Source organism: Pithys albifrons, chromosome 6 (genome assembly GCF_047495875.1).
Source record: "Pithys albifrons albifrons isolate INPA30051 chromosome 6, PitAlb_v1, whole genome shotgun sequence".
NCBI classification, from domain to species: domain Eukaryota; kingdom Metazoa; phylum Chordata; class Aves; order Passeriformes; family Thamnophilidae; genus Pithys; species Pithys albifrons.
This window is the reverse complement of record NC_092463.1, coordinates 45957879-46018826: the sequence shown is the minus strand read 5'-3', so window position 1 is coordinate 46018826 and position 60948 is coordinate 45957879. Positions and strand designations below refer to the sequence as shown.

The following is a 60948-nucleotide window of genomic DNA, read 5'->3' as shown; positions in this document are numbered from 1 at the left end:
CATGTAAGTGTCAATAAGCATACTTGGGAGCATGGGGGCAGCATAGCTGGCGAGGTAGGGCATTAAATTTAGGGAGCCACCACCCTGTGTGGCACCCTGCCTTTGAAAATAGCACAGTAATAAATAATGCATGCTGGTGTGCCGACCAAGTTAGCTTCGCCTTGTCCAGACCTGTTGCTACAATGTGCTTTTTTGTCTGTCTGGAAGGATCCTGTGCCTTAGCAAGCAGAGCTGTCTCTGCCCTCAGGACCTGAAACAGAAAAGGCTAACAGTCACACAAAGTGACATACCAGTCTCAGCACAATACCTGAACCATTTTTCTTCTGCTTTTGCTGATGTCCTTTCTAGCAGCAGAAAAATTCTCATGTTCCTGTCTGTGCTGAGATTCAGTGGTCACATCCTCTTGTGGTTCTCCTGCGGTTCTCCTGCAGCATATGGATGAGATGTATTTCAGAGTGACTTTAATCCCCCATGTTTTGCTCAATCGGACAATGTAACACATGGGTTTTTGTTAAAGATATCCTTCCTGGCAAGGGAAGTGCTCTTCGTTGCTTTCTAGTTCTTTGCCTACTTTCTAGCTTTTTCCTATTCTCCTGCTCTGGATCATACCTGCTGATATGATGCTAAGGCATTTATTTGATAATGAAAGCTATAGTATAAATACTCACCAAGACACGAACTGGTATGCAAGTGCTTAGACTCAGGGACATAAATGGTAGAGAAATCTTATAGGTGCTAGGTCTACTTATCAAAACTCGAAACAGGTGCCTACCTGTTTGCAGTGACAACTTTAACCCTTTGGTGTTGTAACTATAAGACAATACTGCTCTCCAAGATGTACATTTACAGCCTTCCTTTTTCCTCAAGGACAACTTTCTTTGATAGGTGAGAATCAATGCAAGAAGTCTTGGAACTTGATTCTAGCGTGAGTTAAAAATGACTGAATCTTTCCAAGCAACATTTGTTCACAGGTGCATCTTATCTAGGTGAACAAAAGCAACTCAGTTTTTAATTGGTGTTAGTGTGTATGATAGGAACAAAGGTGACATTCCTTGAGTCTGAGATCCATTATTTATCTTGAAATCAGGTTCAGTATAAATAATATTTGTGAAATGTTTCCCCTATGTTGACAATGAGCCTTGATTAATAATTAATAGTATCTCTTGATGTTGAAGGACAATTCATTCCCTGTGCTTGATAAATCTAACACTGAGAACACTTGTCAGCATGTGTCAGGAGGAAGCTTTGTTATAAAACTTGGGACCAAAAATGAGCAAACTAGAAAATTCACTTATACAGACCACTGAATGGTCACTGTATAAAAATATTTATCACTTCTTGTGTTTTATTAATGAAGCATCTGAACCTTCTTACATTACTGCATTTTTAACTGTTTCTTTGTTAGGTGCCTTTTCTGACTAGTGAGATAATGACAAACAGATGAGGCTTCACATTTTCCCTCATTTTCTGCTAATGTTCATGGTTGCAGGCTGGAAGGGTAACTCACACATGGTCAAGGAAACTTTGGACTGAGCACACATCTGCTGATTCTCTGCCCTACCAACCTGCATAGCTAAGCTTTCATTCTCAGTCCCATATACACACACTGATGATTTTTTTTATTTTGTTTTTTTACTTTCTCTCAAACACCCAGAGAAGCTGAAAGACAAATGAAGTCCTCCTTCTGCAGAGACAAGCATTTTACAGGATTCTCAAGGTATAGAAGAAAGAATTGAGCCCATCATATGTGATCACCCAGTCCACCTCCCTGCCAGCACAGGGTTGCTCCACACCATGCGTCTCCTAATGTTATTTCCAGACTAATTTTAATTTAGGACATACCTACTTTTCATTTCTCCCCATTCTAATTATGATCTCCCTATCTACCTGAAATAACCTCCACTCCAAAAAAAAAAAAAATAAAAGGGATGGTCTTAAAAAAACAACTACAAAGAAATCAATCCCTCATCCATTACCAGGTTTTTCTTTTGTTCTGGAGCCACGCGTGTAACCCGGTTAGACCTGTTCTCTCTGAGTGCTGAGGACTGAGCTGGCCTTATGCAAACGCTCTCAACCTCAGCTTGGTTGTTGTCGTTGCAGCTCCAATCAAACGAACAGGAAGTGACCTAAGGAATTCCCCTATTGGTTGCTTGAGTGTTCAGCAAAATGTTTTAAAATTAGTATCACATCCATTTATCTTCACTCCTGGGAGTCTTTAGTTGACATAACCTAGTACCTGTGCTTATCCAGCCTACTGTTCTGTAGACAGTTTTCCCATTGCCTCAGTTAAGGATTTCCACTCCAGAATCTGCAGCTAAATGAGGTAAGGTGTTTGGAGTACTTTTTTTTTTTTTAAATATAATTACTTTAAAATAACACCAGTGAAAATAAAGGAAAAAAAAAAGAATTGTCTGCTGAAGTCATGGCCACTGTACTGAGGCTCTCCCTTCCCACTTGGAAGGAGCAGCTAAGCTCATTTGATCAATAGGCTTTTTAATACTACAGTAATGATTTCCAGTTTCCTAGTTTGAACTTGTAACTTCTGTTTGAGTATTTCTTTTATGCTTATGTTTGTGTGGGGCCAGATCCCGAGGATCTTTTCTATTATAATGTCTCTAACAATATTCCAGGTCCTAAATATGCTGGTTTTGTAAAAAATTTGTTGAATAAGACAAGGAGCAAAAAAGTGGACTTTCTCAATACTATGGAGAGTGCTTGTGTTGCAGAACTGGGACACGCTTAATACACTTTACAATGGTGATGTTTTTGTTGCTTTTAGGGATGGGGATGTTGACAGCGAGTGTGTTCATAACAAAAAATCCTAAAGTACATTTATAATTTGGCTTGGTTTCAGCCTCAAGGCAATCTCTTGGCAGTTCTGTGTTGAGGGGGGTTCTGCTGATCTTAATCCCATCTAAGCTAAAACACCACACAGAACCCAGCTCAGGCATTGGGTAGGTAAATACACTGTGAGGCCCGCAGTGTCTTTGCTTGTTTAATTTGTTTCTGTTCCAATGGTAATTTTACTTGAATAGAACCAGAACTGGCCCCTTAAGGTATAGACATAGTTGTTTAAGTAATTGTAGAAGTGAATTAAAAGAAAAAGCTGCTACAAATATATGTTGATTTTGTAAAATATGTATAATGGACATAGTGATAAATGTTTGCAGGACACATGAGATATTTTGAGCACATAACTCTTGTGTATATTGTTATAAAGTTATTGAATTATGTCAGTAATATGCTTTTGGATTACTTAAGCTAAAAATATATGTCATGTTTGCTTCTAAAGTACATCAAACTATCCTTTCTTTCCCCTCTTTGCTATTCTTTAGATAATTAAACAAATTCATACTGACAGAAATGAGCCTTGAAGTTTCATTAAGTGATTTTATTTGTACTTATCTCATATGACATTGTGTGTTAAACATATCTACCTTGCACCAGTATTTCCTGTAATTTGTGGAAACTTCAGTGAATTAAAAAATGCACACTTTTAAGTTTTGTTTTGATAACAAATTTGCAGTTAGCAGTTTAAGATAGTTTTCTGACATCTATTTTACACTGTAGAAAATACTAGAACTGGAAAATATACCAGATTTATATTTAGTGCAAATGCAGAAACTAAAGAAAACAGTTGCAATTAAAACTAGAAAAACAACAGGATTAAGTTGTTTCACTTATAAATATCACAATGACAATTTAATTCCTGGCCCTTGCGATTTTCACAAGCAAGTGAGTGTTGCAATAACAACATTGAACTTTCCAGATTTTTTCAGAGATAGTTATGTGACTTAAGATAGAGCTTATCTTATAGAAAACTTGAAATCTTGAAAAAATCCATGCAGAAGTCCAACGATGGTAAATTCATCAGAACTTTTTAAAGTGTCCTGATATTTAAATGTCATTCCTCTAAAAATATTCTACCTCATTATCAGTGTGATGTGGTCTAGCTTTAGCAGTCAGCCATCTGATTTTGTTGTCTTTTCATAGTCAACGTGAAGTTCTCCTGGGTGGCAAATTTTTCTTCCTTGTGTAGGTAGCTGGGGACAAATCCTTTCTTAGCCTAGTCTTCGATGACTGTGACAGCCTGAGCTCCAAATGCTATTTCCTCTCATGGAGTTACTTACAGTGAAAACCACTAGGACCTGTTTCACTGTAAGCTTTTCCATCCTTTAATCACTTCAACATTCTCCTGTAATTTTTCAACATCTGCTGTAAAATTTGGATGTCAGGACAGAATAGAGTCTGTAGGAACAGCAGTGCTAAACAGGAGTATTATGAGTCAATATACTGGGAATTCCAGTTCAGGGGTTTATTCTGTATGCCCAAGGCTTTCTTGGAGCCGCCATCCTCCAGACATTCTTCTCCCCTTTGAGTGTTGGTCCCACATACACAGGTGAGCTTATCATTAGCATAGACAATGTTTCCTTGCATTTAGTTTTTCTATTTTTTTTCTACTCCAAAGGTTGTTTATAAAGGTTAAAGAGATGGTAAAAAAGTATATTTTCCCCAAGTCATAGTACTAAGGGCTCTCGTATCTGATCAGAATAATGCTTTGTTTGCCCCGGCAAACAAATTCTGTTGCCCTTCACAACAATGTATAGAGTGACACCATATGTTACCCCAGTTGTGGTAAGATCAGGTAATAGAATGTGGTCTGTTTAACATGGGTTATTATTACCCTTTTGTCACCTGAGAGAATATGCTGTGGTATTGCCATAGTAATTTCATATTATTCAGAGTGTTGTGGGTTTTCAGCAGTGGTGGAAACAGAAAATAGGAAAGTTGGACAAAGAAGTTTGTTTGGTTCCCACTGAACTTCCTTAGGTTTTTTTCATTCCTGGTGAATTTTATTGTTAACATCCGTACTTGTTCTGTCTGGGAGGTGCAAGGTAGCAAATTACAATGGAGACAGATCAAACCAAAAAGAAAAAATCATCCCGAGACATAGATGAAGAGAGATTAGAGAGGAAAAAAGTATTTCTGTAGATGCATCTGTATTCAGACAGGACTGACATGCCAGCCTGTTGCCTGTCCCACAGCAATTCGCACCCAAAACCCCTTTAAGGATGGAATTCTACACCTGCTGAAGAAGTGTGTATTTATGTACAATTCTCACAGAAGAGGATTAAAGATTTTATTGACTCAGTGAACTCAGAGAACTGCCCATGAGCCATGACACCTTTCCAGAATCAGCACTTACTTTTCCTTCCTTGTTCACCCCTTACACGCACTTTATAAATATCTCTAGCTTAGTCTCAGGACCAAACGAAGAAAACTTATCACTAAATGCAATATAGCCTGGATCTTTTCTGTGGAGTGTACAGTCACAGCTATTTATTGCTATTTACTTGTTCAGATTCAATCGCCACACAAGTGTGTGAGCTCTTACTGCAATACTATGAATACCATCTCTGTGAATCGGAGCTATAACCTACTGTACGGAGAGACAGGTTGGAAAGTGGGTGCTACAGGATGGACCTGTCTGACTTAAAAATTGGTCAGTGTGCTGAGACCAAATACAGATAGAAACGAATGACCCCTTCTTATTTTGAGGGCAATGTGCTCATTCTTTATAGGATTTTTCTGTGGTCTTTTAGTGCTCTCGTTCTCATCAGTTTCTTCCCGAGTTGAGAAGTAGGCATTCTTGTTGAGGTCTAGGCATTCCTGCAGCCAGCAGCACGTAAATAGAAAAGGGTCACAAATTTAGTTGTCATTTGTCATTCCTAATGACACAAAATGTTAGGATGTGGTAGAATGAAATATAAAGGCTTTGCTGTACATGAGGAAATGAAGAAACACTACTTTTGTAGCTTACGTAGTTTGTAGTGTTTAGTGAAGTAAAACCTCTGTCCAGCCTACAGCTTCATTACTACTGAATTTCTACCATAAACTCATGGAATTTTCTTCCTAATAAGTGCTCTTGTGAACATTGATGAGGTTCAACACCACCTTCAGCACAGCCCTCTGGCTTCGGCTGGTCAGGCAGCTCAGTGTTCAAGGGCACTTCAAGATCATGAACCACAAACATCTCCTTCTCTTTCTCACTGTCCCTACCTTCAGCACACTCTGCAGCTTACATGTATTTTGATCCCTGATGAACCAAGGGAGTATTTCAGTAAGTTTTGAAGAAAGGGTACATTGCAAACTCAGTAATGGTGAAATTCATGAGTAATACTCCTGATCGAAAGGCTAAGCAAAAAAAAGATTTGTTCTCGCAGCTGATATATGAAAAAGTAAGAATTACTCCAGGTTTCTGCAGAAGTCACCAGGAGTCTCAGTATGACAGTTCCTTTGAGTCCTACTGAGGATGCAGTTTGCACCAAATCCCTCACTGAATGCCTAAAATTCTTGGGACGTTTGTTGGTCTTTGGTCTACAGACAGATTAGAATGAGTAAATATGGAGTCATGTAGCCAGTGGAGCAGTCAACTACCACTTGGGATTTTGCATGTCTCCCTCTGACAAAGAGCCCTCAAAGGCTCCCTTTCCAAAAGCTGACATTGCACATGGTTATCATTACCTATTTTGCTGCTGATCTTGTGAAATATGCTTCATAGGAAAGAGCATGAGAACTAGTAAAATAAGACAAAACAGCTATCTGGAGCTGGGTGATCACTGGTTATAGACCAATAAGATGGGGGTAATAAAAGAGAATTTTTGTGGCGGTGAAAAGAAAGTAATTCTACTTAAAGGATCTGCAAACACATAGAATAAAAGTTCCTGCCTATTAAGAAAGAAGAACACAGGACACAAACATAGATACTTGAGATATTTTCTCAACTCACAATCAGATGTAGCCAGAATAGTCTCCTGACTCCTATGAGTCTGTAAGGATTAAGAAACTATGTGTAAAAAATATCTGTTTTCCAAATTACTAGTGCCATCATAAGAAGAAATGTTTTTGGTTTTTAAAACTGTTCTGGGTTTTCTTTCCTTTAGCAGTGAGAAGGTAACTGATTTATATTGTTATATAATGAAAGAATCCATGTAAAGCTTCCCAAGATGCTATAGTCAAGAATCAGACTAAGTCTGTGATATAATGATTACCCCCAAACTTTCTTAATGATTTTAACTGTAACATATAATTATTATTACACAACAGTTAAGAAACTTGCATCTTGATGATGCACTTTTAAAGTATGCTTTGTTAAGCAATTGTCTCATAGATTGGAGGGGCTTTATCAGGGAGTCAAATTCTGACACATTCAAAGGTGCTGTTCTCATCTCTTTTCCAGTGACATCTAACATAGTACTCACATAAAAGGCTCTTAATATTCTCAGGCACCTGCCCTGATAGAGGAAGATGAAAAAGTTTTAGAAGACTGAATTAATAGGTGATGAATAACATATCCTTATAGACTTATCAAAAGTGGAATGAACAAATTGAAATAGATGAAGCTTTCCCTCCATTTAGTGCCTTGCAGATATCCTTACCTTCGCTAACATTTTTAATTATGGAGCTGTAATACTTAGTAACAAGAGGTAGAAACTTCTTTTCCTTCTTTAAAATCTCCAATGATTAAATATTTTTGGGTAAGAGTCAATCCAGTAAGTTTTCTTTGTCTGCCTGTAGTCGATTCCAATATGCAACACTCACATAAACACCCTGCACTAAGTAGATAGAATCATAGAATCATTTGGAAAAAAATCTATAAGATCTTTAGTTCCAGCCATTAACGCAGCACTTCTGAGTCCAGTACTAAAGCAAGTCCCTAAGTGCCATATCTACATGTCTTTTAAATACCTCCAGGTGTGGAGACTGCCACTTCCTTCGGCAGCCTATTTCCTAATATCCAATTTAAACTTCCCTGGTGCAACTTGAGGACATTTCCTCTCATCCTGTCATTTGTAACCTGAGAAAACAGAGTGACCCCCACCTTGCTGCTACCCCCTTTCATGGAGTTGTCGAAAGTGATAAGGTCTCCCTTGAGCCTCTGTTTCTCCAGGTTAACAATCCCAATTCTCTCAGATTCTCCTCAGAAGACTTGCACATCCCTTGTCTCCTGTACAGGCTTTCTTGCCATAGTTTTTAAAATAAGAAGTCAAAGATTCGCCCCAATTTCAGCCAATTTTTGTTTGCTAATCTTCATAGCTCCTGATTTAATCCTTCAAAATGCAAAGCTATAGGAATTTGGCATGTATGTGTATTTTGTCAGTAGGTATGAGTGAGGGACTAGGATTGTCTTGCAGCAAACGAGGGGCAGTTCATACCAAGAGTCCTACACTGAGCTGCCTGCACCTTCTGTGCCAGTGGGTTTTGCCCTGTGCTGTAGTAGATCATTTTTTGGAGGAACATGTGCACGGCCTGAGCACTGGTGTGCCCAGGGCTGCCCTTCCCCAGACCCCGGACTATAAGCAGCGTAACCAAGGCATCAGCCTTCCTTTATGCTAAGACACATCTTCAGTATTAAAAATATCATGAATATTTAAACATTGAAGATAAAAAGAAAAGAAGAAAAAATCCTCAGCACCTGAAAAGAGATGTTATAAGGATATTTGCTAACACTCCCTTACTAGAACATTGTTAAAGTAGATACAATTCCATGGTAATAAATCGCCTGTTGTGGAAAACTGCTGTTTGAAATAGTCCAAAACCATTTTTATTGGTTTTGTTGGTGAAATCTGTTCTGATCACATTGAGGACTGAGATGCGCACCTGTACAAGGGAGCTGAAGGAAAGAACTGAAGAAAGCAAGTTTTTTTCCTGTTTCTGACTCCTTTAGCCTCCATCCTAGGGATCAGCCACAAATCCTGCAGTTGCCGTAAGACTTGGCTCTCCTGTACCCCAGGTAGATAATTGAAGATGATATTTTTTGTCTATTTTACTGGGTACAGGTTTACGATTTTATTGAAAGAAGCTTCTCTGTCCAGGTAAGCCAGTCAGACAAATTAAAAGCAAAAATAAAAGAGAGAGGAAAAAAAAGGAAAAAAAGTTATGAAGATAGATAAATAAATAAGGAGGAAGAGAAGGAATGGTGGAAGAAGAGTATCAGGATCACAAATTTTATGTTGTAGGTGTTTGAGACAGTCAGATCTGGTAGTCCGCAGAGTCTGCCTGCCTTTCAGGATTGCCACGGTTGGGCTCTGTAGAGTGCCCTGGTGCTCACATCCACAACAGCCATGTTAGGCAAGTTTATTGCTTCTAATGCAGCTGCTTTGTGGTGACTGTATTGCCTGTTTCCAGTAGTACCATAGTTCAGTGTTTCACATCTTCTGTCTTTTACAAACAGTTCTACATAACAGACTGAGTTGCACTTTTAATCCTTGGACAACTTGCATGTAGGTTTTTCTATGTCAGTTGATTCCCAGTTGCCAGGGAACTTTCTTTTTAAAATTCCTTTCCTTCATACTGATTAAAAAAGAAGGAGGAAAAAAAAACAAACAAAAAGAGGAAAGAACTGCTTGAAATACCTACAGTTCCAAAGAACGGAAATTTTGAATTTCAGCCAGCTTTGCTTAGAACTTTCTAGCTCATTTTCAGGATCATACATAGGTCAAGGGCAGCTTGTTTGATTTCATACTTTAAGTGCAGATTTAATTGTATGGCTAACATCATTCAAATCTCAACTAGTCAGATAATAGCCATGATGCATAGAAGAATCTTAGTTTCAGTCTGAACAGGTCTCTTTTTTTTACAGAGAATTCTTTCCCATACTTAATACCTTCTCTCTGTCCTCAAAAACCCCACATTCAACCTAACTCATCTGCATGTTGAAAGATTTGCTGGAGTCGTGATGCAATGGATAGCAATGGAGCTTGAACTGGAAGATATGAATTGGACTGACTTCTCCACTGAGTCGTTGTATGACTTAAGTGAATAATTTCAGCTCTGTGCCTCAGTATTCCTGATTATAATATATACACAAGGCTTGTTCCTTCCTTCGTTTCTATGCTTTGTGCTATTTACTACCTTTGCTGTCTGTGTGAACTCTTCCTTCTCTGCTCTATGGTGTCAGTGATTCAAGAGTTTGTCCATCACCATAAATGCTGTTACAGTAGATGAGCCCTGTAGGCTTAATTTTCAGTAGAATTTAAAAGTAGCTCAGTTCCCAGATAAGTATGTACTTCTCACGGACTCATTTTTAGTTTTTTTTTTTTTTTTTTAAATAGTAGATTAAGAGTTAGAGTGGGTATAGGCTCATATGGGAAAGCAAACCCTCCCAGTCCTTCAGGTTTTCTTTATCTCTCAAGAAAGTTCCTTTAGTCTTTACACTTAATTTGCAGATTTTTCCTGGTAATTTTTGAACCACTGTGTCTCAGTTGATTTCTCGTTAAGTATTTTGTATGACAACTTTTCTGATGTTAATCTTAGAACAGTGGGTTACTTTGACTGTTTGAAGTTTCTGTTGATGGAAAAGAATGGTATTGAACTCTTTTCTGACACCAGGCTATTCCACAGCCAAAGATTATTTATGAAGCAGGAGGGACTTCACGTAAGAATTGAAAAAAGACATTTGTGCAAAACCCAATTGGAAAAGCTCTATCGTCAAACTGGCCCTGGCAGTCAAGGCAGATGCCAGGCTTTGCTTTTTTTGTTTATATTCCAACAAATCAAAGCTGACCTGTGTTGTTATCGGAGTAGAGCAGCAGGTGCAAAAAAATAACTCTGCTGCCAACTCAAATGAAAGGGTAAGACTAATACCCTCTGGGAGGTATTGAGAAGATAACAGAGAGCCATGCCAGCAACTGAATTAACGGCTCTGTTTACGGTGGGTTTTACTTAATAGCCTGCTCCTAACACTGGCACATAAATACTCCATTGTGTTGTTTAACGCAACCACTGGAGAAATCAATGGAAACAGGATGGGCAGCTCTGGCTGTGCCAGGTGAGAAGGAGCAATACCACGGAAATGTTGTTCCTCTAATCATAGGCAGGAGGTAGACAAGGAAGGTGTTCTTGGCTATTACAGAAGTGGGGAGACATCATTTCCCACAACTTCTTGACTTACCTGTAGAAGGCAACTACAGATCAAGGAAACTTCATTTCCCCATTTTCTGGTCACTTTTTATGAAGTCAGGGAGCATAAATGAACCACAACATATATATTAAGTACTGTCCCACTGCCATGTGGCTCTGGGAGGCACAGGGCCTCCTCAAAAGTCCTGGGTGCGGGGGAAAAGTGAGCCTGCTGCTACACCCAGGAGTAAAGCAGACAGGTCTTACTCTTTTTGTGACAAAAACAATATAAAGAAACTTCGTGGATACAGCTGGGCTCCAAGTAAATGTTTACTAAAAACACACAAACATGCAAGACTGGATGACAGTCAAAGCAATGGTCTGACAGCAGCTTTTTGAAATTGGCTCAGTGAGCTCCACTGAGCTATTTCAATGACAACCACCCACTTGGGGACACCTTCTTTTGCAAACAGATGCCCACCCTAAGGTACTTGGTATTCTGGAGAGGAATGCAGGGCAAACAGCATCCTAGATGGAACACTGCCTCTGCTACATCTCATCTTTGAAATGATTTTGCTAGCATGTCTACAAAAAGGTGTGATCAGTCTGTGGCTAGTCACACAGTGGGTTGTAAAAAGGTATGAACACTGCTATTGGCTGGGTTAAGTTCCCAGGAAGCTACCTAGTTTAGGATAAAATGCTTTTTGCTTAATTTCCAGCTTCTCTGTCCTAGATAATTTGTGCTGTGACCCTCATGTTATTAACACAGAAGCACAATCAGTTTGTTGATTTATTGTAAATGTAAATTTAATGTAAAACATGGTAGTTCCAATGGGAAAATTTGCACATTCCAGAAGTTGCTTTCCTGTTTTGGGTCTCCATCCATGTTCTCACTCAGAAACCAACCCCAAAGAGGAACCCTGGAGTTTCCAGGCAGATGCCCTTTATTAAAGCAGTATATATGAAACAGAGTTTGCAAAAAGAAAAAGGGGAAAAAAATCTTTTTTTAAAATTTTTTTTGAAAGTAGGAAAATTAGTGGTTGTTACTGTTGAAAACCAGACTAGTCCCATAACAAAAGAGAAGTGCTGGTAGTGATAGTGGTTAAAATGAACTTCCACCTTAAATACTGGCTGCTGCAGCAGCATATATCTGAGTAGCTGTTATGTCAGCAACGATTCAGCAGCTAATGAGAGCCAAGCATGAACACAAACACAATTATTATTGTTACTATTGTCATTATTCACTAACAACTGAACAGTCACAGTGGCTGTATTAGCAGTATGCAAAACAGTTCCCTCACCGACTGTTAGTCTTTAAAGCAATGCAAAGAGAAGGTGTTGTGGAAGGTAGAGGGAAGTGGTTGGGGAAATAGAGCCAAGGGAAAAAGAGAAGGTGTTAGAACATGATGGTAATATTTTGTTAGCTGATGAGGTTCACGTGTAATTATAGACGTGTGGCTTGTCAAGTTAAAGGGCCATCTAGAGTGCTTTTTGGCCATTTGTATATTTAGTGTATTGTAAGCAAAAGAAATGTGTTTAGCAAAAGGAGATTAGGAAGATGAGCTGGCTCCTGGTTAGAGGAAGGATGTACCAGAGAGATAGGAAGGACATGAAAGGAGGTGTGGAGCTGTTCCATGAGGTGTGGTATTAAGTGCTGAAAGAAGAATAAAGAGCAAAGGCAGTTTTTCATGTTATTGTGTTTCCAAGACTCTGTATCCCTGAGGCTAGCCTGGTGAATCTATGGCAAATGACTTCTAAATATTCAGGAAAAAATGGTTGACCCAAATTATCATGAACTTGCTGAGGTGGTGCAGACAGTACTGAAAGCAGTGCCAACTCTGAAAAATAAAAAAAGAAAATAGCCCACCTTTTTTATTTTTTTTGACCAATTTATAGTGAATCTATCTAATTTTCCCAAACATTCTGATAATACACTAATGCAAATATGACCCAAACATCTGTCACAAGAAACAAAACTGGTTTTGACTCACTTTTGTCTTAGTTTTATGGCTAGCAATTTCACTAATATTATACAGATATGTGCACAGAACTTCTGCAAAAGGAGAATGAAGTTTTTGACAGTAATATAAATGATATAATTTTTTCCAATTCAAAAAGTAATGGCATGGCAGGAAGATGCATATCTAGCCTGTAATGTGACAAGAAAGCATGGATCCACAATACTGGATCCTTGTTAAGGGACAGATTCCATTTCACTGTTTTCCCTGCTAAGGTAACATGACTACGGGTAAAATTTGCAGCAGTACAAACCTTTGGTAGTTAACACTGTCAGACACATCTATGCCTCAAGTCAGTTTGCTTTGGATTTAGAAAAACAAACAAACAAACAACTCCCCCCTGTTAAAAGTCTCCCTTTTATTTTCATTTGACTAATGAGTGCCTTGAAAATTGAAGTCAGTTCATATGAAGATTATTGGGAAAAAAGGGGTCAGAGAAAAAAACAGCCTATGAGATTTTGCAAATCATCAAGTAATTTTTTTTTTTTTGCATTCATAAAGTGAACTTTGTTCTCTCTCAAAAAGGAAACCGAACTATGGTTTTGTCTTTAAATTACATCATTAAAAGAGAGATAAGAACCAAACCCAAACCCTGGAGCGGTGGGATAGCTCAGATACAGATCTAGATCCTAACTTTTCTACCCAAGGTTCTCTTTAGTTAAAATATATGTGCAAGATTTTGAGGCATCCATATGAACATGTTAAAACAACCACCACATATCTCTTACAAAAGTTGCCTTGTAGTGCATCGTGAAAATAAGATCTTCAGTAATAAAATATTCCAATCAAGCTTTATTTGATTTAGTTTATCATGATCCTATCTGTAATGTAGGTAAATGTTAAACACTCCTTTTCTATTCATCTTCCTTTTTCTGGTCTTTCAGTTTACCTTCATGTATACATTTAATATACAAGGTTCAAAGAAAACAAAAGAATAAACCAAACTCTTCCTTTCCAAAAGCCCACAACAGTAGATGATCAAGGTTTCAATTCAGTCTCTGAAAGCTCATCAAGAGTCAGTTTTGCACAAGCAAAGGTGGGTTTATGCATATGAATCACAGCTGTATGCACCCAAAATACAGAAGCATAGGAATGTGTACTTCAGAGAGGTGTGGAAGTTAAAAAATTGGCCCCAGAGCTCCAAACCAGAATCCTGAATACAAACAATACTGGAGATTATTTAGAAAATTTTGTTATAATTCCACGAACTTCACACTCACAGTGTGATTCAGTAAACACATTTCGTTAGCATGGACCAAAGGTACATGTGATGGACTAAAAATGAAATGCATCAAATGTTCAGTATGTTTTATAACAAATATTTAGTGTGATCAGAGTGGGTCTTTATATGAACTTTCTTCAAAGCTTTCTAAGCTCTTGCAATTGCATTAGTGGTGAGTCTTGAGGTTATCATCAAACAGGTCAAGAAATATATGCTGTTATCTGAATGGTACCTTGTAAGTCATAGCAAAGTGGTCCAAAATTGAGCTTTTTGTTGTGAAGTGAATCCTTGTGAGTAATCTGCCTGCAGATGAATTTTTTCTTTTGAGGCTTCTCTCTGCTTAATAGGCACTAAATTAAACATATGGGGAAAAGGTAGTGTGTGATGGCTATATGTCGATCTACATGGCCAGAAGAGATGCTGACACATTGTAGAGAAGTTTCACTTCTGAAACTGAGCTGGTGCAAGGATGATATCTTACCTGAGAGTTTGGCACAGGCACCAAGGATGAACCTGAGACCTTTGCAAATTAGACAGATAAAGATCACAGGGCAATTTTTGGGTCAGCCATAACTGTATGTATAGGCACACTGGCTCAGAGTAACACCTCGAAGCCCTGGTAGTAATACACATTAAATGAAAGGGGAAAAGAAAACCCATAACAGAAGATAACAGCAAACTCAAAGCTCACACGACCATGCAAACAGGATTTCAACATTCATATATTCATTTTGTGCCTGCCCTTACCACCACCAGAGATGTAAAATAGATGTTTGGAATGCAAAGCAGCTAATTGATCATATACATTAAAAGTACAATGCATTATGTTTCCAAAGTAGCCGTATGTGTAAAACATGTCCTCATGCTGTGTTGTACCTGTCCTTTGCTTCTGATGTCTTGAAAACTCTGCCCACTCAGTTGTCTTCTGATTTTTCAAGACATCTAGTAAAAATCCAGATTTTGTTACTCTACAGTTGCAATTATCACTTGGTATTATTTATTTTAGATTACTGTTGAAGTCTTTGACTGTAATCCAAGGTGCAGTAATGATCTCAAATACTTAAAATACTCTGTAGATACTTGTTCCATAAACTCCAAACCCTGAAAAGCAGGGATTGTGTCTTCACTGTGTACATAACAGACTTCAAAGAAAATAGGCCCAGGTGAAATCTACATTTGAAGTTCAGCCATGATGGTAAAAGGGGAAAAATGGGGAAGAATCCCATAGGTAAATACACCAAAAGAGATCCACCCTTTTGGACACGCCAGGAGGAGCTGCACTGAGCTTGTCTCAGCTAGAAGTCACTCTTAGACTTTGCATAACTTACAGGTGGAGTCATGGCTTAGTAGTTTCAATCAGTTTTGCCCTAGACATCACTTTTGTGTTTTTCACAGAGTGCATGGCCTTACAAACAACAGGACTGTAGGCCCCTTTCCCCTGTGGGCTCCCCCCTCTTCACTGCCTTAATTCAGTTCAGAGTCATGACATAAAAAAACTATACAAATCAGTATCAGAAAAATTACTCCGGTTGTACTACTTTGGGATTCATTCACCTTCTCTGTACTACTTATTTGCCTTTCATTTTGGGTTCAGAATTTTCCTGTCATTTAATAGGAGCTGTTCTTAAAAGATACTGGTTCAAAGAAAAGAAAAATTCATTATGTGAATGTTAGGACTCATTGGGTTGAATGTGAAAGTGGAGATCAGAGTAACTTATTTTCAGAGCACACCTGTAGTGCAATAAAATAATTTACCTAGAGTGCACTATATAGTGTTCAAAGTTCAAGGATTTGTAAGTAAGTTTTTCTGCAATGTTGGATTTGCTCCATGGGCAGGCCATGGCTCCTTGCTCTTTCCATTGCTCTTTCCATTGCCTGTTTACTCAGAGTGGTCAGGTGGTCAAGGAAGGCAAGAAGAGCAGCGCAAATGATCTCCTGTTACTCCCAAGTTGCTGGGTTGTGACCTGGCTAAAGCTCCTTCAGATGCCAGTGAGAGCTTTCACTAAGAGAGGTCTTCAGGGTTTGGTCTTTGAGTACCATCTGATATACCGAATATAGGTGAAAGATTATTTTTTTAAAAATGCCTTCATCCCTTCTCATAGGACTCTGTCTAGAAAGAATTTTACTGAACACCAGTGCACAACTATATTTAACTGTTGATTGAGTAAAGTGTTATTTGCTTCCTCTCATACCTGTGCAGTGTTCTTAGTGGTGTTATAAGACTATACTCTGGGGATAGATCCTCTTCAGTGAAACAGAATGAAAAATGTGTGTACAGACACCTGAAATGCACAGACATAGAGGTGTATGCGTCTATGTATGTGTATAAAAATACATGTGAGTATATACACATATGGTATGAAATGTGCTTTCATTTATAATGTACTAGGTCGTAGTAAAGGCACATATCTTAAGATCTTCATACTGTTTTCCAAAATCTCAGCTCAGCTAGAATCCCTTTTTAGCATGGTTTCCTGAGGAAATGAGGCTTAGTGGTTATTTGGTCTGTGTTTTGGCTTTTGCATTTGGCCTGTAACAATCTTTGAGTTTCATCACCAATTTTAATTAAATTTGATATGGGGGTAGAAATCCCAGGAGTATGAAGTTTTTGTAGGATTAATGAAAACTGGCTGCCAAATACAGAAAGAAAATCCACTAATACTCAGTCTGAAAGAAAGAGTGATGCTTGAGCTCATTCTTTTGAGACAATGAGATATTATGAATGCCCCAACCGTGGGAAAAACTTCAATCAGTACTCACATCTTACTAGACATTGGAGAATCCAACCACAAGATACACATTCATAGGAAACCAGACTTCATTAATCCCACCATTCACTTTGATTCATGGAATATAATTAAAAAATACTGAACATCTTATGTGTCCTTCCCCTTGAGGTTTCACACCCTTTTACCAGGTTTGTCTGTACACAAGGGAGATTTGAGCATTTGGCCCTAAACTAATGAAGAACATGCTGCTTTCAATATCCTGACTCAAAATCTTTCCAAGTATGGGATGAGACACTGCTGTAAGCATAAATCTTTCATGAACTTTTAGCAAAGAATGGCATATACAGGATGACAAGAAGAAAGTCACACTTTAGTTTTGATACAGAAAATATTCTTGAGCATAATGCTGCATGCTTCCAAGCAAGGGTGTGGAAGTTATATCAGCAGGACTTTGTACTCCTCCTGAACAAGGTGACAGAATGATTTCCAAATAACCAACACCCTTGCATTAAGATAAAGGAGGTGACTTGACAGTTTTCAAGACACCAAAACATCTGTTCCTTGAGTAATACACAGAACAAAGCAAAGTTTGTGTTAAGGTTAAATCTAGTCCTGTTTCTATTATTAGTGACACATTGCAACTTCTCTCTCTCATGCACAATTGTCCCTACAGATGATATTGGAAATTAATTAAATTATTTTGGGTGAGATAACTTTATACAGTTTACAAAACCGGGATGTGTTGATTGATTAAATTATAAAGAAAGTTGAATGCACATTATGTGAAAATACTATTAATCAGGGATGCTTAGGGATGGTGTGAAGAGCTAGACTGTGAAGGGGAGAGAACTTCCTAAAGGAAAATAACCGAAATAGAAATCTAGGAGAAAAGTTATCAGAGTGGTTCTTTTCAGATCTCTAACATGCTTTGGGTTTAGTTACTGCTGTAGTGAAAAAATAATTCAAGACACATGATTTGATTTATTTAACTATCCATAGCTTCAGTTGCCAAGTTAAAATGTCATTAGGATTTTTTTTATTTGGGAATTCACCTGATTAGTTATGAAGAAGGAAAAATGAAAGTTTACCTGAATCGAATTTTCAAGGCAAAATTGCACAGGAGCTTGAACACAGAAATAATTTCATTTCATATGCTCACATTTTGCCAGACATTTGTATTTGCACAAGTAACAGTTATGAAAACTGTAGAATTCTGGAAACTGCAGAAGTTGCAGAATACAAAACCACATAACACGGTACTTGAAATTTTGAGATGGTTTCTGAAAATATGACTTCAGATCAATGGATTTAAACTGAATATTAAGTGCATATTATATTTTTTTAAAAGAAAGAAATTTACCAAACCAGGTTCCTAAGTGTGTTTTGCCAATCCTCAAGTTTATAGTTTTCCCAGAATAGCTGGTATTCTAGCTCACCTCCATTTGATACTGTAATAAGGTCTTTTTGATAAATACTTCATTCATTCATTCTGAATTGTCTTTAATGATTAGAACCAAAGTTAAAGAAATAACTTGATACATCATCAACCCGCACAACCTCAGAAGTGTATGTATTGACTGCCAAATGTGCATTATTGCTTAGGTGTTTTTACACATCAAGTATATAATTTATATACATGTTATACGCTGAACATCTTTATAATCAGTAGATTAAATTCAAATCCTTCCTTACATCTTCTTCCTCACAATACTAAGTCACTTGGCCTTTACACAGGGCTAAAAAATGTCTTCTAACTTGCCTAAATGTACTGACTGATATGATAATCATCTTTAACTTGGCCAGAGTGCAACAGTATGTATCATACATATCTCTCTTAATTGTTAATATTTTATAACTTCATAGACTTACTGTGAGAAATTGAATTCTCATTGCTAGTGGCCACTGAATCACAGGTTGGCTAGAATAAAAAGTGAAAAGAAACTGCTAAATCATCCATGGGTTTATTTTGCCATCCTGCTTAGCAACCCAAAAAAACCCAAAAACCCACAACCAAAAAAACCAAATCAAAACAAACCATCGAAAACTCCTCAAACAAACAAACAAACAAACAAAACCTAACCAAAGACCCTACACTAGTTTATACTGTAAAGCTCCATTCCTTGTGATAAACTTTCTAAGGCTTTGGCTTTTTAAGCACTTGTCAGTAACCTCTCTCTTTCTCTCCTGTTCTAAATATATAGGGGGTAGAGATACTTGTAACTTTGAAGTTACGTGATTTGTTTTAAATGACAGAGGAAAATACCAGCCCAGGTAATTTTCAGGCTATTCCCTTAAACCCAAGGCTGTAAGGGTTGCTATTGATTCTTCTTCTAGTGCTCTCAGTGGGGGCTTTTCGATTGGCTTAGTGGATAAACGGCCAAGACCAGTGACTTCAACCTTCACAAGTCCATTTTATATTTCATATCTTTTTAATTCCAAGGTACAGTTTAGCTGCATGCACATGCTATCCTGATGTCTAATGTTTTGTTTTTACAGACTTTGCGGCTTTTTACTTAGAATATTTTTGAACAATGATTTCATTTTGTTGGTTTTGTGTGTGTATTTATATTAGAAAAACAATCCAAAGCCTATATGAAATTTAACAAATTACTTTCCTCATCTCTTAAATAATGTCTATGGTTATATATTTTTAAACTTTGCAACTTCAAACCACTGAAAGATGTAAAATATGAAGAATAACCTTCACTGGGGAATTTTGTATACTTTCACTCAAATGATTAAGCATGTGATAAGCATATGACATTTTCTGAAATATTATACCAGTATGGAGGTTTTTTAAGTATAAAAAAAATAAAGGACAATTTTTCTCATTGTGCTAATGCTAAGATACATGGAAAAGACAGTTTGTGTGGCTGTCTTGAGGGTGATGTCACTCCAAAATACTAATTCTCTTATAACAATGGCTGTCTCATTCACAAGTTCTTTGACCATCGGGGTTTTTTTATGATTTGAAATGTATGATCTGTGATACTTGTTACCAAGAAGTGTTACAGTCACTGCTGACCCAGATCAGATAAGAAACTGGGTCAGCTGACAATATATTCCCTGTAATGCTACCTCCTTGTAGCATTATTATGTGTCCTTCGGTTTTCTGAGTATGGCTTGTAGCTGACTTTACAGCTTCACTTGCAATTATTGAAAAGTCTTTTCTCTTAAAAAAAAAAAGGAAAATAAAAAAAGAAAAACTTGTTTAAATCACTCCTCTTGAAAAAAGATAAAAAAGTAAAACTACTTGGTATTTCATTTCTCAAAGCTTGACAGTTTTCATGTATTGCTCTGTCACATTGCTCTGTCTTTTCATTCGGCTTCTTTTCTGATTACAGATTATTCATTTATGGATGGGCAGCTGTAGAAACTTGCTTCTTGCAAATGCAAATTAATCATGGTAATGTTTATCATAAGGAGATTTTGTGGCAGTGAAAAAGGTGTTGTGTCAACATGTTCTTGATTTCAGTTGTATCTCCTTCTACAAATGGAATTGGCCTCCTTTCTTCACCCTCAGTGGAGGGTTTTTTTTGCCTTTTACCTCTTGGACTAGACACTGCTCAGTAAGCAAGCTGTTTGATTCACTTACAGATCATGATTTTGGAAGGAGCTGGCAGAATGAGTATCAATTCCAGCAGCAATCTACTCCACCAGCAGCCTTCCTGGACAGATGGATATTCCACATGCAATGGTAGGAGGAATTCGACTACTCTGAGCACGAAGGCTGTGGGGAAAGGGACTGCTACACCTTTAAGCATGTACAAGTATTATTTTTCAGTGGCACTACTTCATTGAAGTTTTACTTCTGGTAACAAAAATTTCCATTTGTTACTTTATTTGTAAAAACTGAACTTGCAAAAATGACTATTTTAATGTTAATTTCTTTACTGGCTCTTTTTCTTTAAATTGAATTGTGTTGAAAGTGCCAAATGTTCTCTCATCTCAGTTCAGAATTCCTTCTCTCTTACTCTACCCCTTGTGCGTCCTCTGAACCTGCACTGTTCTTCAATGCTAATCACCTCTCTGGCTTTCCAGGAGAACAGTCTTTTTGCTGCTTTACTGTGTTTGCTTTTTGAAGCTCAAATTACTAGATAGCTTTCTAATTAGACTGTCATTACAGTGCCAGATAGCTTTTGAGATTTTTTTCTTTTTTCTTCTTTTTACTGTTTTCTGATTATACGTCTCTGTTTATAAAAAGTATTCATATATATTATCTCAGTATAAAAATCAGATATATAAACCTATCTCTCTCTATATAGTGCTTGATATGATTTTAAAATTCTTTACATTATTCAGTGGACAGGTAAACCTTAGAACACAAGCAGACAAACATATACTGCAGTTGTCCTTCTAATCCAAGTAACGCTACAACCAAATTTACAGTGAAAGTTCCCACTCAATGAAACTCATTCTTTTTTACTAGCAATTTCTAAATACACAGGAATACATCAGTATGTGTTTAATAAATTTGCTGATATGTCTGTAACAGATTCATACAGGAAAACAGTCCTGGCTGAGTTTCACTTTGCACAGGATTTTGTGAAGGGAAACAGCGGGGGTCTATTTTCAAATTTCCAGTGTGAAACTCCCCAGGATTCACTGAAGTTTTAGAGGAACAGGGAGTTCAGAGCTCAGATCAGACTATGCAATAATTCACCACTTCACTTACTTTTATCTAGCTGCTTTTTCCTCTCACTAAAATATTTTCATTCACATTAATATTCTAGTGGCCTCAGAAATTACTTTACCTTTCTGAAGTGGTAAGAATACATATCAACCTCCTTTTCAGGGGATTCTTGACAGATCCATCAAAACTTTTTTCTCTGACATATCACACTTTTAATCATTTCCACACTCATTCCCCAAAATCTTCAACAGAAGGTTGAGAAAGAGTCCTGCAAACTCCCTAAGTTACTGACACAGGCCTTGTTGGCTAATATTGGTAAAGAAATCTAAGTAACTTCTGTTTTTGTGTTTACGTGAAAGTTAGCATTGTGTCCTGTATCTCAACTGAAGAGACCTGAAGTCTAGTGGCACCACAGGGAATGTGATTTCCTAAAATGTGCCAACTCTGTTGATTGTGGTCCTCTAGCAATATTCACAATGCTGTCAGTATTGCTCACAGCAGTGTGGTTAATCTTCTTCTACGGGAGACTGGGAATGACTGGTGTCATATCCTGGAACTGGACTACTGCAGTCCTAGGCCATGGGTAGACTTTCCTCCTTCTATAATCTCTCATTCCCTCAATCTTAAATCCTTCATGCACTTATGAACATTTTATCACACCAAAACTTCTGCCTGGCATACTCCATTGCACTCCTTCCCAAGAAATAAATTGCACTGAACTCTGTGAGGACAGACCAAAGCAGTCCTGCCTTTGCTCTTATCTTATAAAATTATCCTATCCTAATTACAATTCCTTTTATTTACACAAGTAAATTACTGTCGTGCAACGACATATGACTGAGAACAGTTTAAAAGATTGGCAAGAAAAGATTCAGACATTCTAATAAGAAAATTAGGCAGCTTCCATAACTAAAAGTGAGTTTTATAACTACACTCAAAAGCCACGTTGTCTTACTACAGCAATAACATGCATTCATCTAAATGCCAAATTGGTCATGAAGCTGTTGGCCACACAGACAGGCTTTTTTTTACTCTGGAGCAAGATGACAGAGCCTTAGCTTTTAACCTTCTTTGATTAAATCACACAATTCATATTCAGTCCCAACTAAGTTCTTACTTAAAGAAAGTCTCCATGTCACATTATGAGAATTTTGCAAGGCTTTTCCATCATTTTCTGATGTACTGAAATTACTTTCCCACACATCCCTTTTCAACAGTACTTTTGTAAGGTGTCTTCCATCACAGAATTATGGTGTATTTAGACAACATAAATAAATTAATTCCTGCAAATTAAATCAGCCAAGAGATATGTAATGGTATAATTTCCAGTTTTTAACTGGGAAACTGAAGCAACCCCACCACAATATCTTCTCCTGTGATAGCTACTGAGCCAGTGTTAAAGACTGAGAAAAGTGTCTAGACCTCTGGACTTCTGAGGCAATTAGCTGTAGATCTTCACTGTTGATGACATATTGTTGATGACTATTGCACTAACAGAGACAGTAAATACTTATTTTCTTTCCAAGTATCCAGTAGCTTCTATGGAACCCAGTGGCATGAAATACACCCTCAGTACTGGACTAAGTTTCAAGTCTGGGAGTGGCTGCAGCATCTCCTTGATACCAACCAACTGGATGCCAACTGCATACCTTTCCAGGAGTTTGACATCAACGGGGAACATCTGTGTAGTATGAGCCTGCAGGAGTTCACTCAAGCAGCAGGGACAGCGGGGCAACTGCTTTACAGCAACCTTCAGCACCTAAAATGGAATGGTAAATAGATATTAGACAGAGACAAATGTACAGTCATCTGAATTCTGAGATCTTCAGAAGTCACTTACATTCTCCAAGGCCTACCTGGTAGATCATATTTTCTGTGTTTGTTATTCTGCTTATAGCTCTATATTTACTATATTGCTAAGTTTCTTAGATATGACTTAAGACAGAAGCCTGATGAACCAAGAAGAAAGAATATGTTTCCTGCTCCAAAACTAGCCCTCTGGCTCAGGTGTAGAAATTGCTGCTTGTAGCTAATACTTTTGATTCTTCTGCAATCATTCTCATATGTCTCATATGTCATATACTTTCTTGCAGGCCAGTGTGGAAGTGACATGTACCAATCTCATAATGTCATTGTGAAAACAGAGCAAACAGGTGAGTGACAGCTGGGTAACCTGTCTTTTGATGGTGACAAAAAGGGGAAACTGTTCATTCCAAGAGTGACATATCAAAATGACATTAATTAAAATGGAAAGTGTATCAATTAAGGAGGTAACACAAATGTCAACATTTACTTCTGAAGTTTTGGGTAATACCACATGCATGTGGCCACTTTTCCCAGAACACCTCTCCAATATCAACAGTCTACACTAATGTTCAGAGTTGGAATCGTTTTGCAGTGCTCAGTGAATGAAGCTTTGTAGGGGATTTCATTCTATGCTTCATTAATTGGATTTGAAAACAGCTATTTTAACAATAAGACCAGTCTGAAAAAGAAAATAAAAAGGAAAAAAAAACCTAACCCAAAAAAACTTTGTTGTGAAGTGCTGTTAACATCTGAAACACTAGGAAATTTCCCAACCAAACAACTTGCAGAGAAAAGATATGTTACATTTCAGTTTCTTCATATGTTTCAATGAAACTGAAGTTCAGGCAGTATTTTGTTTTGATCAAATCTGTATTTTTCCTCCTGAACTATTTTTTCCTAGTGTTATCATTGCTAGATCCCTTTTCTTCTAGGACTTGGTTTCCCTGAGGAAAGAACTTTATCTTGGTTCAACTCTCCTCTTCAGGCATGATTATTTTCCCGGTTCCTTTGCCAGAGGACTGTGCCATTGCCTGTCCATCTCCAAACACTCTCTATCCCCCTAGTCCCAGCCTCATTAGGACATGAGCCATGTTTTAACATCTCCTGGCAGGACAAATACAGATTTGGTGCACGCCGTGTCTCCAACAAATACTGTCAGCCAATTTATTCAACAAACCTGTAGAAGCCCAGCCTCTCCAGCCAGGGACACTATTCCCCTTCTCCTTGCAGCAGGCAAGATTTGCAATCTGTAATCCACTTCTTGTGTGTGGCTGCATGGTATGGGTGATGCTCTTGTGGCAGTCTCGCTGCTTGCCATAGAGGTAACTCCAGTAATCCTTTAAGTACTGATTTATGAGATCTTGGTACAATATCGCTTTCTCCTACTACTAGAGATACATAGTGCAGGGTAAAGTGCTTCAGCTGCACATCCTGGAAAGGACTAACTGAGACAGTTGTCCTCAATGTGCTGAACCAGGAGTGGTGGTGGTGGTGGGGCTCTGGTGATGCCGATCACGGGCAGTGGGAGTGGGTTTAGTTTCTGCATGGGGAGGAGCAGGATCTGTGGATGGGGGCTGCTGGAAAAGATACTCCTTGTGAGCCAGTGGGGAAAGGACTGGTGGTTTGGGGGGGAAGCCTCCCTCATTCCAATAAACCATCATAGTTGCAAAGACATGGGTACTGAAAAAGGCCAGAAGGGGAAGGAAAACTGTCTCCCCAAGTTCTGGCAGGGTAAAGCCTATTTTCAGAGGCAACATTAGGCAGATCAGGTGTCTAAGCAAGCAAAGGGTGTGTGCTATTGTAGGAACGCAAGCCCTGGGTGCCCAAACATGCAGCTATTACTTAGCATGCCTGCTAAATTCCTATGTCTTAAGTGGTAACTCAGCCAAACATGATGATTTAGCTGTAACTCATTTTTGCTTTTTTGATTTCATTTATATGAACATGAGAAAAATTAGGTGTAACCTAGATTTGACCCTTATATCTCATCTTTTCTGACCTGGTTTCAAAAGAAAAAGAGATTTTTAAGACTTCTGACCTCAGAAATGCACTGTGAAGAGAAAAATTTCCAAATCAAAGGGCAGATCATAAATGTAGTACTTCTGTTCTGCTTATATTGATCCATGTGACCAGAAGGTCACTAAAAACTAATCCTCTCTAATCATGAAGGTGATTTGAGGTTAAGGAAGGGACTTGCTGTGCCTAGAATAAAATGGTCCTTCATCTAGGATTAGGCTTTGATGTTTCTCACTATGTGCTTAAGCATGAAGCTCTGTTTCAGAGATGACTTTCGAGTTCTACCATTATAGAAATAAATACTCATCATAAGCACCCTTCTGTTTTACTAGATGTTTGAGAACAGTTTCATCTCTATGGCACCAACACACTGTCATAATCATCAGGGACTGAGAATTCAGGACTGAATTGAGTAGAATTAAAGTTGATCTGGCATAGGAAACCTCCTTCAAGGCCAGGTATAAATGATGCATTAGTCAGGAAAAGGAAGAGCATACTACATTATTTTTAAAAGTTGGTGCTTTTTGTAAATACATTTGCCTGAATATGCAAAACTTCATCCATAATTTGAGTGAAAGGAAATAACTTTGTGCATAGCCCCTTCACTTCTTGGTTCCCTTGACAGCTTTTCTTTCACATTTCCAATTTCCTCAGTGCTCAATATTCACCTCTGTGCTAAAAGATGTTCTTTAGTGATCTGGTTTTCCTTTTGGTCCTTTATTTTTAGATCCATCATTAATGGTGTCTTGGAAAGAAGAGAATTATCTTTATGACAGTGGCTATGGTAGCACAGTAGGTAACTAAAATCACAGTATTTCATGTGTTTCTGAGATGGTTTTATTGTTGTCTGAGGCTATTAGTTTAAATGTCTTCTTTTTAATTCCCAGAGTTATTGGACAGTAAAACATTTTGTCGTGCTCAGATTTCCATGATGACACCTAGTCACCAATCTTCTGGTAAGGAACTTGTAATTACATTTTTAATTGTTTGTCACTTGTCTCAGAGCTACCAACATGTAATAGTCTCTGTGGTCTTCTGTTGTAGGATTGAATCTGAATTTCCAGTAATTTTAAACCAAGCAATGCTGATTCTGACAGATTTAATAGCTGTCATTATTACAATATCTTGCTTTAAAGAAATGCTTCTCTCTTTTCCATGTCAAGAGAAAGATGATCAAATAATCTGTAATCTCCATATGTCTTCTAAAGTGACTGAGTCAAAAGGGGCAGATGTTACTGTCAGAGAGATGAGACATTCCAGCTACACCACACTTGCCTGTGGTGTAGCATGGTATGGGCAAATGAGTGCCATATCCCTCCCCAGAAGTGGCTGTGTTTCCCTAGTGAGCCAGTGATTCATGCTGAGTAGGTAGCTGGGTTTGGGGCCAGGGTTTGGGTTGGCCTAGGGAAGCTGTAGGACAGGCACAGTGCCCTGTGCCCAAGCTGCACTGGCAGAAAGGTCTTCCACTGGAGCCTGTCCCAGCTGGAGGCAGGGTGGTCACCAAACACCTCCTCATTTCCATGAGGGAGAGTTACAATTTGCCTGCTAAAGGGCAGGAGAAAGAGCAACCCCATTTGCTGTAGTGCCTGGTGAAAGTCCACTCTGGTCACATGTCAGGGCACTCTGTGGGTCCTGACCCAGGGGCAGGCATCAGAGATGGAGGTGAGAGAGGAAGGCAATGGGAAAAGAGTGAGGCAGAGATGGCAGGTGAGCAAGAACGAAGGGAAGGAGAGGCAGGTTCTTCTTAGCAGGTTGTTAAGCAAGAAATTCTTAGGGAGAAAGCAGTGGAAGTCCTGGGAGGATAAGAAAGGAAAGCACATTGCTGTAGACGCAGCCTTGCAGGTGCTATCTCTGCACTGTGGGCAACTCTGTCCTTTTGTTTGTGGACAGCAGTCACAGCCTCTGTGCCTGGCCCATTCTCTGCTTCTCCCAGCCCAGCTGAACTTGCCAAGTGATGTGCAGTTTAAACTAATACACTCAGCTATGAATTAAAAAAAAAAAGGGAGAAAACCTGATGAGAATAAAACGACCAAACCTTAGAAAACCTCACCCAAACACTGTTTGCTTTCTCCACCCACTCATAAGATGGCTACCAGGATTTCAGAGCTCTCTGACAGGGCTGGGGACTTGTCCAGATCCTGGCATGGTGTGTTTATCCACTGACTTCTTAAGCCTAGAGCTAGGGTGGCACACCAAGGGCACAGCCTTCTGTAAAAACTGAATTTGTATATCCCGTAAAAAAATGGCTCATTCCTGAATCATATGCAAATAATGTGTAACCTTTTGTCGAAAGTTTTGCAAGACAGCTTTGTTGAAACTGCATCATAACTCTTTTCATCTGTCAAGCCCCAGCCTCCTAACATGACATGTTTGAAATCAGTCTCCATGTAAGAGCTGTGGCAGAGCAGGAGGCTATTTACACAACTGAAATCCAGAATAAATCACTGGTAGGCAGAAGGCAACTGAACTTCCAAGAATAAATTTCCAGCTAAGTGGAGCATAACAAACATTTGCAAGCCAATTGTGGGATTTTAAAATGAGAAGGATTTATATGAGGGCAAATAAAGAACTGGGTCCTGCAGTCCTTCCCTGGAATTCCCACAGGCTTTTAATAACATCAGGAGAATCATAATCTGAGGAAAGGTAGTGAAACAAGCCTCATTTTACTTCCCCCCACACCACACCCCACTCCAAGCCAAGTGAGGTTCAGGCTAGTTCCTGCTCTTTGAGAGTGGGAAGGCAAAATGACTAAGAGCACGTTTGCTGCTTGGGGGTCAAGGACAGTAATTTATCAGGCTCAGAATAGTAGAGGTTAGGCTTATCCCCACGGACTTGTTCAGTTTATGTTTCCAGTTATGTATGAATAAAGCAAGTGTGTGAATAACTTTGCATCTACCTTTTCACATGCAGTTATTGCAGTAGCTTGTGCAGATCTGACAAGTTTCTATGCAAATAAATATTTCCTGTGAGTCATTTTCCCATGCAAATGCCTGGTTTCCATGAAAAGTATGATAATTGTGCATTCATAGAAGCTGGGAAAACATGCGTGGGACCTTAAGCTTTGCTTTATGGGATTCAGGGACAAAGTATGCTGAAAAGCAAACACAGAAGGGGCTCCCTCTGAAGACTATCCCACAGATTTTGTGAAACTTAGAGCAATCAGATGAAAGCCATTCATTAAGAACAAGAGCAGAGCCAGGCTGCGGCACTTTGAGGGCGGGAGGGTTGAACGTGCAGACTGTGAGGTAGGTTACAGCCATGAACAGGCGGAACCTTTTTTTTCATTTCTGAAGAAACACTTGTGCCAGAAGCCCTATTCCTACTCTGGTTGGCTGCAGGTGATAAAGTACCATTGATGAGAAATGGCTTGTTTCTATGGCTCTGAGCCACAGAAAAATATATGCATGTCCAGCTGCCAAAAACTCCTACTAGCGCAGCCCCTTTCCCCCACCCTGCCCCCCTGAACAACAGCAGTCTGCCAGTTCATTATGTTTCAGTCAGGTAGGTGTTCTGTGCAGTAGTACCAGCACATACATTTCACATTAGATCATCTCTTCAGAAACAAATAAGCCCCCAAAGATACGTGCTTCTGCAAAGACTAAGACATAATGGCACAATTCAGGATTCCTTTTATAGATGCAATCATCTTACTTTTTTCTCTCTCACACATAACATGGGATGATGTATTTGTTAATCAAATTTAGGTTTCAAAAGCCAAATGTTTACCTCTGCATTCATTCTTTATTCATCAATGGTCTCTTTGAGAAGTGTGCTGATTAACATATAGTACAGAAAACAAAACTCTCCCTCCTCACTTAGATTACCTTCCGAAAAGTGATTATCTTTAAAAGAGATATTTGTTCTTTTTTGTGGTTTTATTTCTTTCAACCTGCTAGTCAATGGAAAGCCTTTAATCAAATTTACAAATAGACTTCATTTTCCTTTTCTGCAGACTCTTCAGATGCAAAAAAATTGCAAGATCATACTCCAAAGTCCCACACCAAGAAGCACAGTAAGTCAGCATCCATGTTTATAATGGTTGGTTAGCTGATTGAAGGAAAAAGGAACACATGAAAAGCAAATCCTTTTTGAGGGGGAAGAGGAAGCATTTTGAAAGCAAAATTAGTTAGATCATTATTGGGATTGAATATTCCAAGCATCTGACTGTCTAGTACTGCTTGTTTACATTATTTTTGGCTCAATATTGTTAAATTTTTCGAACTGTTTTATCAGTGAGGGCTTGTGGGGAAGCAACCAGAAACCAACTGCCTCTGCCCTATGTTGAGCTGGGCTGGTGGACCAGAGTAAAGGAATTATAAAGGAAGACCTGGGATTAAATCAGGAAGGCCTGTTGAAGGCATAGTCATGCTCATGCCTGTGCCTGCCAGGTGAAGCATCCACCACAGACCCTGCTCAGCATCTTCTTGCAGAACTTCTCACGCACAACATCACAAGCAAGCATCTGTCCCTCTACCCTTCCACCTGCTCCTCCTATATGACAGTCTCTCCACTTCCCTTACCAGCATTTTCTGCTAGTTTTTATTCAACTTGACTCCGAAGACAGGTTACCATAATTTTGATTTCTGAACATAGTTCCGTAATGTATTTTACTAAGATTCTTATGCTGAAAACATCTTGTGCATGTCTTTTGAATCCTGCGTAATTCCATATTTATCATAGAAAAGCTTAATATTGGTTGTTCACTGCATTTTGTGGTACTCAGCTTCATCTTGTCCCAATAGTCTCTTTCTGACTCCTTTCCTTGCTCTGTTCTGTCATTTTGCCCAAACAGAATTCCTGAACTTTATATCTGCACACAGATATCTTATTTCCTTATTTGTGTGCATAGTAGGGTTGTTATTAAAGATAGGACTGCTGAAGACAGACCTGAAAAGAACTGAGTCAGGAGACCCTGACTTGTTCACCTTGGAAAGAGAAGGCTGAGGGGTGCCCTCCTCATGGTCTACAGCTTCCTCCAGGGGAGCAGCAGGGGGCTGGTTCTGGCCTCCTCTCTTTCTGGTGACCAGCTGTAGGATGTGAGGAAATGAAATGTAGCTTTGTCAGGGAAAGTTCAGATTGGACAACAGAGAAAGGTTCTTCACCCAGAGGGTGGTTGGTCATTGGAAACGGCTCCCCAGGGAAGTGGTCACAGCACCAAACCTGACAGAGCTCAGGGAGTGTCTGGACAGCGCTTAGTCATATGGCTTAGTTTTAGGAAGTCCTGCAAAGAGCAGGGAGTAGGACTCTGTGATCTTTATAGGTGCCTTCCAACTTGAGATATTCTGTGATTCTAAGAACTCAGTTACAGCCTTGGCATATGGAACAGGTCACATTGGTGGTCTGGGCTAATCTCCTACATTTCCAGTTTCTTCAGTACTGCTCTGTATCATGGGCATTAAGTATGATACCAATGTCTTGATAGGCTAGGTCCACCACATATTACTGGTTCTGGAAAAACATTACAATAACAAAGAAAAATACTGGATTAGTTGACTGAATTTTAATTTTTCTTATGTTGCACTGTATACCATTTTTGGATTACCTTCACATCTTTGACTGGCTTGTTTCCTTCTTAATTTGGCCTAATTGCATACTTTTGAAGTCAGACCAAAGGGCTGCTGTCTTTCTGGCTCACCTTGTCACTGTTTGTTATTCTTCATACATAAACTACTTCATCTGATTTGTTGCATTAATTTCATCTGTTTGTTTTTGTTTTTTTTTTCTTTTTGACCTGGGCTTTCTGGTACCATCTCTATAGTAACTCTGGGATGTATTTGTGTTTAAACTGCAAGGTCTACCTGTTGAACTTGCAGATCTCTTTTTGTCTTTTTTATACCATTGTCAAATTTTAATATGCTTTTCACATACAATTTTGTCAGTTTTGCTGCTGTCCCTCTACACCATCGTACTTATTCATGTGGAATGGCACCTCCTGTGTCTTCTGTCTGTCTTTTAAATGGAAGTTCAGTGCCTGCTTCACAATAACCTTGGCTGTTTCATTTACCACACAATAATATCAGGTTACATGCTGTGCTGTAGAAGACTATCAGGAAAAATGGGCAAATGAGATGAAGGGAAGGCTTAAACATGTTCTCTTCAGGGCAGAAACAGTGCCAAAGGCAGAAGGAAGCAGTGGGTGGTTTGGACTCTGCTTCCCATGGTTGCTGGGGCTCCTACCTGCCTAAGGCCGACGCTTACCTCCAGCTCCGTGTAGGGCCTGCCAGTGATTTTTACCTGTATATCTCTGAGATGGGGGTCCTGTGCCTCAGAAGCTGTGGCCTGTCCCTACTGAGTGTAGCTAACAGAAAAATGGTAAGCATAGCCCAGAGAGCTCTTGAGACACTCCTTCTTCCTGCCCCCTTTCCTTTCAGACCCTCGAGGAACTCATCTTTGGGAATTTATTCGAGATATTCTTCTCAATCCTGAGAAAAACCCAGGATTAATCAAGTGGGAAGATCGGTCAGAAGGTGTCTTCAGATTTTTAAAATCTGAAGCTGTGGCTCAGCTCTGGGGAAAGAAGAAAAACAACAGCAGCATGACTTACGAGAAACTCAGCCGGGCTATGAGGTGAGCTGAAATGGTGCTGAGGAAAACTGCAGCACATACACGGACTAACTGAGTGGAGAATTTCTTTGACTTTTAAAAAGGATTTGTCAACAGCACCACTTGCTGTCTTTGAGAGCTGACTCTCTCCCACTAATTTTGAGATTGTAGGATTATGTTCTTTGTCTTTTCTTCTCCTCCTGTTTCCATATACTATAATATATGTAACATAAACAATAGTTTTTATATATATAGATACATATATGTATATATTCTCACAAGAATATGTGATAAATGTAGTAGTGTGCTTTGGCCTGAAATAAGGTGAACTTCAAATTCAGAAGCTAGTTAATACAAAGTAAAAAGAAAACTTACATTTTTCCTTTTCTGTCATTCAGTTATAATGATCTTAGGTATTATATGTAATTCTCAACAGAAAATAAAGACTTTTTAAGATATCCAAGGGATTGTCTAATTAGCAGAGGCCTTTTAACACTTTTTTTTTCTATGTTTTTATTTTAACAGATACTATTATAAAAGAGAAATCCTGGAACGTGTGGATGGTCGGAGATTAGTATATAAATTTGGAAAGAATGCCCGTGGTTGGAGAGAAAATGAGAATTAAATATATCAAGAAATAACATTTAAAACACACGGATGTAAATATTCAAAGACTATTTTCTTATATTTATGTACCAAACTGGGGTGAAAAAACAATTCTACTTCTGTTGGGAAGAAAGAACATTATCATTATTGGTGTTAAAATTATTTTATTTGAAGTATGTCCTGTATGGGGAAAAAATGTACACAGTTTTCTGTGATATAAGTTAACATTATAGAATTATGATTATTTTTCCCTTCTTGTGAAGTTTTCATCTTTTTTTTTTTAAATCATACAGGCATAATGTGATTTATGAGTCATAAAAAGAAAGGGAAGGAGCTAAATACTAGGGCATTTAGGGAGTATCATAATCCACTTTGGAAGGCAACTATAAGTGGAGGAAACAGTAAAGCATCTCTGAGCCAAGTAGCCTTCTTTCATAGTCAGCTGTTTTATGGCTTTCATTGACCAATATCACTTTTTCCTTCCCTTCTCTGATTTCTGAGTATTTTAATACTTTACTGGCTTTCAGCTGCTTTTGTTGAATTAAACAGTGTGTTCCTCTTCAGCTGGTTTGTCCCAGCCACAGAGAGCAGTGGCTCTGCAAGGTGGCTGGCAGCTTTTATTCGGAGAACCCACACTACCTCCACCACTGCAATCTTCTTTTGTGGGCAGTTTAGGACCAGACCTTACCTGCAATGGACTATCCTCCCTAATTTCCAAGGAGCATCCAGCTCATACTAGGAAAAGAGCTACTTGTTTTTAACTAGTATTGAGGTGAACTGCTGGAGGAGAGTCAGTTTTGGAGACTAAAAGATTCTGAAGAAAAATCATTGTTTTCTGATGGGGCAAACTTACCAAAAAGCACTGGTTTCCCAGTAGGAACATTGATACTCCCCAGACACTCTTGCACTCCTAATTTAAGTATTCGAGTATGTACCAGATGGAACAGTGGGCAAGCTGAACATATATTAACCCCACAGCATGAGGAAGTGGTCTCCCCAGTTTCTTCAAGCTGTATGGTCCTCCTAGCAGGTGAAGTCTCACTTGGGCAGATACTTTCAAAAAAACTTTGAGAAAAGCAAAGTTACACTGTATGCAAAATATTAGGTGCCTTTGTTTTTCTCAAGTCTAACTCTATACTTGTATTTGTCAGTTGTGCTTGGAATTCATAGTTAGAGTAAAATCTGTCAACATAAAGATCCTGAGAGTTTGGGGACATTCAGATCTGGGACAAATTTGGGCTCACCTCTTGCAGTGCTGTGCAGAGACTACATGTTCATTGGCAGCTTTTTCTTTTTTCAAGTCACAAATGCTTCCTGCTGGCACCAAGCACATGAAGGACATGGGGAAACAAAAACTACTTCAACAGCTCACTAAGTACATGAGATGTGGGAGTTGAGAAACAGGATTTTCTTGGTGATGTTAACAGAGGTGAAACTAAGATCAATACCCGCTCACTTTTTCAGGGATGGGGAATTTGGAACACAGTAACAAGGGATGAGAAGTCCAAGATGAAAAGAAAGACAGAAAAAATTATTATTAATATTACATCAATCCAATATCCATTTTCCCAGGCACCCCTGGGTTTGAAACCACATTAGATTGAAATGCAGCAAGGTACAGCTGGAGGTTGCAGGATATTTTTGTTTGCCTTTAAAGGAAATAGAGATGAAACCAAGAGACAACAGAAGTATCAATATGAAGGGTATAAAATGTACTTAGCAACAATTTCTAGGCAAACATGAGAGCCTAACTTGTTATCTACACATGTAGGGCATGTTAAACAATAACATCACCTCCTACACTGTCTATGCCAGAGCTGTCACCATCAATTACCCATACATGACAATTTTTAGTTTTCGTAACCTGGGTGGAGAGACGTTCATCTTATTTACAAATAAAATAATAAGTCTGTGTACTTCAAAGCATTTTTTTTTCTCTCAGTCTATCTCTTTTTTTTTGGAGGGAGGGGATGTTGTTTTTTTTTCTTTTGCCTGACTGTGCTAGCCTTGCTTGCTTTTGTGCCACTCAATTTCCTTTTTTAGCTTAATTTGCTACATTCCATTTCCTTTACCATAATTTTGTAGATCATATAACAAGTATCATGCCATCAGAATGAGGAGAGCACTTCTGCTTTGATCCCAAGACCTTTTCTTCCCTGATATGATGGTTATTTGTAGCCCTTTGCTCCGTGCTCTTTACACCACCTCCCAATCCATACCTTGGGTCAAAATCTGAAATCAGTGATACCATCACAGATCTGCAATATAGTTGTTCAGGTTAACATGTATCTTACTGCATCTGATTATAATACCTTCATAAACCTGCTTTTTACCTGATTTCTCATGAAATTTCTTGGGAGATAAAATGAACCAGTGGTGCATACATGTCACCATTTTGTTGCTGAGCAGCAGCCAAAACTGCTTTTAAAGCTTTTGAAAGATAAAGCTTTCTTTGGAAATAGACTGTACAAATCTAGAGAGTGATTTATGCTGGGGTTCAGTAGAAATGTGTCTTCCACTGCCACATCTTTTAGCATGTGTAAATCATGCAAGTTTCTGTTTCCATTCTGCAGAACTTTTCAGACTAGGTACTTGTCACTGAGCATTACAATAGCACAAAGTTGGAATAGAAGCCAGCCAACATTTACTCTGTTTTACAAATATATTAACCTTTGCCTAAGACAAACACAGGAGACTGTTTAAAACTACAGTTTTTGCCAAGGACAGATGCCAAAGGGAGTCTTTTTACCAGACCTAAGCAAAAGGACAAAATGAAGAGATGAATTTTTATGTAAATTGCTATTTAAACAAAAAACATTTCTGATTGCTCTTATATTTTATATTTCAGAGACTGAGCAATCATATTTTTAGATATATCCACTGAGTTAGCAGCTGCTGAACTGGTAGCACCATGTGTATAGATTTTTATTGTACCATAATTTTTCATATGTATAAAGGTCTAGATAGGAAAGTATATTGGTAGATTGTATTTATACAGCTACATGCAAATCAATGTCAAAGGTGTTGGCATGATCACTCTTGATATTTTCTGCACAAAATTAGAGCAACTCACTCAAAAAACATCCTGAGAAACTGTATGTAGGCTGTTGAACTGCACAGACAGTAAAATGTTTAGCTACATTTTTGCCTTTCTTTCTGCAGCACACTGCATAATTCCTGCTTGCTTCTCACAGCATCGTCTTCAATGTCTACATGTGGAAACAAATCCAGTTAGATATTTCACTGTTGCCATTGTAAATCTCAGCTTGGAGACTATGTATTCACAAAATGGTTCTAAAGACTGTTTCTATTTTTGTGGATATGGTATAAATTCAAATAAAACACTCATAAAAGAAATTTTGTTATTAATGTTTATCTTCTCTTTTTTGAGTCTTAAGATGGGAAGTGACCAGTATGAACTCTTTCAGTGCTGAAGAATATTTCTATATTGACAAAAGGACTGATGTAGCTGCCACAAAATTCAATAGCTTAAATTTACTATTATGTTGAATAGCCTATCCATTGTGAAGATACTGGATTTCCAAACCTGTTTTATGTCTCACGGGCCTCACTGAAATAATGGATTATGTCAACACAGCTAGATTGCCTTTCTTGTTTGGCTGCTAAAGTTAACAAAGGCCTTGCTTCAGCACTGATTTAACTTCAAGGTATTTTGATGTGAGTGCGAGGGCTAGGCTGATTAAGGATGCTATTACTCACACTGAGCATTTCCTGCACTGAATCAAAGCAGCTAGAACTATGAAATCCTGTCCTTCATGTTATTTTTCCATCTAAATTGTGGCAACAGAGAGGGAACATCTCTGCCAATTTGGTCTGCAGCTTGAGGTAAAAAATTGAAACCCCCTATAATTAAAAGTCAAAGTAGACCCATATGGGTGGCATTTGCACTCTGTGTGGGGCTGTGGCTGTATCAGTAGGGTGTTAGGGTGCCATGCATAGCTCTGCAATGAGCCAACCTGTAGCACTTGTTGCTGCCATGCTGGGTATCCTGGACTTGGTACTCTGGTCTGGGTACCCCGGGCTGGGTATCCTGGGCTGGGTATCCTGGGCTGGGCATTCTGGGCTGGGTACCCCAGACTGGGTGTCCTGGGATGGCAGTGTGAGATGATGGAGTGCAGCTTGCCTGCTACAGTGACCTGTACTTGCTGTGTGCCAGCATGTCTGGAGTTGGGCTTGAATCTCAAATCAAGAGTTTCACTGCAATGGGGCAAATCACACCATCCTGCTTTATAGTCTGCAAATGTGCATAGTTTTAAGTGAGTGAGTGATTCTGCTGCATTAGAAGTTATGTATATGGATGTTTGAGGATGGTAGTTCTAAAAGCATTCAGTCTATATTTAATCAGTCTACATTTGAACCCTGAATTTCAAGGGACTCCAACACAATGTTCACATTAATAGAATAGGTTTGAATTTTAAACACAGGTACAAACCCAATGTTTAACATGGAAAATGAGACCCGTGTCCTGAAAGGGTGGTCATATTTTGAGAACTTCTGAGTCCCAAGCCAGGTTTCAAAAGGAATTGGAACTGGATTTCAGGCAAGTTCAGACTGAGTTTTAAATAAGCACACAGCTGACTTTCCAGTAAATGGTTGGGGCTTTTGTTTCAAGCAAGCTGAAGGCAGTATTTGAGACAAAGGCAAATGAGAATATTGTTTGGAAACATGAAAATAAATGTACCCTTAATCAAAACTCCAACCAACACCCAAAACCCTAAAAACAAACACTCCTCACCCTTCCCTGGCCCTTCTGCCCCCCCTCCCCCTCTTCCCCCCCCCCCCCCCCCCCGGCCCCCAAAACATCCCCAAGCAAACCAAAAGTCGTCTTTGGCTGTCACTTAAAATCAAGGAAAGTTCCAGCTTTCAGCTGCAGTCTAAGGCCACGTGAAATAAAAATTCAAGTCAAAATTCAGAGTTTGCAAATCTTATGTAAATTGAGAATAAGTAAGAGGAGTACTGTAAGCAGAGTCTACATACATCTAAACATGATATAAGTTTGTGTGTATGTCTACAGCAAGGACAAGTGAGAATTGCTTCAGGTGAATGAAATCTGCTACTGCAGAGAGATGAGCAATTAAGAGTACCAATACTAGTAGCTTTAGTAGCTTTCAAGAAATGTAAGTGGGTTAGTTATAACAACATGAAAGATAGATTATCCATCTGGATTTTCAGTGTTTGTTCCCTTGCTGATGGAGCTTTGCACAATGTAGTCTAAGTCCTAAACTTTGTGCAAGCCAAGAATTTCCCACAAGAACCATCCTTTCCCCAGATATTTAGCTTCTTCCATTCACTTGAACATTAGAGAAAACTATAGGGAAAGAAAAAAATAAAGTAGGAGGAAGAGACAGTAGATGGCCAGGTCTTACTGCACCCAACAGGTCTGTGTGGGACTAGAAAAGTTGTATGTGCAAAAAAGATTAATGACATCCAAGTCTGTCTATTTATAGTATTTCCATCAGAGTCTAGTTGCAAAAATTAAACATAAATTAGTGTTTACAGGTCTAATTATAACTTGAAGAAGAAGAAATTATAGCAATGTGTCTATGTGCACTGCATCATCTTGTGTGCCTAAAAATATTTAATTATGAAAATTGAATGAAACACTATTTCTGCTGAAGAGCTTTCTCCCTCTGTATTCATTATGGTGTGATATTCTCTTTGCTTTCATTGTGATTTGAAATTCAACAATAAGGTTCAGTCTCAACACGGGGAATGAAGAAGGACATGGATGATCTATAATGTAGCAGGTATTGCAAAACAAATAGGTGAACTATAGTTTCTTCTTCCTAAGCTTTTTTGTTCCTTATTTAACATTTTTATTGTCCCTGGGAACAAGATGTGAAGTTGAGGATAAAGTTCAGTACCAGTGACACATCTTATGAATTTTGCAGAGAAGCCTCCCCATCTTTTTCTAAGAGTGGTGAAGAAACTCCAGAGGATGAAGATTGAAAGCCTTCTTCTTACAACTGAGAGTGTTGAGAGGCTGAACACAACACCTTATAAGCTGCTTTCTAAAGCTCCTTTCTGAAACTTGAAAACTTTGGATAATAATGCAACCTTCAGCACTGTGTGGCAGGGAGATTAGTGTTCTTCACAAGCTCACTAGGATAGGCTGCAGGATGGGTCCATAGCAACCTATGGGTAAGAAGTAGTACTGTGTTTATTCAGGTTGAAATCTCCAGAGATTGTAGGATTCACCACATACATAGGTCTTGTGCTACTCCACACCTTCATCTGCTGCATTTCTCCGATGTGCCAAGAAGATGTAGGCTGAAGACTTTTAAGAATGCATCCTAAATGCTTCTGTAAGTGCTGCAGAAAGATTATTGGGATGGTTGGAGCTCCTGGAGGTGATGCTGCCATGAGGATGCTGAGACACAGTTGTCTGCTGGAGATCATGAAGCCCTCTGAGAGAAGGGACTGCACCTTTTCAAGTCTTGTCAGTTCTGCTTACTATTTGTCAGCGTCTGTCTCCAATTTTTTTTCACATCCACTTTTCCCAAGTAGTGTGGTTACAACACTGGTGGCTGTACCCACAGAAAATGCTCTTTTCCTGGAAGGAAGTGTAAAGAGTTTGTCTGTCTGTCTTCTGAGTCAGCTTTCATGGGCTAAGACCAAACCAGCCCTTTACAGGCTGTGAATTTGCCAAGCAGGGGAAATTTAAAAGTGCAACCCAAATCTGTAACCAAGGGCTCTCTTAGTGAGTCACTGAAGTTTGTAGAGAATGAATGATCACACCACAGGTCTGATCTTGCCCAGTTTCCTGTGAACTATGGCACTTCTCAACACAGTCATCCCGTGAAGTTTGGGCCTGAATACTGAGAGAAGGAGAAACAACATTCACTACCAAAGACTCACAAACTGGAATCTTATGCTAAGATCCCTGTATTTTCAAAGAAAGTTTAAATAGGCAGGCAATTAATAATAAGAAGAAGAAATTTTAAAAGGGGGGGGAACACCTTGAATTTCATCCTTCTCATGGTAGATAGAATCACCATGTCTCAGGTAATTAGCTTTACCTGAGATGATGATCACTCATTTTAGGAGTATATAAAATCTATGAGTTGCAATGTGAGGCAACCTGCAACACTCCATGCATCCTTCTAGAATTCCCTCTGTACTCTTATATCTCTCTCTAAATCATACCTCCTCTCCCGGGCAAAGGCTCACCGGAGCTTATCAGATTCAATTACTGCTGTTTCACATCAGTGTTCTCATGTGAAATCAGAATACAAATAAGCCAAGCTCCATACCCCCAAACAATTACAAATGCTGATGATTCACCAGTTATTCATGCCAAACCAATATTTTTCTCTATTTTATAGTTCATGGGTGAAACATTTTGACATGTTGAGACTGAAATCACTGTCATGTCAGGAGGCATCTAATGGAGAAGGGCACTCTGCATGGGGATGCATAGTGTTTTCAGCAGCTGTCATGTAATCACATATGTCTTATGCATGCTTTTTACTTTTCCAGTAAGTTTGGAGATGAGGGGATAGTAAAAGTTGTATTTACTTTCAAGAAAATTTAGAGTTAGATGATAAAGCTAATCCAATGTATTACTTTGCTGCCACTGTAAGACAGACACATTTTACCCTCCTACAACACCAGACTTTTCTCTGGTGCAATTCCTGAGGTGATCCCTGCCCAGCCCTGCTGCTTCCCACAGTTCAGAGGCTGTGCAATGGCTTTGCAAGCTGATGTGCTTGTGTAGATCTCTGACCCAGCTGGCAGAGGTAAGGGAGCCAACGACCCTTCTGTATCAGCCTCTCTTGTACACACCACTGCCAGCGGCTGCACAGGAGTGGCAGCATGTCACATGGAGCAGTTCTTTAACAAAAACTAGGATCAAGGTTGGCTGTGCTGTAAATGTGGAGGAGTGCAACAAATTTTGAGGCAGACCATCACCTTTTGGCTCTCCAAAGCCTGAGCTCAATACTTCAATGAAAAGAAGTCATTCACATGTGGGGCTGTGTGCTCGTACTGGTGAGGAGCAACCCAGTGCTAATAAATTTAAGACGGTAGAATAGGAAGACCCATTCTGAGTGTTGCATGGTCAGAGCAAGCACTGCTTCTCATCTCAGATATGTTCTGTTGCCATGAAGTTTGGTCTCTGAAAAGTTCTAATAAGACCTGCCTTTAATCTCAATTTCTATCAAGTGTAATTTTTCAATACACATACAATGAAAAGTTATACGCTAGTGTTTAAATGTTTATACCTTTTTTTTTGTCTCGTGTGTAGAAAGAATTTAATTTACTATGCATATATTTAACCCATTTGTTTATACTCAGGTTAAGAACAAAGCCAGCTAATAAGCTTTGCTGTCACCTTTAATAAATGGTTTCACAAGATAATAACTCAATGTAGCTACACCCAAGGGTCATCAGCATTTTTAAAGACTCTTTACATTTCAGAAAAAAAGCACACTGTAACAACCAGCAACACTGTGGGAGAGCTATTAAAAACTGGTATTTTAGTTGGATATCAAGGTTACAAGTTACTGGGGACCTGTGGCTGCAAAGCCTTTAAGCAGATCCCTCTCCCAGAAAGGGTGTACACCTGCAAGCCTTTCCTTAGCTTGAAGGAGGGCAAGGCTGGAAATTGAGCCTTATCAGAAGCGTATGTCCCAGCTCAGCCACCATGTGAAACAGCTTGAGCTTGATTGCAGGTAAATTTAGTCATAGCCTGTTCAAGCTGACTTAAAATCCCTGCTGAAAAGGCAGTTCTGGCTCCCTCGTCTTGTTCCTCCATGCCTGTTTGTTGCCTGGTGCTGACACCAGCACTGCTCCATGGGCTGGCCCCACTCACTGATAGATCCAAAAATTACCCTGAAATGAAAAAAGGTAAGACTTTTTGTTAGATTACTACATCCTGAGGCCACAAGATCATCAGTCACAAGACAAGGGAGGAGTCAGAAACTTGCAGTCAGAGTAGCAGGAGAAGGACTTGACTTCCCCCTTTAGCAACTACTTCCATTTAGAGTGGTGTAAGTCAATTTGTAAAGCTTCAAGTCATTACCTGCTTCATGGAGGAGAAGAAGGAGAGGAGAGGGGAGATTGTGTGGAATGTGTGTAAATATATAAATTAGCAACATCTTTCCTTAAATTTTGTATGTTGATGAGATAGTTTTGTGCTTTACTTTTGCTATGATGATTCTTTGGCCTTAAGACTATTTTTGTATGCTTTATCAAAGCATAGGTCTTCAGAGACCAGTGAGAATGGGGCATGAAACCGGGGAATCCTCTGCCTGCCTCTTAACACAAAATGTGGCAAACCAGGGGAGTGGCAAACCTCCTTTTGCCAAGGAACAAGGTCGAGTTTGCTGGGGAGTTAGTAACACAGGGTGTTAGTTTGAGAGAGAGACCTCCCATCAGTGAGTGTCCTCACAGGATGGTGAGGAGGCCATGTGAATTATAGGAATATCTGAAACACTAACATCCATGCTGCTTGAGGAGTAAGGGAAGAAAGGGGATTAAAGTTACTGATAACCAGTTTTGGGAATTTGGGGCTGGTTTGAGGTTTTTTTGCGCATATGTTGTGAGTGTGTCACCAAGATAAAGAGATGTTTTATAGGTGGTGGAATATAATTTTAAAAAGGAGAAACTGCAAGGATGAATTTTGGAAATTACTTACTGACTGTACAACTTGTTCTTGTGAAGGGCTGGTTGTGTAACTGGAGGTGCTTGGGCTGCAGAGCTGCTCTGTGTTTGCTGTGATGCTGTACACAATTAGAATTAGAAATTATTATAACTGTTATGACTGAAATTGCAGTGTGATACATCTAGTCCTTTTGAACTCTGGATTCTGCATTTGCCTATTAATATCTGAGAACAATTACCTCATCTCTCCTTAGGGAAGTGGTTGAGGCCCCATCACTGAGCACCAGCAGGGTCTGATTTTCAGAGACAGTGAGCAATCACCTATCCCATGAAAAACCAAGCTGTAAAATAAACTTCAGATAATCTGGTACTAGCAGAGGGATAGGATAACTGTGACCAGTTATGGCTTTTTCCATCTCAAACTTACAGTATCTGGCTATTTGTGTTCACTTGATATGATAGTAAAAATAATAATTTTTTGAAAAAGTACTCTGTGCTCAACCTGCACAGCTCATTTCCTCAGTCAGTCCCCCACACCTTCCTTCCTCAGCCCATAGAAAGGGCCTGGTTGAAAAACAAACAAAGAAACCACAAGTAGAGTGGATCATCACAGCCCTGAAAAGACTTGGTTACACACAACTGATTTCTTTTGGCTAGATTATTCCCAGGGTTTACACCTCTGTTCAAAGGAGCAAAACAGAAAATCACATCTCCTACCTAATGCTGAGGAGCAACTACACATTGGGGTTTGGGTCTTGTGTTCAGTTCAGGCATCTGTCCTGCACACACCTTCCCAAAAGCGTGGGCACAGAGGTGATGTGGAGTTGTAGCTTTTCTTCTCTGGCTCAGGTGATAGAAAAGGGGAGATGAAAGTTGCTCTGTGAGGAGTAGATGAAGAGGATGTGAGTAGATGCAGTAGATGTAGAGGAAAGGTTAGAAAAGAGAATATGACTCTGAGTAAATTCATGGGTTTATTTGAGGCAAGATAGCTACAAGTATCCTCTCAATATCCGACATAAGGAGCTTGAGGTAGTAAGAGGTCTGTGGTCCAAGAAGTATATGGGTAGCAGAAAGTGGATCTCTTCATACATAGGGAAGTCAACAAACTATAGCACCAGTGCCCATCCTCCTGTGCCTGCCATGTCCTGGTGAAAAGAGTTAAAGTTTTACTCTCTTGTGATGTTCTTGAGTATGTTCTTCATCTAACAAATGCAATAAAGCATAAATTGTAACTATGACCTGGATCATTACCTGTATGTGAAAATGTACCTGTGTGATTCTACATGAGAGGTTTTCCAGAGAAAGCCCATTGTCCTAACTATAAGTCCAAACTTGCTAATCACTCCCACATGTGTCCCCTCACTTTTTCACTGGCAATGTCTGATTTTTTTTTCCAGCTATTGTTTTAAGATAATGGAGCTCCAGGCTTCATTCTTTTTAACTCTATTGTAATTGAAAATGTGTTTCTCCTAAATTCTGCTTTGGATAAACAGGGTGGTATGCTCATACCTCTGTAGAATGTTGTGTGCTTACATATTAGGGGACTTTGTTATGTGCAGAGCAAAATAAAATGTAGTGTATTGGGTTTGGTCCTGTGGAGGAATCTTGTAGTGGATGATATCAGCCATTTCAGACTCTCCAGTTTATCAGTGTGCCGTGTTGTATTCCAGACACAAATCTTTCTCAGTGCCTTAAATAATTTCATCCAAAGCACAAAGCTGGCTTATGACAAATGTGTATGGATGAGATATGAGAGATGTGGCTGCAACACCTGTTCCCACTGAATTATTTCTGGAGTGTGGTAGGTTTGAAAACGCTATTTCTTCAATGCTTTCTGTTTTATTATATGCTTTTATTTTCTGCACTAATATTTTTCCAAAGGGAGCCAGTATAATCCACAGGTGAGACAGCTCAGGTAATGGTCTCTGGAGTTGTTTGCTCATAAACCTGTAACTCTCCTTTGGGCCTGTTGGTTTTATTTCACCATGAAAAAGCAATAGCCTAGGCACTGAGTACCAAAGGCATACAACACAGCTTTTAAATCTTGATATATGTAGTATGGTATGGAAGTGGAAAATTGTTGCTAGTAGGTTTTCCTTGATGTGTGTCTCAGGGAAAACCATGAAAGAAATACAAGCTTCTTAAATTAATCGCAGTGGGGTTTATGTTGGGTTGTTTTTGTTGTTTTGTTGTTTGTTTTTTTAATGTATGTTGTAAATAAGTAAAAGCAGGCATGACTTCTAAATCTTTAACATATTAATTTTTTTAATATATAATGATTTAAAAAAATTTATAGTACAATGTAAAAATTGATATTTTTCAGTTTGAAATAGATGTCTATTATTTTTCCGTTTTACTCCCCTCATCTGACTACTGAGAGCATTTTGAACTTTGGAAATTTTCCCACTGGAAACTTGATTGGGTTTCTGATCAGCATGCCCGCACAAATTAACATCATGAAAAAAAATAAATGAGACCTCAGAGTGGAGAGGTAAAAGAATATGAATTGAATGTTTTGCATGAAGATCCATTAAAATTGTTTTGGAAGGTGACCGAGGCAATCTTGCAAATGTAGGTCAGAAGATGTAACTTCAGCTTCTCCAAAATATTTCTACAAGTAATCTCTCTGCAACACAGCTCTGAAAGCCACAATAGATTTCCAAGCACAAATCCAACAGATTTTATTCTGTTTTAGTGCGATAGACTAACATTTCCCTATAAATAGGAGAGAGGATATGTTAGGTTCAATGTGCTAGGCTTTCATAGGACACCTTCATAAAGTATGGAAACATGATCTTAATGAAATTGCTCTAAACTCTGCTCAGATTAGTTGCAAAATTATACTCCAAGAATGGCTATTAGTGATTCACAGTCAGACTAAGTTGAATTAAATGTGGCCTCACTGTGATCATTCATGGGTGAAGTACTATTCAATATTTTCATTAAAGACTTTGCTTGTTAAAAAAGAGAGTCAGTTTGCTGAGGTTGCGGGTCATGGCAGCCAGGAGACAGTCAGCCCTTTGAAAGAAGGGATGAAAATTCAAAACAATGATGAGACAGTACAGAAGTGATAAGTAAATAAGCAAAAGGCCATTCCAGACAGACAAAAGCAAGATCAATGGCTCAATATGTTACACAAATTTGCAAGTTGCACAAATATGAGATGGTAAATGATTTATTGAGTGGTTGTTTTGTAGAAAGAAGAAAAGTAACATTGCAGTGGATCACAGGCTAAAAACAAGTTGGCAGTACCGTGCTGTAGTGAAAAAATAGATGAGAACATATAAATGGGTGTGAGAACTGTGAGATAACAACACTGCCCTTCCAGCCTATTCAGCAGAAGTAAGACTAGCTTTAGACACAGTAACATGTTCAGCTTTAACACTCTACTAATAAAAAAAAATTAACAAAAAAATGAAACCACACCCCCCCACACCCCCCCAAAATTAATCAGAAAAAAACCCTCCAAAACAAATCAAAAAGCCACAAACATACCAAAACAACAACAATTACCACCACCAAACCCAGCAAACAATGAAAAACAGTGAAACAAAACCAGGAGCCTGGTAGTGCAGGAAGAAGGGCTAGAGATCTAATAAGGAGATTTCATGAAGAAAGGTTAGAAAATCAGGGTTATTTTGCAAAAGATGGTAGGTAGCAGTCTTCAAACATGTAAAAAAGTTGCCAGAAAGAAGATAAATCTTTTCCCCTCTCCATTAAAAAAATTGAGAAATAACAAGCTTAAACTGTAGCAAATGAAATTGAGGTTACATGTACGCAAGAGATTTGCAATGTATGGATTAGAATCCCAAGAACAGACTTTTATAAGAACAACATCTTAGGAAATTACATAAGTGCAGGTGATCTTTCCTTTGGGTGAGAGATAAAGTAACATGATTTCACATCTCTTCCAGCTTGGCTTTTTATGATTCTGCAATATGCCTTCATGAATCATGTAGGCATTGATGAAACAAGAATGTCTCTATGGAGAAAATATTTTTCAAAATATTTTGACTAAGCTGCATGCATTGACAGTTCATAAAGCTGCCTTTTGCTAAGATTTCACTGTTGTAGTCGGTCACTTTTTTCTATATTCGGAAAGAAATTATAGGTGTTTCTGGGACAGAAGAGTAGCATATGGACAAACTTCTAAAAATTCAAATATGTGTAAAATTCAAACTGTCTGCAGAGGACAATGACCTACTCTGAGTCTTGTTTGAGCCTCACCTTTCTAACCTGTTATGTAATTGTTTACTCTGTACCATTTTCCTGGAGGTGAGAGATAAAGCACATTCAAATTTTAAAAGGTATTGAGAGGTTGTTGTTCTCATTAGATTTTGGGGAGTATTAACCTAGATTGGTCTGTGCTTCTACAGTGGCAGTATCATGTGCAGATAATTGCCCTTCTATCTATAAAAAGATGCAACAAAAATTTCCCTGTATGCACATAATACTCTTGTAGCTCATCCTGGTGTGGTATCCTAAAGTACCTTCTAATTCTCTCATCAAAATCTTTTTGCCAGAAACAGAAGCATAATTATCCTCACAGCATTTATGCAAGGAAAAAAAAGTCAATGTCTATTTAGTGCTTTTGAGAGGTTTTATGTGTGTGGATTTGAGCTGAAGCAACTTCATCATAGACATATGAATAGATGTTGAATGCAAATGCCTCTGCCAGATACAGGGAGTTGCCCTGTGCTGGGGTTCTTTCCTTTTGTTTAGCTGTCATGGAGCACTAAACTCCTTCATGAAGCACTCCTATTTCTAGTGAAATGCTTTTGCTGTACGTGCTAGAAAATAAGGTTTGATGGGTTTTGTTTGGTTGTTAAAAAAAAATCCTATGAAAATTGCCAATCTCTGGAAAATGCACTGTGGTATATGAATAGAGCAAGATTTTAGCAAAATAATAATAATAAATGAAAAACCACAGACATTTTTGGTTTGACAGAAAAGATCACCCATCTGGTTAATCAGCCTGCCAAGGTGGCTTTTTTTCCTGAAAACTAAAATTTCTAGCTAATCCCATTCTTCTTGTTGACCAGTGGGAGAGTCTCAGTGGAAGGTGAATATGTGGACTAAACAATTTCAAAAGAAACAGCACAAGTCAAAGGAGTTTATACTGGGTTTTTTCTTTCATGTACCTTGTGTAGATCATCTCTTTCGCAACACTTTCATTCTCTGGTTTCATTCTCCAGTTTTAGTCTTCAGTTGAGTTCTTAGTAAGTAGCTAAAGAGAAAAGAGTGAGAACTCTTACCATTGAATTTCCATATCACTATGAACAAGGCAACAAGAAAAGGAGATGTAGCCATCCAACATACAAGTGATACAAACAAAATACATTAGCATCGACCTTCTAAGCTGAGTAATACTTGGTGTTTAGGAAGATAGTAACAAAAGGCTGGCTGCAGCCTACTAAGACTGAGGATGTGAGAATCATCTGTAGTGAATGAAAGCTTTTTGTGTTTGCGTTTGGGACACACAGAACATGCAATGCCTGTGTTGGGAGAGTCAGCAGATAAACATCACAGGTGCCCAGCACACTCTGCACGGCACTCCAGGAAGAGTGAAAAACCTATGCAAAAAAAAAAAAGAAACCTGTGTGGGCCATGCTATCAGAGCCGATCATTTTGTAGCAACTATAGATAAATGCTAACAACTAATTCACTCAGTGCTACCAAGTTAATTCTATTACTTAGAACAAGCCTCTTGCTACCTTGGTGTTTGTATATTTTTTTTTGTAAAATCAAAAGAAAGGCAATGGCTCAAGAATTAATAAGATAGAAACATTTTACTTTACTTGCCAGACCACAGCATAAAGGATTTAGAATATCTAAAATGACTTGGCACCAGGTACTATCATCCTCAGTTACAGGAAATGATGTGTGACTTGGATATATCAGGAAGGAAGGACTGAGCCTCATGCTGCTATCTCCTAAGGATAGCTTGCTCTCTTCCTGATGCCTGATAGGAACTGGGATATGCCTAATCAGAGCAAACAAAAGATGCAGAGATTAAATGGCACCATTGGTATGCACTAGCAAGATGATTGAAGATCTCTCACACGCAACAGCTTCATTTCCATATTTAAATGATTTACATCTTTATTAAGTCCACTTGAATCAGCATTTCATCCAGGGAAATTAAATGTATGTGAAAGAACAGTTGGCATCTTGACCACAAACTATGCTACAGATGCAAATTTAAATGCACAAGACTGCAGAGTTAGGTATTACTAATGAAGGAAATAGAGCAGAAATATAATTTGCATATGCTTACTCTTGGAAAAAAGTTACAGAAATCCTAAAATGTCAAGGAAAAGTATTTAAGAGCTAAAAGATAGCAGAGCTACCACAAATACAATTTCTCAAAACACTGCTATTTCATTTCATGGGTAGGCTATTGATTTCAGCAATGTAGGAAAAGTGGCAGAACTATCTGCTTGTAATTATGATACTCAGATTTAAGACTCTGTTACTTGTTTTCCAACATTCTGAGAAAAAACATAGCTTGTGAATAACTCTGTCCTCCCCTGCTCTACACAAGGAACAGTTACGACATTTTGGCATGAAATGATTTATTTCTAGAAACTGCTAATGTAAAATTTTGCTTATGATTTCTCTGTAGATTTCATGAACATTTTAAAATCAGCTCCTGCCTCACCCCTCGTCAAATGCAGGGTACAGGAGCATGGCTGGAGAGATGGTGCTGGAGATGGTGGTCCTGTTATGCCCCACTCCACCTTTGGGCACCAGGGATGTTGGTACACCACTGACACCACCCAGCAAGAAGTTTCAGTGCTTCTTAACATTGGTTGTTGGAATTGGAGTTGACTATGGCAGATGAAAGATTCCATATCTCCATTACTCACTGCTTAGTCATCCCATACTCCCAAGGTTTTCAATTTCTAATAAAAACACACTTTGATCTTGGTTCTCTAGAAAGATGGCAATTTAACCATGGATGATAGGATTGCCTCTTGCCATACTGAGTAGTTCAGCTGTGTTTTGAGAGCTTTGTAAATCAACTATGGAATAGAAACTGGAAGCTTTCATTTAGAGTTTTCCCTTGCATTTAAAGAATCTAAGATGTGATATAACTTTTCAGTCTGGATTTCAGCTGAATTTGTCAGCAAAATGACAATGTCATGAAAAAAATATTAAGATGTATTCCAAGTTGGTTTTAGGTGGGAACTTCACAAACACCTATTTGCATTCATATGAAGTGTCCCAGATTAATATTTATTTAATGATGAACTGATAATAGATTTACTTTGTTGTTATAAAATGAAGTTGTAGAGGCACATGGAGAATCAGTCATCACAACTGATGGAGAAACATCAAACCCAGAAACTGACAAGAAGGGGCACACAGAAATGCCAAGCAATGCACTTGGGTACTTGAACTACAAGCAAACATCCTGAATTGAGACTTATAGTTGGTAACTGAGCATCTCATGACCATCATCACAGCACCCATCACCCACCGAACCTTGCCTGGTGAAGAACAGCACGTTTTACTGAGGGCAGATCTGCATGATTGCCATAGGAGGACAGGGTCAGTCCCACGCTGCACAGGCAGCACCAGGACATTCCTGTGGCTTGTTTCTGTTTGTCCAATACACTTCTGTTCATCGTATAGAAGAATACAGTCTAAACAAAAACCTGGCAGATGAGTGAAATTTTTGAAGTAGTTGAAGCAGTGGAAGAATTTTATAAATAATCATAGGTGATCAAGCATTTGAGAGGTTTTCACAAGAAAATATCAGCAAGCCACTGCTTTTTAAATGCCAAGAGGAAAGATTTGGGAAAGCAAGTGCAGGCCACTGGAGAGCTGCCCAGCAACACGTGTACCTCTGTGGCCTTTTGGATAAGTCTGAGCAAAATCCTAGCAGTGAGTGAGCACTTGGTGGAGGTGGGGCACGTGCTGATACTGTAGTATTTGCTGCAGAGTCCCTGTAGGTCACAAAAGCTTGTTCCCCCTTCTCTGGTGCTTGTTAGACAATGCTCTGGTTGCTTTGAATCAGGTAGCCAAAAACAGGTGCAGTTTTTTTCCTTAGGTGGTTTTATTTCTCTTGGCTTACAGGCAGTAGTCATGCATGCTCCTAGAGGTGACAAGGCACAGCTTTGGGCAGAAGGCATAACTGATGGCTTTACCTTCTCAGTCCCTTGTGTTCTGAACCTGCATTTCCTTCCATGTAAGCTGCGACATATTTGGCTACTCTATAGGTGGCTGGTGGCATAACCCAATGGTTACCTTGAAATGTGCATGCTAAGCCAAGTACCTGGGAGATAAACCTTTGTGTCTTAGTAAGTGTCCCCATTAAGTTCAGTATATAAAAAGGTAATTGTCTGGACATTTTCTTGTCTATGTTACATGTGAAGATGCTAGAGCAAACTTGGTGAAGTTGCAAAAGGAATCAGTTTATCTGATTGTATTTGTTTTCCCGCACTGCTCTTTAAAAATAATTACATGTGGTTAGTAATACTTGCTGTAGCCTGGCAATATGTATAGCGGCAACAGATGAGATTCAATCTCATGTGAAAACGTCAGCCTCAGCTAATGTGTGTGGGAGAGGCATGCAGAGAAGATTTTCAGCCCATTTATTCAGTTATGTAATGGCCTTTTAAACATTTGCCATTTATGGTCCCTATTTAGTTTACTATAAGTCACAATGGTTTCATATCAATCCAAGCCATAATGTGTTCCAGACAGTTCAGACATAAATCAAACCAGCTTATGCCCTTCATGTATTTCTTCTTTAATGAAATAACAAAATGACCATTCCCTGCCCCTTAAAATGAGACTTGAGAAAATAATTAATTTTGATTACTGCATAGAGCAAACCAGTTCAGGGAGACTAGGTCTTTACCCATAACAAATGCCATAAAGGTTTAGAAACATTTCCTTTAAAAAAAATTGAACCTACCTTTTGTGCTATTTGCTTTCAATCATGATTGAAAGGGAAAACATGGTGGAGAAAATCACTCCTGCAGTATAATTTTTAAAGTCCCCAAAGTCAGGAGTACCGATAGACTTTTTGCAGTAATTCCATGTGTCTTATTAAATGAAGTTTGAATTGGTGTCTTATTTACTGACCTAAGAAAAAACCTTAACTCTACTGTAAACCAGTAATAACATGAGTTTCAATAGAGTTTGCTTCCTTAATTATCTTCACTCTGTGCTCAACTTTTTGCAATCCCCATTATGTAACATACCAATGGAGGATGTACCTTTTTTTTGTTAAATGTGTCGATGGTGAATTATGTTATTTGGGCTTCAGCCTTGGGACTCAATGCTTTTCCCTCCATCCCTCCTCCCTCAGGGCCCTGGACCAGAAGCATGATCCAGAATGCAAAGCACAAAGATGGGGCTTTCAGGAATGTAATCCAAACCACATGACATCCACTACAGAGAAGCATAGCCCAGCACAGACCGTGCTGGGCTATGTGGTGCAGTCAGGCCCCTCTACAACATGCATCCCATGCATCTCCCCCAAAAATGAGCAGAAAAAGTGAGGAACATGGTGGTAAGAACTGTGTTCTTAAGAAAATCATTGTGGTGTGCTAAGGTTTCCTCTGTGTTAGAGCCAGCAGGTTCAGCTCAGGTGTGGCTCAGGGCAGGGTGCAGCATTGGGGTTCCCTGGCTCATCATGAGCAGCCAGGCTGGGTGCAGGCTTTTGTGGAAGCACTCTAGCCACAAAATTAGCACAGCTCCTCTGCTGAACTGCCTGTGCACAGCACCCAGTTCAGCAGAAAGGCATCCCTGGTGGTTTTTCACCTGTTACCCAGGACCGATGTAGCTCCTTAATTAGCAGGGTTCATCTTTTACATTTCTAGGTGGATCTCTGCTTTAAGAGTGATGTTGTTTCTAATGTTTGGACTGGCTTGCACAATTTTGCATGGTGCAGCTTGGCACCCTGCCAAACAAACTGAAAAATCAGACTTTTTTTCTCTGTAATGGGCAGTGAAAGACACACTGGGCAACTACTCACCTAATTTGTCAATGTAGACAACCGATGTTGCAAGACAGTATGTCAGGTGGGCATGCAGATGGACCCAAGATAGTTTGCATTCAGCCTGCTCAGGTACTGGTAGCATTTAAATTGTGTGTGTGGCCAACAGCCAGTCCTGCCTGGAACTGGGATAAATCCCTGGGCAGTTAGCCCACATAGCACTCAGTGCAACCACAGCTAGACCTGCAAACCCTGGGTGAAAGCAGCTAGGGTCTGTCTCCACTGCACTGTCTGCTGTATGCCTTTGAGATGCATAGCTGGTGCCCTCAGTGCTCCTGGTGCTGACACCCAGAGCAGGAAGGTGAGGGATGGCTCTGCTGCAGCTCTGGTGAGACACCTCGGTTTGATGCCAGTGGCCAGAGCTCAGCCCAGCCCTCTCCTGCTCTCCATCTTTGCACTGTGATGCACCCCACATTCTTTTTTAACATATTTCTCCCTCTGACAAGGGACACATTAAACCACAGTAAGCCATACAGCAGATGTTAAGCCTCTGCCAGGTAACCTATTATCTGTGTGGGTGCCTCCCTTTCAGCTGCAGGCAGAGATTGGGATAGAGGTCAGTCCCTTGCTGAAGGTCTCCAGAGAGGTATTCCAAAGAAACCATGATGCATGCTGTGTGATCTTTCTGCCTGGGGAGGGCAAGCCCTTCCGTCACATTTCTGAGGGGTTGGGAGCTCTGGTGAACAAACACAGACCTTCAAATTCTGAACTCCCAATATTTGAGCCCAATAGGTTTGATCTCAGGTCTGTTGGGGTAAGAGCATGCTGCAGAGGGTGAGTGGAATTGCTGTGCCTATTACTGTGTTAATGAAGACAAACTGTACTCTATATTTCTTCTCTCTGTTGACTTTATCAGATTGAAATCTGATGGGTCTGGTATATTTGTGAGAGCCTTGTGTGCATTGTTCTGCTGTTTGGTTTTGATAAAATGTGGTATTGTACTTGATGTTCTTTAGCTACGTCAAACCTTGCTTCATGGCTAATGCATGGCATTAGTCCATACCACAAGTTGTGCAATGCTTTACAGCAAAAATATTGATACTTCTTGGGGATTAAGAGTATTATTTTAGTGTGAATTCAATGAAAGAAGGAAAGACAGAATTGAGGGAGGAATAATTTCACTGGAAAAGTAATTTTGGCAAGTTGATTATAAGGAAAATTCCCTTTCTCTACCCATTCGAGCATTATGCATTCATCTGTTTCTAAAAGCAAACTTCTCTCTCAACAAAACCCAAACCAAAACCCACAACCTCTTTGGTTTTAATTTCAAGCTGAAACAAAACAGTAATGATGAAAAAGCAAAAACTTTTACCCTGAAGCCCTTCAGAGAGCACATCTAAACAGGGCTAGGGGAGAGAATTATGAAACATTTTACAGTATCTTGTTGTTCTAATAGTGGATATTTTCAGTAAAGTCTCAAATGGGACAGTTCAAGCCAGCAGTGTTTCTTGTACCTGACTTATAATTCTGCTGAAATGAATGTGGTGGCAGTAGAGATGGGTGGGTGGATATGGTCCATTCTGCACAGAGCTGCCACTTGGACTTAATCCCTCTGGGAAGCTCTGATGGGAACTAAATGCATATGACCTCTGTGGTTTTATCTGAGCTGCTAGATTAAACAGTGAAGAAACACCCCTTGCTTGATTGTTTATGCCATTGCACTTTCACAACGTCCCTGGTATATTTTCTGTCGCTCTTCTCAAGCAGTTCTTGGCTTGTTTTAGGAATAGCAACTCCCCATTAGCAGCCTGTGTGGGGTGATGGAGTCTGATGGCCCTGAGGACTGCAGGATTCAGTTTGGCTGCAGGGACATAGTGGCAGGATCGGCAAACTGAGTGGTCTTTGTAGTCCTAAGGAAACAGGGATAGCAAAACCGTCTGGCAATTCAGCCCCCCAAGCCAGAGGCTGCCTTTTTAGCTGAGCCCTTGGTGAGCTTGCAGTGCTGTGGTTTTGGCTTTTACGGTGAGAACATGAGATTCCTTACCCCTGCCAAGTGGAAAGCTCCTTGCTATAGCAGTGCTGAATTTATTCTGTTCCTTTTATGTCCCAGCCAAGGAGGCACTGTGCTCTGGAGGGCAAGCAATGTGGGTTAAATGGTTCTCCTTACAGGAGTAATGCTACCTCCATTTCTCTGGGTAGCAGCAAGATGATGCTCTCAAATCCACCCTTTGGACTCTGATTCATGAGCTGTACGCATTCATGCTGGGCTGATAGAAGAGATTAGCAGCATGATGGGCTGCCACACCTGTCTGGCTGTAACTGCCCTGCAACAGGGGCAAGGAAAAGGCAGAGTAAAAGTTTCTTACACTCTCTCGGTCATACACTGATAAAGACAAACCAATTGCTTTTTCATTTTTGTTTTATGATACTCTGCCTTGAGATAGTGTGTGGCAGTAATGCATAACCCTCGGATGCAGCTAAATAAAATCCAAAATTTCATTTCCAGCAAAGATTCTTTGAGACTTGTTCTTGTTTGGTGGGTTGTTTTTTTGTTTTGGTTTTTTGTTTGCTTGGGTTTTTAATTTGCTTTTGGTTTTGTTTTGGATTGTTATTTTCTTTGGTTGTGGTTTTTTTTTGCCACAAACCCAGTCTCTACTGGGACTGGCAGACTCTTATGAGCACTACCTACTGACCACAAGAATAACAACAGTGAGTATCTACATGAATGAGATAATGAGTTTATTAGATGTCACAAACACTTTTATCTTGCAACGAAAACGCTGTCTGAATCCAGAAAGTCAAAGAAGAATGTTCCACACTTATGCAATAATTCATTCCAGCAAGAACACTCCATCTTGCTCTAAAACCAGCACTCATACACACTATAGGAATCTCTACCCACCAGATTTTGCATATGGTGTTTTTGTTTATTAAATTCACAAGTCCTCAGGTCATCATTTGCATTGTGTATCTTCCTCTCTTGGGCTGACAGTATGAAAACACTGAGGCTAATTGTTCTACTATTACAAAGATCTCTTGAAACAAAGCAAGTTTGAAGGATAATATAGAGCAGATGCTCAGTACACAGGAAGCTCTGTTGTCCGAGTAACAGGTACCACATGAAACCACAGATCCTGTCTTCGGTATTGGTTACATTAGTCTCCAGATGTTTCAAACCTTCATAAATAGAGAGGCAGCTTAGACAAATTCCAAGAGTATCTTCCATATCTAGTCCTATAAGCATAACATTAACTTATGTTTCGCATAATTATGCATATTTTTCTTGAAGTAGGTCTGCCTTAATTTTACTTACACTGTGTTATAGCTGTTAGTATCTTTAAGAACATAGATTCAAAATTGCATTTAACCTCTGTGGATAAGTTGTCATTATCAGATGAAAGGAGGAAATCCTGCAAAGTCCAACATAAATCCTTTCAAGTCATACATAAATAGTTTGGGGGGATTTTGGTAGGATGTTGCAATTCATCCTACGGAATTTGAAAGAATGATGTTGCTGTAGCAGAGCTGCACAAAGTGCTTTAAGTTTTCACAGAAAGGTTAGACATTAAATTCCAGGAGGAAAATGCCTTTATTGTGACTGTTCATCCCCAGGGTATAGTAAGAGAAACAAAAACTTTAGCCAGTGAAAGGAGAGAAAGTTGAACATCCCATTGCAGCTTGCTTGAAAAATCTGTCCTTTTTCTTCTGTTGCAACTGTTAATTGGTGGCAAAGAAAAGCAGGCAAGGCTACAGTGGAGTCAGATACAGCAGCAACCATATAAAGGGCCACTCCATTTAAAAAAATACCTTCCATAGTCATATGATATAAAGGATTTTTATATATAAGCTTTGTTTTGTTCCTGGAAAGTTTGTAGTTGCAATCAAAAGGCAACAAATCTAGAAATGTCAGAAATATGACTACAAATTGTTCATGAAATACTGATGTAAAAAAGAAGATGGAAAATAATTGTAGAACCCAATATGAAGGGGTTTAGAGGTGGGGTTGGGATTTTTTTAGGTGGTCTGGTTTGGGTTATTTTTGTGCTTACGTACATTAAAATGTCTTCTTCAACAAAATGAGTAGCATAGGATGAAGGAAAACCTAACTACAATGCAGCAATTCCAAAACTGATCCCCAAAACGCTGTGCTGTGATTTCACCCTGAGAGTAAAGCTGGATTATCCGTGTTTAAGCTAGCCTGTGAAATTTAGTGTTTGATTCAGGTGTACATTCCTGGAAAATTCATCCCACATAATACATGAATAGTTCAAGTACAAATGCACTGGCAGCTGCAGCAATATCCAATTACAGCATTCAATAATCAAGCAACATTTTTTTAATTTTAGATACCTTTGACAGCAATTTGTTGGTGTTTGTTTTAAGTTTAATTTAAAAACTCATAATAAAGCACGTTTATAATGACATGGCTTTTTAGAATATATATTTTTATACTGTACCTCATCAATACAAAAAGAAATCACAACAAATCAAGAGAAATGGTCCTCTTAGCAGCAGAAGGACTAGGAGAAATTTAAAAAAAGAAAACCAAACAAGAAACCCCCAATGATATATGAACCAGCACTTATCTCTTTTCATGCTGTGATGCCCAGATGAATAAACAGGAATTAGTTTAAGGGATTTTTTTGTTAACAGATAATTTTGTAGGGTTATATATGTTTGGCTCACTATGAATTTGTGAGCTGTAATTAGGGTTTTTCTAGGTGCTGTGCAATGAGGTGGTAATTCATAGTGTTGTAGTGGCTCTCACATTTATCACCCCCATGTGCATGTGCTGCGCTCAATATTAGCAGCTAACTGATGGAGTAAGTTGAAATTACTGCATGTGAAGAGTTAATGAAGAGTTTTTAATACACTTTACAGTCGTAATTTAGTGTACTACACAATTGCTTACCTGTAAAGAGGAGAGCTTTCAGTCTGATCAGAGGATAATTTGGTGGATCACTTCTCTTTTTTAAAGGCCTGCTAATTTATCATTCCTTAGTTGACAGTTGAACTCCATAAAAATACATGGTAAGAATTAGGTAGAAATAATAACTAATCGCATAAGCTTTTGGAGTATTCCTTTGTATTGCATATATGGGTGCCTACCTCCTAACTGCCAGCTAAGAAATAGAGAGATGTATATATACGTGCATTATGTGAATGGGTGTATTTATTCATGGTTTTAAGAAAATTTATAGATAGGAATTCAAATATTTATGCTAGTTTTAGGAGCATCATGAAGTTAGCTTTCTTAATAAATAACTTGTTTTCTTTCTAGAGATTATGAATCACATTTTATGTTTCTTAACTACCTAGGAGTAGGTCATGAATAATCAGTCATGCAAAGCTGTCACACTTGGTTAAATAGCTCAGTCCTGTTTTTACTGCTTCAGTCCCTTATGTCTTTATTTACCTTTATTTAGCAAATATGAATCACCCCAGAACACATACTCTCCTAAGCAGCCCTATTTCTCCATGTATTCTGCAAAGCACTGGTTGCACTTCTGGCTGAAGTGCAAAATACAACAATATATCTCTTTTTCTTTGGCATAGTTATGGAAATATTTTCCATACTTCTTAATCCTTTTATCTGTGAAGAACTCATGCTTTCCCCCCACTCCATCTGCCTCTCATCCTTCCTCCTGTCCCCACACTACTCTTTTTTTAGATATATTTCTCTGTATTGGTATTCTCTCTCAGTTGCCATCTCGCACAAATATACACATTTTTGATTTATGCAAAATCCCTTGTAAGACTATGTCATTTTTCCAGCACCTTCACTGCAGAACAAACTTCTTTGGATTTGCAGCCTGAAATGTGTTATTGGATTCTTTCTTTTGTGATTGACTCTGCACTCCTCTGTACGTAAAGAACCTTGACTCCAAAACTGCCCCACACATCTGGTCTCTAGCTGACAGCATGGTACTCTGTATTTAAGAATGCAGTTTGTTCAAAAGAGGCTTGATAACTTCAAGCATAAAGATTACTGTCATAATAAATGCCTGAAAAAGCCACTTGGCAACCTAACCTACTCAAGTGCTCAATTAGTTGTAATGAAAAAGTGATGATGGGTTAAAGTCATAGTAACTAGAAAAGCCAGTTGATGACTGCCAAAACCACTCTGAGGCTAATGTGAATGTCACTTTCCATTTACTTTTTTTCATAATCCTGCTTTCACAGTGGACAGACAGATTTGCTATAATGGCAAGTGTCTGCAGATTAAAAGTGACTAGTTCTCCAAAATGAAAGGAGTGCATCTTCATGCAAAAAGTTAATTAGGTTATAAAATTGTCTTGCAAATCTCCAAAGGAAACACAGACAAAAAAAACCCAATAAAGATAAACTGGCCAGATTATTTCAGGATGATAATTTAGTTGGATATATTACTTCAAATTCTCTCCTCTTTTTTTGAATATGTTTTAACTTCTGTTCAAGGACTACAACAACATGAACATAAATGACTCTTATTTGCTCATTGCAGCATGTTGGACTAGGCAACATTTAAAAGTCCCAAACCTTTCAATGATTCCCTTACTGTAGCTGAGAAGATGAGTTTAGGTAGCCTATATTTCTGATTCTGTAACGTGCTTGGAATCAAGGATATGGTATTTCACGTTTCTGTGTTTTGGACTAAATGTATATAAGGGTTCAGACAAACTTCCTCTCTCACTTCTTGCCTGTCTCCTCGTGCTTTTATCTTGTTTTCAAAATTTTCCCTTCAAACTTCCAGCTCATGAGTAATAGGGAAACATCTACAAATACAATACCAACTGTGAAAATACTTGGTAAGAGATAGCTGCAGAATGTCAAACACATCAACAAGTCATTAGCACCCTAACCTTCTGACATCAGCGATGCCTGCAATCAGACGGGCAGAGGCTGCTGTTCTGGCTAGTCCTGCTTTTTCAAATTCCTTTTGCATATTCACTGCCAACTGTACAGAACTGATACGCCTTTTTGATGAAACAAAGGAAATATTATTGGACAAGCTGTTGATAACAATATGTTGTTATTTGCATATCTAAATGCTGGCTTGTGAGTAAGTGCTGTAGGCCTGGGAATGGGTGGGTTTCTCTTACAATGACTGGGACTGTACCTTTACCTAGTACAGGTGCTTTCATGAATAATAATCACCAAGTGTCCTCCCACTGTCTGTACACGGACACCTATAGGTTGGAGCCATTCTTTCCAGCCCACAGAAATGTATGTTTTCAGCACATACAGAAAAAAGTAAGTTTTCCTCTAGCATGTTTTTGTTTTTGTTAATATTCCATGGAAACATTGGTCATTTTCATCACAGAAAGTTACATTAAATGTTCACAGATGTTTTTAACTAGGTTTGGAGTTTCTGATACCCAAAACTGACACCCCACTTGAGTCCACCTCATGGATTTTTCTCATAAAAATGGGTCATCTTTTCCTGGCCTTGGAGAATGCAGCTGACAACATAATTTGTGCCTCAATCTGCATACACTGTCTCTTTAACTGGAATGTAGTTCCAGTATTTTCCCCTTCTTTCTCTTCCCTACCTATTCACCTTACTTGCCTTTTATAGTACTGCTCCTCCACAATTTTAGTGATAAATATTAATCTCCCCTCCAGCTCCTCTTGTGCTTCCAACATTCTATCTGTTTTGCTAAAATAGTTGATAAAGCTTCTGTCTTGCACATTATACCATGTACACCACTGCTCATAGCACAAAGTAGGGGTGCTCCACACCTACTGCTTATTTATTCCCTCCAAACTGTAGTACACACTTGGAAGCCAGTCTGGATGGAATGGCTCCACCCACCCACCCTTTAAAGGGAAAATCCCAGGTAAAAATCAAAGTGCAATAAACTCCTTATGACCTGTAGACCTGTTTCTTGTACAGCAGGTGTTTCCAACACTGGAAATACAGGTGCTTTTTGCACTGCCCCAGGCTTTGGAAGTGGTCCAAAGCTGCTCTTGGAAGACCCTGGTGAGACAGGTGTATTTTGCATGCAATAAGCCAGCGTGTCACTTGTCCATGGTTTCTCTCAATTCCAACATTTCCTGAAAAAAGGGGTTCTTCCTTCCATGTCCCTTGACAGATGAAGACCTTTCTCAAGATATTACAGCTCTCCACCCAGAGAAGAAACTAATTTGGAAAATGCAGCCTGTGAGGCCTTTCCCTTATGCTTGTAGTTCATGTAGTACCCAGATCTTTTCACTGTCATACTCACTGTAAAAGCCCTAATGTAAAAATGGGACCTGGGTTGGTTTTATGAGTGGTGCATAGTAGACAAATATATGATGAATCTGTGGGAGATGATTTCAACCCTGGGTCTAACAAAGCTAATCATCTTATCATGTTCTATTCAGCACTAAGTCTTTCCAAGTTGTCAGGACAATTTGTAAAAGTTGATATGTGAGCACTTTTACAAATAATCCCATAAAGAAGGTATTGGATAGCTGATGGACAGCTCTGTTTAGTAGTCTTATTTTTAAGAGAGGGAGCTGCTGTGCAAAGGTGGTTGCAAAGCAGATAGAGCTAACTGGGGGTAAGAGCTCTATGCTCCTCCAGTGCATGTCCTGAATGTTAGAGTGTGCTGAGAGCTGAGTACTCCTGAATTTTCTTCTCTGCCGTAATCCAGAGTAGACCATTTTCATGGTGTCCTGCAGGTTCCCCTCTGCTAGGGCCACGGGAACAACCGAAAAGCTGTTTTTAGAGATCTACAGAGGGCAATCCTACAGACAGCAATGCAGGCTCTCGAGGGCTGGCTATAAAAGCTCTGACCTGGTCTGCACGCAGGATTGAGTAGGTGATGATGCCCTCTAGCGACTTCCCAAACAGAAAATGGGATGGTGCAAAAAACAATGTTTTTGAGCTAGTGTAAGACCTATGCTGATGAAGAATTCAAGGCCCCAGCGTT

General features: G+C 39.1%; 1 protein-coding gene across 2 annotated transcripts; it reads left to right on the top strand.

Annotated features, from left to right (window-relative positions):
• Positions 1-2129: 2129 nt before the first annotated feature.
• EHF (ETS homologous factor) lies at positions 2130-35844 on the top strand. 2 transcript variants are annotated; one of them, XM_071558685.1, is made up of 9 exons: positions 2130-2323; positions 20469-20568; positions 23031-23276; positions 23598-23657; positions 26054-26122; positions 26214-26282; positions 29279-29338; positions 31698-31893; positions 32395-35844. In XM_071558685.1, exons 2-9 carry the CDS (start codon positions 20472-20474, stop codon positions 32492-32494), a joined length of 897 nt encoding a protein of 298 aa, XP_071414786.1. In that variant the 5' UTR covers positions 2130-2323; positions 20469-20471; the 3' UTR covers positions 32495-35844. The 2 variants fall into 2 exon arrangements, with proteins under 2 accessions (XP_071414786.1, XP_071414787.1); XM_071558686.1 differs by lacking the exon at positions 2130-2323 and adding an exon at positions 2859-2954.
• The last annotated feature ends 25104 nt before the right edge of the window (positions 35845-60948 follow it).

Bases quoted from the DNA above. Each gene is read 5' to 3' on its own strand.
- EHF (XM_071558685.1), top strand. From the start codon at position 20,472: ATGATTTTGGAAGGAGCTGGCAGAATGAGTATCAATTCCAGCAGCAAT. The intron at 20,569-23,030 runs GTAGGAGGAATT...TTTCTTTCCAAG, and splicing joins TGGATATTCCACATGCAATG to TATCCAGTAGCTTCTATGGA. The intron at 23,658-26,053 runs GTGAGTGACAGC...CTTTATTTTTAG, and splicing joins TGTGAAAACAGAGCAAACAG to ATCCATCATTAATGGTGTCT.